The 72,089-nt window shown below is 34.7% G+C and overlaps 3 protein-coding genes across 4 annotated transcripts in view; 1 reads left to right on the forward strand and 2 right to left on the reverse strand.

Annotated features, from left to right (window-relative positions):
- The window catches only part of LOC132057870 (uncharacterized), a 663-nt gene extending 439 nt beyond the window's left edge, over positions 1-224 (forward strand). Inside the window, exon 1 of the mRNA XM_059450459.1 lies at positions 1-224. This exon is cut by the window's left edge and continues 439 nt beyond it. Coding sequence (XP_059306442.1) covers positions 1-224 — 224 coding nt within the window.
- Positions 225-11,329: 11,105 nt separating this feature from the next.
- Positions 11,330-13,533, reverse strand: LOC132056972 (trihelix transcription factor GT-3b-like). The gene is made up of 3 exons (XM_059449376.1): positions 13,019-13,533; positions 12,715-12,929; positions 11,330-12,244 (listed from the first exon to the last, which is right to left on the reverse strand). Exons 1-3 carry the CDS (start codon positions 13,134-13,136, stop codon positions 11,702-11,704), a joined length of 876 nt encoding a protein of 291 aa, XP_059305359.1. The 5' UTR covers positions 13,137-13,533; the 3' UTR covers positions 11,330-11,701.
- A 23,957-nt stretch (positions 13,534-37,490) lies between these two features.
- On the reverse strand, positions 37,491-41,495 carry LOC132056973 (uncharacterized). 2 transcript variants are annotated; one of them, XM_059449378.1, is made up of 2 exons: positions 40,004-41,495; positions 37,491-38,159 (listed from the first exon to the last, which is right to left on the reverse strand). In XM_059449378.1, exons 1-2 carry the CDS (start codon positions 40,779-40,781, stop codon positions 37,861-37,863), a joined length of 1,077 nt encoding a protein of 358 aa, XP_059305361.1. In that variant the 5' UTR covers positions 40,782-41,495; the 3' UTR covers positions 37,491-37,860. The 2 variants fall into 2 exon arrangements, with proteins under 2 accessions (XP_059305361.1, XP_059305360.1); XM_059449377.1 differs by having other exon boundaries at positions 37,491-38,171; positions 40,004-41,488.
- Between the last annotated feature and the right edge of the window lie 30,594 nt (positions 41,496-72,089).

Raw genomic sequence — 72,089 nt, forward strand, 5'->3', positions numbered from 1 at the left:
TAGCTACTAATGAGCAAGACACAGTAAAGGAAATCATAATCCAAGGCAGTCAAAGTTTAAACAAGCAAGTTATCGAAAATAGAAATCATGTTATTAAGGTGTTGGATAGTGGAAAGCTGATCAGTGATCATAAGCAGCAGCAGTCGGCATTATCAAAAGTTAAAACTAGCACTGGTGGAGAAATTAAAAATGAATATTTTAACTCTAACATGGACACATTTTAACACTTAAAGTGAGGGGAGAAATGAAAAATGAAAATTCAGAGCCTTATACCTGAGGCATCTTGCGATTACAAATCAAGAACGAAGGAATCTTTTGAGCTATCACCATATCTAAAAAGAATTTAAAATGTGTCAACAATTAAACTAAGTAAAAAAATATAAAAATAAAATACAAAAACTGAAAAACATACCAAGTTCAAGTTTCATAAGATCATTAAAATCTTCTTCAACATTTATGGGATAAGGCTCATTTCGACGCCAATCTTGAAGACAAATAATAACAGCTTGCACCCAATTTCGAGTCAAAGAACTCCTAAACGAATCAAGAATACGGCCCCCTTGCTAAAGGCACATTCCGATGCCACACTAGAAATTGAATTGCCAACACATCACGAGCCATCTCGGAAAGAATTTTATATCTAGGAGAATGAGCTTTCCACCATGACAAGATATCAAAATTGTCCCGATCATCATTCGCCTAGTTCTTCACTAAGATACTTTTCCAACTCCGACTTACCACCCAAACCAGTACCATCTTGTTTGTTCCTCTTCATTTGGATCCTATTTCTCACTTTTGTTGATTTTGTGCTCGTGTTAGAGCTAGATGAATCCGATGTCTGACCCGATAAATCGCAGAGAGAAGATGAGCGTCGAGATGCATTAGAGAATTTGCTACATACTCTTCAAACATAGATTTCATGTAAGTCACCACTTCATCTTTTATTTCACTCCCCTTTTCATCTCCAAACATATCCTCAAGTGCGTCGCCAACATACTCAAGTTTGTTACGAGGATCTAAGATAGAGGCAATAAAAAGCACTTTATTCATTTTTTCAGGAGCACCCCAATACTTGACAAACTTTTCTTTCATTTTTTCTCCCATTTTTGCCAAAGAAGGATCATCGTCTTCCATACACTCTCTCTTAAATGATTGTGAAGCTCAACTATATATTCAAAGTGACCATTAGAAGTGACGTAGAGTGAACCTCCGAAACCTTCTCGCTAGGATCATAAAACCTTTTAAGAAATATTACCATATTTCTCACCTTTGCCAATCATCACTTTCAAGACACCCGCAACACTTCCATCTTCATAAACATGAGTAGCAAGATAAGTTGACAATCCACCATCTTCAAGATCAAACCTATCAAATGCACTCTCAAAATGTTGGGTGGCATCCAACATCAAGTAGGTCGAATTCCACCGGGTTGAAACATCTAAACATAATGACTTCTTACTGTCTATGTTTTTTAGTTCACAACATTCCGAAATTTTCTAATCCTTGCTGGAGATTGTCTAACATATTTTACCATTTGCCTAACACGTTTGATAGATGGACCAACTTCTTTCATGCCATCTTGCACAATAAGATTCAAAATGTGAGCCATACATCTCACGTGAAGATGGTTACCACATTTCACATTAGATCCCCAATTAACCATTTGTTTGTGTAACTCTTTCACCATGACATCATTAGAAGAAGCATTATCTACAGTTATAGTGATTATTTTCTCCAATTTCCAATCAAGCAAACACTTACTAATACAACGGGCCATTTCGTCACCCTTATGACTAGTAACAACCTGAAAGTTTAAAATTCGTTTATGCAAGTGCCAATCACTATCAATAAAGTGTACTGTCAAACACATATAATTTATTCTCTGTATAGAAGTCCATGTGTCTGTGGTTAGACAAACTCTCGGTGATGTTTCTTTCAAATACTTCATAAACTTTTGTCTCTCTTCACCAAAAACTACATAACAATCCCTAGTCACTGTTCTACGGGAGGGAACTCGGAATAAAGGTTGGGTTTTTTTCATAAACTTCTTAAAACCTTCCTTTTCAACAAAACGAAAAGGAAGCTCATCAAGGATTAACATCTCAACTAAAGCCCTCCGAGATACCTCTTGATCAAAAGTCCAAGTTGCCCCATCACCCGTTTCACCTTCTAATGGAAAGTTTAAATTTGATTGTTTGTACTTAGAATTGGAAGTGTTAACCTTATTTGGATTTTTAGGACAAGTTTTCAAATGTTTATTCAGTCCACTTGTTCCATTTTTAGTTGCATCAGCTAAGAGAACTTTACCACAATACTTGCACTTTGCTTTATTAATTCCATCTTCTATGAGATTATCATAATGCGGCCAAGCAGCAGATCTTAGTTCTATAGCTTTCCTCTTCACAGTCACTGGATGTTGTTCAACTTTCGGTGTTGAATCAAGAGACTCGGTAAGAGGTGCGCTTCCACTGACATTGGCTGTTCGACTTGTTTCATCTTCCATCTAAACATAGAAGAGATTACAAATGTTATAAGACATAAATTGCAAGGCTTAACAGAATAACTTATTTTCTTTAATTTAAGTTTTCTCACCCGAAAGCAAATCCCAACTGATCACACCCAAAAAGAAAAAAGACAAAAAAAGGAGAAAATCTTTAGCCCATTTAATTTCCCAAAAACGAAAGAGACAATTTTAACAAATATCTTTCTTTCTTTCTCTCCCAAATACTACTGCTATGGATACTATCCATTTATATCTTTCTCTCCCAAAAACAACAACAACGTAGCATTGGAAGTGTAAAACAAAATAAAAAAAATACAATACGGAAGCTATTAAAGAAACTTAAATTAGTGAATCTCACCATTGTTTTCTCCCAACACCAGTAATCGACTTCAAAATGATGTCGTTCATGCAAACAATGCGCCGCCTTCTTGACCACGGTGTTGAAGCGCGTGGAGGTGGAGGGCTGAGATGAAACGATGTCGGTTAAGGGGGTTTTGGAGGCTGAGATGATACCGTTTTTGGAGGCTGAGATGATGGATGAAGGTGAAGTGAAGTAGTGAACTGAGTGATGGATGAGACGATGAAGGTGAAGTACTGAAGTGTTAGGGACTTAGGGTCTTAGGGATTTTTAATTTTTTAAAGATTTGGGCATCTGGCTATTGGATTCATTTTCGGATTTGGGCTGGTCCGCTGGACTTAAAATGTTTTAAAATGGGCCTTTAGCCCCTTACTTCTTTAGGATGTACAGTATTGGTAATTTAATTTCGGTATTCGGTATTTACCGAATTACCGAACGGTATAATTGTAAATACCGAATACCGAAACTGAATTACTAAATTTTATATTTCAGTATCGAATACCGAACCGAAAATCGAATTACCGAATACCGAAATAGCCGGTTCGGTTCGGTAATTCGGTTTTCGGTATTTTATGCCCAGCCCTAGCCAGCTCTTCTTCTTCTTGGGGAGTGAAAAACACTGCAGACTTTCCTTTGTACAGTTCCGGCGGCCGAAAAATTAAACGTGGTTGTTTCTTAGTAGGTCCGGCAACAGCAGAAACATAGTTACGCTTTGGGTCAATTGACTAGTTCTATGGGTTCGTGGATGTATAGGGGTTTTCCTGAGTTGCCCCACTCGCTTTATGGTGGTCAACGGCTGCCGGAGCAGCCATCGTCGTGAAGAATAGGACACCAAATCGATTTTCAGAAAGGGGCGCATTCAATAGCGCATGAGTTTTTAACGGTTTTTTTTCTTTTTTGATCTAGACTATGGGTAAGATGATTTAAGACATAAATTCCAGTTTTACCCTTGAGGGCTCGAGATTGCCTTTTTGGGTTCATTTTTGGGTTCTAGGCTAAAGTATAGCACTACCGGTATTGTTGGATTCATATGACCTCGTAGAGTGCTATTTTGACCATTATGAACTTGTTATCACAAAAGAATTACCATTTTGACCTCGAGATTTTAGAGGGGTTTGGGTTGTTTTTTTAGACCCGAATTCTTTATGTGGAAATATGGGTATTGATAGAATCGTAATCTCATGTAAATACCATATTTGAATAGGCTGAGCTCGTTCGAAAGCTCAAAGGAAGGGGAAAGCAGCGGAGTGACTCTTCGGCTTCGGATACAAGCAAGTTGAGACTTACTGGACCTTTTATGTCGTGTTATGTGTTGGTTAATCTAAATAAGAGGCGTAATGGGGAATTGGGGGTCTCGTACTCGTGAGGTGACGAGCTCTTGTGCGGGTACCGGTGTATCTATATAGGTAACTAAAACATGAACTAAATATGAAATGTGATGGAGGTTATGTGTTTAGCCTTCAAGCCATGAGGAACGATGGATAAATCCATTTAGGTTGCTATGTGTGCTATTTACTTGGGCTTTGATGATAACAATTGACTGAATACTTGTGAACATTGCCTTGAATTGCATTCTTCACTCCACGCCTCGTCTAATCTATGAAAAGGGTATGTATACTTGACATTGACTTGATATTATGCATATACATGTTGTACGCATATCTATTCATACTTTCATGATATCATTAGCATTTGATTGATGAATATACAAGACAGGGACCTGGGAGGCCGGATATTAGATATGGTACATGAACAGAGTGATGATGATACTATAGCTATACGGCTAAGACCCGATGTGATCTAACAGATCTGATATTCGGGTGGGTATATAGACCTCATGAGTCCCCCATGGGTCATGTGAAACCTACTACAGGAGTGTGTGTATACCGATGCATATGGCCATTGCATTACATACTAATCACTTGTCCTTACATCGCATACCATTTATGGTTGCTTGACTTGATTTCATGCCATATGTGCTTAAACAATATAAAGATGGGATCTTTACGCCTGATTTTGCTATAATTGATGGAAAGATAAGATCTTTACACTTATACTTGCTTAATTGATGAAAAGACTGAATCTTTACAACTACACTTAGAGAGAAACGATCATTATGAACTGATTAAGTTGTGCTTATCTTCCTTGCTTGTTGAATGCTTATAAACTATGAACTTTTAACTAATAAAGAAAGAAGAGGAGTATCAGAAGTACCAATCCTCGCCATCACTATAGTATAGGGTCGGTCAACGATGCTGCTGGGTATACGTACTTTTTGTACTCACTCTACACTTGTTGCACCTTTCGTGTGCAGGTTTGGATCCGAGTGCGACTAGAGGTCGGGATTATGTTGATCGTTGTGGCACACTTTTGGAGTCCAGGGTGAGCTGATGAGGATCCCACAGCACCGGACTTCATTCTCTTATGTACTTTCCGTCTTTCTTTACTTCAGACAGTTCAATGTAGTATTTTCCAGACTTGGATTCGGATTAGTTTCTCATGTACTGTGACTTCCAGGTTTTGGGAAGATGTATTGGCTTAGACTACTTATTGTCCTTATTTCTATAGACCTATTATGAGACTTATCATGGTTGTCTTTATTAATTCCGCAATTTATTTTTATTTCGCAAATTAGCCATTATTTGGGGATTTTGGGTTGTGACATTATCTTTTGGGGTTTAATTCATGTACTGATTAATTCGAATATTTTTATTTCATGTTATATTATGCACAAAATAGCATACCAAATTGGTGTAAATTACACACAAACATTAACTTTGCAGGACCTAAAAAACTAATCAAATCGAACGAGCCGTGAGAGGATTAAGGAAGGAAACTAGAAAACGGGGAGGATAATAATTAAGTTAAAATTTACTTGATTCATTGAGTTTCTACTTTTCTAAGTTCGGTTGTAGCCATTATTGCATTTCTTTTAACTCTTTGAGACCTATCATACATTAATGCAATAAAAATTTTATTTGTTGAAGCCAAGTACACTAAAAATATGAATTTTCATTTATCCAACCGTTGTTTTTTGGTCAACAGAATGGATTGGTTGATTGGTGAATGATGTCATTGCTGAATAAACATAAAGAGAAAAAATATACTGTTGGGGTAACACAAAAACATAAGAGAAAAAGCGAAATGGACAAGGAAGTCTTTGAGGAATGGCCATGCATTGGACATTTGACCAATCAAGGTTTAAATATTTTTCTTCGTGATAAAGTGACTATATTTTCAATTTTGACCACACATGTAATAATTGTCAGCACACTGCAAATCTAACCGAAAGTCGGTTCATGACATTCTATAGGGCATTGCAAGATTGGCCTTCGCTCGGGGGTGGTCTTTAACTTTTTTTTCTTTCGCTAAAAGTTCTTTGGTTTGTGTTTGAACCCCCCCCCCCCCCCTCGCCTCGTCAAAAATTTTAAAAAAAATTACAAGGTAGAGTTTGAATTCGCAAGGCAGAATTTGCAAAATTAAAGCAAAACTCTGCCTTGCGAATCCAAACATCTGCCTTGCAAAATTTATTTTATTTTTACTGAGTTGGGGTTCGAACCCACAACCTCGGGGTATTAGGTGAAGGGCAAAACTTAAAGACCACCAATTTGAAGGCCAAAAATTAAAGACCACCCCAAATGAACGACAATCCGCGCAAAAAAATGCATTCTATAGGGACCCTGCTTATCAAGACAACTTCAAAAGCATCTCTTTTTTAATATTATTATTATTATTATTATTATTATTATTATTATTATTATTATTATTATTATTATTATTATTATTATTTCCCATTCGGTGTAGATATCTATATTGGAGCCCGATTATTTCAAATTTACGTCGTGTAGTGTTCATTCGGGAAAAACGTTCCCTACCGAGAATTTTTCCACACTCAATGCTCAAAATTGAGATCTTTGCTTAAAGAAGGAGCAACCCCATCCGTTGCACCATATATTTTGATAGTAGTTCAAAATCATCTCTACATATCTCATACTCCATTTTATATGCCCTCTGATTATTTATCGTTTAAGATTTTTATACATTCTTTTAAAAAATAAAAAAATAATTAAAAAAAAAAAAGATTACTAATTTTAACCTAAAAATATTTATCTAAGGTATAATTTTTGTTAGTGAAATATTTCCCTTAATTAATGACATTAAACAAAATAAGGTGAATAGATATGGGTCTGCTTAAGAATTGCTGTGTAATTACTGGGCTAGTAATTACCTGAATAAGAAAAGACACAGTATGATATTTAAATGGCTTATTTCTTTGTCATAATTAGTTATGGTATAATTTTTAATGTCATACTCGGTTGAACAAGGTGTTACGCTATTTGATATTTGATTTTAAAATGAATCTAATTACAAAAAAGTAGATAAACATTTTTAGATGAACACGTAAATAAATTTTAACATGACAAAAGTATGTTGTACATAAGAAATATTTTATTTTTTTTAAAAAGAACTTGAAAAAATAATAAGGTAATTACATCATATAACTACCACTAATTCTTTGCCCCCTCCCGCAACCCTAGAAAAATTAGAGTGTAATTTGCTCCCTCAATTAATCAGTAATGAGCCAAGTAATTGCTTGGCTAGATATAGACATGCTAGATTGTGTAATCACCTCAAATTCAAATACAATGTGACTTTTCAAATAGGCTCCCGGACCAAAAGAAAATACTTCCTCAATTAATCCATTTTATGTGATGGTGTTTAATTGGGAACGAAGTTCTAAAAAAAGACTCTTGAAATTTATAGTAAAAAATAAAACACAGATATTTGTGTGGTTATAACTTTTCATTAAAATGTTTAAACTTGAATTATTCCTAATACAAAAATGCATTATTTATTAAATGAACTAAAGAAGATAGTGTATCACATTAAATGAAATAGAGAGAGTAATAGATGACTTTTTCTTCTTCTTCTTCTTCTAAAGCATCTAATATTTTGAAACAAATTTAATTTGGTCAAAGTTTTTTCTTCACTTTTAAAATTTGTGCCCAATCAACTATGCCACATAAATTGAAACAAACTTATCAATGCAAAAACTATAAATAAAGGACCAAGATCCCTTACGAAATATAAAGATAATGGTCATTTAAGCAAACCCACTTAAAATATTTACTGAACTATGACCAAGTAACTAAATTTTCGTGAAGCTTATGTCCCCTGCTAGGAGTTAATGCCACGCTCCATGATAAGTAAAATGCCATGTCTTTCTTAGTATAAAACATGGGAAGAAATTGTGAATAAGATGATATATCATACCAATTAAAGTTTTTCTATTGTTTTATAAATCATAATTAATATTATTTTTTTTAAAACTAGGACCTAGGCTTCCATCAATCACTGACCAACCTCGTTTATATGTCAAATATACTCATATATATAGTTTAGTTTCACTTGTTTAACATCTTTTTATGCTAATGATGTCAGATTCTTTCAGTTAATCTCCTCACATATATCTCATTATTTTGATCTTTTATCCCTCCTTTGTGCTACCTGTTAAGTATGTATAAAGAAAATTGATGCAGACATTAATTGGCAAAAGACAAAATAAATGGTGACTAATTGTCGTGTCCACAATTTGGCATTTGAGACCAAGAACAAAAATGCAGAAAGAAAAAAGAAAAAGAAAAGAAAGAAGGCAAGCATGTTACGTATTGGATGTATGTGTCGTGAAATGTTTCGAAGTCTTCTGATTATATAATCATATAAAATAATTTTGACCAATTATATATATATAGCATGATGTTTTCTACTCATGTAGATAATTTTTGTTGATGCATGAATATAATGACAATGAAACTTGAAGCTGAATATCTTTCTTTCTTTATATTTTCTTTTAAAAACTATTATGTTGATTAATTTCACATATGCAAATAATGATGAAGTAGGAGGAAAATTATCATCGGAGAAATGAATCAAACATGCTTAGTTCAACTGTATACGTAGTTACGTTTGGGACTGGAACAAACTATATGTAATAACTCCATTAAGTTACAATACCAAAGGCCTTTTCTCCTTCCATATGAACACAAAATCTTAAATTCTAATTCGTTGGCCTCGCATTATCTGGTACCGTTTTTATCCATATATGAACAAACATCCATCAGGAAGTTTCCTTCATTAACAACGTGGTAATTAACATAGTAATAGGGAAAAAGAATCACATTAATTAGGTTAAATCACAGAATTCATGTCGGGTAAATGGTAATTTCATCCCATGTATGTAATTCACTTTGCTTATTTAAAAACAAAACTTGAATTTATGAGGAATTCGAAAATTATATACATTATTTTCACACTATCAAGTCATTCAAAGGATATCAACAATAAGCCAAAATGTAAAAGATCCGTACTTAAAATTAAAACAGATAAAAGTGACTTAGAAAGTTTCTTAATCTTATGATGTATATAACTTAAACTCATAAATATAATCATCTCTATACACCAGAATAAAGTAAAAAAGAGTCCCACTAACAACTTGAATTAAATGGAAGAACCTCACACATCATTTAACTTGAATCTTTACAAATAATATACTTCATCCGTCCCACTTTATGTAATACTTTTCGCTTTTCGAGAGCTAATTTGACTAAATTTTGAAGTTAAATTGTAGTATTAGATTAACTCAATATTTTAAGATTAAAATTTATATATTTGCCAACTACATGAAAAGCACTATAAGTTGCTCCAACTTTTCTCATATCAATTTGGTGAAAAAAATGCTGGTCAAAGTTCATACAATTTGAATCTCAAAAAGCTAAAAGTATCATATAAATTGGGACAGAGAGAGTATATAACTTAAACTCATAAATATAATTATGTCTGTATACACCAAAAGAAAGAAAAAAAGAGACCCACTAACTACTTGAACTAAATGGAAGAACCACACGCATCATTTAACTTGAATCATAATTTACAAATAACTACGGGTGCGTATATAAATTCTGAAGTATATTATGATGGAATAAGAAAAAACTAAACAAGAAAGAAGATTGTCAAAAATAACCTAAGTCTGAACATATAATTAGCTTCCCTAAAAAGAGATGCATGCATTGCATCATATTTGTGACAGAAGTAAAATATTTATGTCATTGAGTATTGCATTGATTGGCTTATTTCCCTAATTTGGTTTCCTGTGCAGACATACATGAACCAACACAATCAATTTTCTTGTTTTTTATTTCTTCATTCTTTGAAAAGAAAAGAAAAATACAGGAGTAGCAGAATAAGGTAATTCAGACATTGAACTAAGATGCACATCCAATGCTCTTAGTAATCAATCATAAAGTAATTAGGAAAGTACTTGGTCTTTTAAAATTTGTTCATAGAACAAACATAGAAAGATAATAAAGACTTGGTCTCTATATGATCAATGCACGGTAATTCAAAGTGGACAATAACTAAACGACTTCATTTGAAGTTCTATACTGGAGTAAATATCTATAAATAAACTGCATACGCCAAATTAATTATCGCGTCCTAAACTCTGAACCCTCTCAGTGCTCCCATCAAATGGCAATGAATCCTTCACATTATAATGGATATAATTCCATTTATTTTAAATCCTATTTTTTACATTATTGCAATCTATATATAGCTCAAAAAGGTGATTTGAAAAAACATACTACTAAGTAGGATCTACCAAGATATAATCAATTTTAATGTGTCACCACCACCTTAAGCTTCCTGGAGATAAATGGACTCCACCGAATATCTAATGTTCATAGTGCACCATTAGTGTCCACACCACACCAAACCCACACACACACATCTTTCCCTGTTTAAGAGCATGTCTAATAGCAAGAAATTAACGAGGACTGTTCATATAACAAGATGTATGAGATCTCATTTTCAAAAAAGGAAAAAAAAAAAAAGAAAAAAAAAACTTTGGCAGAAAGATGGGCAATCATTACAAGTATCACCAAACAGCCTAGCACCAAGAAAAAGGTGTAACAGAATCTGAAATCCTCTTACTCCAACTCCAAACTTTGACTTTCCATTTACGCGTACCACCAGCTAGCTATTCTAACGGTTATTAAGTTTACACCATGAAATAAAACCTTGTACTATCGATAAAACAAAGAAAACTAAGGACAAATAAACGAAGGACCATTATATTGAAATTATATAACCCCCCAATACTATACCTTGCACAAATAATGTGATGTCAGGCATATAAACCTTTTTCTTCTCCCACAGTTCTATGCACCGATGGTATTTTTACATGACCAAACTACTAATTATAATGTAACTATAAGAAATTTACAAGATAAGTATTAATTGAAACCTCATAAAATAATATGTAACCTGCTATAAATATATAGATTAAGCTTTAAACTTTTAATACGTATATTTTTCTGCACATATATTATTTAACCATAATAAAGTAAGTTGCTTTGTCTACTAGAATAACGAAGAAATGCAAGATGAAGTTTAAAGCTCAAGAGCACGTAAAAATCAAGAAAGTGAGACATTTTATAAACTTGCAAAAGGAAAGAAGATGCATAAAATGCATGGAGCACTTAGTTCGATTTTCACTACAAGAAGAGAGTTGCAAGACAAACCTCTGATCAAAGGGCTTCTTTTTTTCATCTTCTTAACATCCCCAGAACATGATCATCAGCAAAATTTAATCAAAGAAAACAGTTAGTCTACTCAGCTAGCTAGCTAATACTCCACTTCCTTTATACCCTAAATTACAGTCAAACCTCTGTATAACGATGTTGTTTGTTCTGATACTTTTGGCTGCGATAGCGAAATGCTGCTATAGAAACATATGATATAACATAGATGATGGTTGTTATAGAGAGGTCTGACCATGTAAGTCACATGTTGTGATCTTCTCTTCTGAGCTTGTTCAAAAGAGTTGTAATAAGTGCATCCCTCTTCTCAGCTCTAGCTTCTTCTCTCATCCTCCTTTGTTCTTCCCTTTCTCTCCATCTTCTTTCCATCATTAGCCTCTCATTTTCTAAAGCCTCCATTGTTTGCCTCCATTCCATCTCCTTTACTCTCCTCTCTTCTTCCTTCGCTTCATAAGCTTTTAACCATTGCATTTCCATTGCCATTTGTTGCTTCATGAAATCATCCATTATCTCCTTAAAACTACTCACTAAATTCACACTACCACTAGAACTACCAATGTTAACATTTCCCTTAACCTTTCTTTTCTTCTTGCTAACTTTTTCTCCTTCACTATCCTCATTTTCTTCCTCTTCATCAGAAGAAATAGCCTTCTTCTTCGACCCACTGGCACCACTTTCTGCCTCTATCCACAGCATTCTCTGCATCCTAGCTCCTAAAATCGCTTGCAACTCGTTGTAAAATGGAAATTGTTGTCGTAGAGCTTCCGGCTCAAGCGTTTCACATCCCTATAGAAAAATATTATGGAAAGGCAAAAAACAAAAAAACAATAAAAATACCAACTAAATTCTATTGAAAAAATATTTATAAGAAAAGATGATAATAAACTTAACAATCCCAAGAAAGCATTCAGCAAGATTCAAGACAGAAGTTTAAATAGAATACTAAGCTAAAATTTACACTTGATAGTTCAATCTTTGAGATTCTAGTCTGAAAATAAGTGTGTTTTTTGAAAATAAAATTATGGATTCAGCATTTAATCTTTGTTTAACTTAAGAATTTTCTACATAGATATTTAGTTTTGCATAGAAAAAAGTGAGTATATAGTTGAATCGGATGCATCTGGTCCAGCTAGCTTGTGACTTTCTGGGAAAGAAACCTAATAAAAGAAGGAACGAGTCTATTCTTTCATTTGCTTTTTAATAAGTTTCTTTAGTCAAGAATAATATATATAAAAGAGAAATGAACTCATATGTACCTTATAGCGCGTAACAAGATTTTTCCACTTGCATTTACACTGTTCAGGGCTGCGATTGTAACCTTTTTCTTTCATCTTTGTGGCTATGACTTCCCATAGAAGCTTGTTCCTTTTTGTTTCCATGAAAGTTTGATCCAGCTCGGCTCGAATCATCAAGAAATCCCTTGTTTCTTGAATACTCCATTGAGGGAACCTATCCCCGCCAGTACTAGCACCTGTTAGGATATAAATAATAACATGTCATGCGGAAACTAACAAAACAAACCTTGAAAGATGATGAATCAGAAAACAAAGAGAAATATACCGATATTAATCCCTCCACCACTAGTTGTATCTATATTCACACTTTGATGAGTACTAAACTGATGTTGTTGTTGCTGCTGATGATGTTGATGATGATGGTGATGAAGAGGAGGATCCATATAATAATAACCCTAGCAAGATTTATTATTAAAAAAGGGCTATGTGTTTGGTTGAAGTTGAAGTTGAAGTTGAGAGATGGCTTTGGAGAGGAAAAAGATTTGGGGAGAGAGAAGAAGAAAGGTTTTATATGTAGGGGAAGGGATGGATGGTGTGAAAATAAGGTGTGAATTTGTCAAAGAAAAAGAATTGAATATCTATGGGCTTATGTGTCAAAAGCGAACGTTGTGTGTTTTGAGTTCTCCATCAAGATTTCAAGAAGAAAAGAAAAAAGAAAATTAAAGGAAAAAGATGTGAATCAAATCTTCTTCTTTTTTTCGTTCATTTTCTTTTTGTTAATTCATCCTTCAAACAAACAGTGTCCGTCTCATCTCTCTACGCGGAAACTCATTTCTCTGTCTCTCCCTCTCTCTCCAAAATATTAATCTTTATAAAGTTGAAATTATAATAACTTAGAATTGACATCCACACCTGTTCATATTACGAATAAGTGACATCACGCTGGCGAAAGAAAACAGAACCACCTTTGGATATATGGGTCTTTGATTGATTTATGTGACAAGTTGTTGCTATGATGCTTGTTCCACAAGGTTTCTAACTTTTCTCTATTATTGTTGTAACATAACATTTGGTTTGTACCTAGGAAGAAAATATAGAGAAAGTACGTAGATATGTTAATAAGTTATTTATGTGATGTGTACAGAGTGGAAAAATACTTGACTGTTATGCTTTTTGTATTCTTGCATCTTGTTGTACATAGAACGCGTTGTGGCACAGAGTGAACCGTGTTTGGGGTGTCGGAGACGTCGGTACAGGTCTTTCGGAATTTCGAGTATGGAATAATAAATAATTCTTTAATGGATTTAATTTAATATATCATCAAATACACCATCAACGTATTTTAATTGGCCGAATACATGGATAGTCCCTTAAACTTGCTACTAATAAATTTCGTTTAGATATTCAAATTATGATTTCTTTCAATTGAGTATCTGAACACATGATAAAGTGTTTATATCAGACACTTTTGACTAAAACTTTGAAAAAGCTACGTTTCTGCACGTGTTTTCAATCACTCAATACGTAGATAACTAAACCACTTAAAATATGTCACCTCCTTTATTAGACGTATTATCCTCAATAAGCCGTAAAACTTCAGGAATGTTCCCATTGATGTTTATGTGTATACTTAAAAGATGTGACATATTTTATGTGACTACGTAATGAGCGTTTGAAAACATACATGAATTTTTTCAAAATTTGAGATGGAAGTGTATGTATAATAGGATCACTTTATCATATGTACTGATACTCAATTAGAACATATATATTATAGTTCGAGTGTCTAAATAAAATTTACTGGCAATTTTAAGACATTATCAATGTATTCGATCATTTTAATATGTTATAGCAAATAATTTGTCTTATTGTCTAGCTTACTAGTATCACTTTTTATTGAAGATTAAATATATTTATGTATTAGGTAATTGAAATATCAATATATAAAAGTTAAACTCTTTTAAATATTAATATTAATATTAATACGCTTTAAAAACTTATAACCTTGAGGTCACCAGTTTAAATCGTGGCTATACAACATCTTATTTTGCTGAAATATTTTTGGTTTGACTATTTGACTAGGCTAATACGACTTAGGTTTGACCAGCTCAAGTATATTTACCTATTGATTAATTATGAAAAACATGGATTATCATCGTGTATCAGATTTTTCCCTGTATTTTTCTAGGAGTAAGGAATCAAAATATCAATTACTACCATATTTTATCACTAGTCAAAGGATGAAACGACCACCAGAATTTTGGGATCCGATAGCACACAATTTGGTTCTCCTTCAATCTTGTCCATTCATTTGTTGCTTGTGGTCAAGTCCAATGAATGAAATAAATCGCCTGAATGTTGCAAAACTTGATATGTTCATATTTGGACTTGATTTTGATTTTTTTTTTTTATTTTTATATAAAAGATAATATAACTGACATATATACGGTTATGCCTTTTATGTGTTGAATCAGGGGCAAAATTAATCCATAAAAAATTTGACTCGTCCAAACAAAATATGATCCGTTCAACACATAAAAATGGCGCGATTTAGCTATTTTTCGGGTGTGTAATTGAATAATAGACAAAGTTTTGTTAAGCAATTGAAAATAGTCCTTTTTAATGCCGAAATAAAATCTAGATAAAATTACCTTAGCTAAATATTTGAATTTTTCACACGTAAAACTCCAGTAAATGGTGTTGAAAATTTATGAAAATATGCAAAAGTTCAAAAGAAATACTGAAGTTTAGGAATAAATACTGGAGACAGCGTGGAACTCCAAAATACTGTCCTGAAATTTAAGTTTTAGAAGTTGAAACTCCAGGAAAATGTCTTGGGGTTTTAAGTTCGGCCTCCATGATAATGCCGGACTTCATAAAAACATATTGGAGTTTAGAATAAAAAATGTTAGATTATGAATTTACACAATTCAAATTCCAGAAGAAGAAAAAAATGTTGGAGTTCAGGATATATTGCTAGAAGGGCGAAATTGCGGGGGTGCAAATGAAACGCCTCGCCGAAATTACACTGTATATATAAGGTTAATTTGATAATTTATATATAAATTTTTAGTTTTGAATTCACTTTTACATAATTTGAACTTCAGCTTTCTATATGTAATCAACTATGTATGTTGTTGTCTCCTCCGGAATCTGTCAAACATGTTGTTCAGGCAGATCAAGAGGGGAAGTTAACTAGTAAAATGGTATCCTTATCATCGCGTAATAGTTTAGCATGTTTAAGCAACCGTCATGTAATCACTATCTATGATAGTGACCTCGTATCTTCTACTACTAATGTCCTTTCTAGTATATGAATAAATGTCCAGTTCACCAAAATATATATATATATATATATATATATATATATATATATATTGAACTTCAGCTCAAACGACTGAAGGGCATAATATTTAGCCCATTATTGCGGTTTCGAGTCTCGCTAAAGGCATTCTTTTTACCTTTTTGAATTCCCTTGTAAAAAGTCCTGGCTCCTCCCCTGCTAGAGTTAGAAAAACAATTTCTGGAATTTAGAAAAAATGTTGGAGTTAATGAAAATCGTGAAGTTCAAACTTCTAAGAAGTAAATCTTGGAGTTCGAAAAAGCATAAAAACTGGAAAAGTGGGTGTTTGTGATTTTTAAGCGAGAGGTATTTTTGTCAAAATTTTATTCGTTTTAAAAAGTAGCTATTTTTCAATGACTTTTATATATATGGCTATTTTTCAATTACATGCTCTATTCTTGAATTTTATCTGTTAACACACACCTAAGTTTGGACGAGTCATTAATTCAACATATCTAAAAGTTGGTCATTTGTACAAAAATATATCACAGATTGATCCATAAGAAATCTTGTTTGATATAAAATAAATAACCTTCATAATAAATAAAAGAAATATTTTGGTTCCGTTCTTGAGGAAATTATAAAATAAAATAAAAATAAAAATAAAAGAAATTAAAAATTTTGGCAAAATTTGAGCGAGTTGGGCTATGACTCGTTGTTTAACCATCGTAATTTAGCTTATCTCAGCCGAAATAACTTTAGGTTAATAAATCTCATTTATTATCCTCAAGGAAAATTGACGTGACAGTACAATCTGGGCTAAGTATTAGCACTACAACGTAGATTTTAGCTTTTGGCATCTGATAGCCTAAATACATAATTCCTTCTTAATTGTTGGCATCGTATAGCCAATTAATAAAATAAACAAATTAATAATTCTCTTTCATATTATAAAGGTATCCCACGTTATAGTCTCCCCATTGTACCATATTATCTCGCTTCTATATATACTAAATTTAAGTGTACATGTGTTGCACGTGTGCATCCCGTAAATCAATAAATAAATATAAGAATAATCAATAAATAATTAATATAATTAAAATAAATGTAATTTTCTAAAAGATGAAAATGGATATTATTACGCTGACATAATAGTTGGATTCAATATTTACTGAACATGCAAATAATGTTAATTTAGTTAAACTAATTATATATTAATTATTTGTAAACTATAGATATTTTAGTATATGAGAGACAAATATATTATGTTGTCGTATCTCACATAATATCTTTGTATAACGTCGTTCTTAGCATATCTTAAGTTACCTTATCTGATGATAATTTTTAGTGGGATTATTTTTTCGATGACATTAAATATATCACACTGTCAAACAATAGCTAATGTGGACTGTATTTGCTGTCGTATATTTTTCTCATGGACAACTATATTGCAGTTTCAAGGGGAATGTCGATGTCAATTACAAGAATTTGGTCATAACAAAGTAGCCAAATTGACAAAAAGGATCATACACCAAGAATATCGTCTACAAAAAGATATCGCTCAAATACGTTAACATAACATGTCATTATATCATACAATAAAATATCTATAACTGCAAATACTATATAAATAACCCAATAAAATCTTCAAGATATCCGATTGGTCAATTTTAAATTGATAACCATATAATAGACATTGTAACAAAAATAGCAACTTTTTAATAATAATATAGAATTGTCTATCAAGAATACAATCATTTATCAATTCTAACTTCTAGAACAAACTAAGAGTATACAAAATTTACCTCAAGTCACAAGCAAGTTTACCTCCGCAATCGTCGACTGTATCAAGATTTCAAATTAAAAATATAGAGTACGGGCTTCTTCTTATAGGAGTGTTCATCTCCTTTCTAACCTAAATTATTTTTGTTACTTGGTTTACATAAGGTAAAATTTAGTCAATTCTAAAGTTCTAAATATTAGGACTCCTGACCTAGTTCAATAAGAAAAGAATTTAATAATCAAATTTTTAGTTGATTTCAAAGTCCTGAATATTAAGAGGACAAATTAAATTTTATTATTTGTTTTCAATATTGAAAAACATATAATTGGTGTAAATTCTTAATATTAGTTCATCCCAAATTTTAAATTTAATCTTAAATTTTTAACTGAACTCTACAATGACTTTTTTGGTAATACACAAAGATTTTTCTTCTTCCTTATTTTTAAAAAAAAAAAAAAAAAAAAAACGTATGTTTTCAATCAAATAGAAGTGTGCCCCTTAACAACGTGTCCGAAACCACTAAGAAAGGACAAATAAAACACGTCCTCTTTTTTTATTCTTCGGTTACGTTATTCTTTCCCTTATTGTATTTTGTTTATCATTTATATATAATTTATTATGTGTAAGATATATAAAATGTAAAATTCTAATGATTTTAAAGAGATTTATATAAGGCAACACTTTAAAGATTCTAAAGTTCTAAGTATTAAGACTTTCAACATAATTCAAATAAGGAAAGATGTAATAACAAATAAATTAGTTGATTCTAAAGTTCTAAATATTAGGAAAATAATTAAACAACAATTTTACCTAATGTGAAATCAATTTTTAGAAGGTTAAAAAGGCAAACAACATTAGGACTTCTAAATCAATTAAATTTTGTGTACTAAATCCTTTAAAGTTGTTATTAACTGAAGCTAATAATTTGAAAAAAAATTCTACGCATCCCTTTTTACCTAAAAATGCATTTCCATTCCCTCTAACCCCACTCCCCCAGTCCCCAAAGATTTGATCACTTTTACTCTTTCAGGCATAGGACTCTTCCTTGTTTGATTTTTCCCCTCATAACTTATCAGATTTCTTTCTCAAATTTCGACACTTTCAATTCCTTTTCTGAAGTCATAGCTATTACAAAGAATAATTATATCCGTAGTAATTGTACGTTTGGCTTCTTACTTTTTTTTCCCTCTTCAATAAATTTTGTATTCATCTATTTAAACCGAAATATGCAAATATTATTCCTATGCTTCATCAATGAATATTAAATTTTTAAATTTCACAAATATATTATTTCCTCTATCACAATGAACCATGAATATTTCAATATTTGATGAAGAAAGTGAGCTCTCCTTGTTCGCCGGAATTTATATAATTAGGATAAACTAACATGTATATCTACAAATATCACTGAAAAATAATTTTAAAAAATAATATAAGACTTAATGCTCAAATCACGTACCATAGATCCAAAAAGAAAAAATAAGCTACTGATTCCACTTACTTTTGTATCGATTATTTGTGGCTGCAAAGTAAAAAAATAGAATTAGAATTGAAAAAAAATGGTGCACAAGAATAAATAGATTTCATCTTTGATAGATAGGGAGAAGAATGATATTTTGTACGTGATGCAACGTAGTGATGCGTGGATTTGAATGACTCTAGAACTTCTATCGGAAGATTGATTGGTATTGCAAGTGTACAGAATTTAAATAATTAGGATAATTAAACATGCATATATGTAAATATAACTGAAAATTAATTTAAACAAAACAATATAAGATTTAATGCTCGAATCACCTACCGCAGATTAAAAAAAAAAAATTAACGATTGATTCTACTTACTTTTGTCTCCATTATTTGTCGCTGCAAAGTAGGACAAATATGATTAGAATTGAAAAAAATGGTGACAATTTAACAGAAACAAATAAAAAGCGAAATTCTTTAAGCCCACGCAAAAACAAATAGTAGGAAGCAATAGGTGAGAGTCGTCCTATTAAAACCACACAAAAACGAAGTAAAACAACAATTACATATTAAAGCATTGATATCAATTATCAAGTCGAGAAGAGACGCAATATAGTTTATGATAAAGTTTAGCGGCACCATTAGGTGCTTTTATAGATGTCTTCTTCTAACCTAAGTGGGTTTTATTTTAGATTTAAAAATTAATTTTATTTTAATGACTTTTAAAATCCTAAATATTGAGAAAATAGTTAAATGATTATTTTGTCTAATGTGAAATCTTTTAATAAAGGACAAAAAGTTCAGTCAACATTTCTAAAGCCTTTCGTGCTTTTAATATAGTATAGATAGTTCGATTACCACTTTCTTCTCTTAAATATCCTCCATCTTTCTTACTGCTAAGTCTATAATTCCTGCCCCTAATTTAGCTTTGGTTATCAACAGATTTATGTAGTGTACGGGCAGTGATTTCAAAGTTAAGATATACATAATGATATACATTGAAAGATGTGATACAATATATTGCTCTAATACCCTTGTACATAAGAGCTTTGGCTCTAATAATATGATACAGTGCGAAGTAATGTGATACAAATTGTATATACATAATGTGATACATTGGTAAGTGCTACAGATTATATTACCGATTTCACTATAATGCTCTAATATTCATGTGATACCCGTTAGATATACAATATAGAATTGGTATACATTTTGTGCTCGGTAGAATATACATTTCAGTCTACTTCTAAATACGTACTCCGCCTTGTTTGGTCTCTTTCTCATGAAAGTCTACTAGTTGATCGAGAAAGTCCCATAAAATTCGTCTTTGTTGTGTTGATATACACGTATTGAGAGCCAATCCCACTTTTTACATTCCGTCCTGTCTCACTTTTCTTGGGATGGTGGTGTTTGTAAATATTCCCAAGAGTAGTGAATCATTGAAATTTACTTAGCTTTAAGGAAGAAATTTTTTATATTAGGAGTGTTATTAACGGATAGATATTATGGAGCATGAATTAATGAAGAGAATTTTTACCTTCCCATTAAAATACACAGTAAAATCTGCAATTTATTATAGGATGCCAAACTTTTAGGCTTTTGTTTGCTTTATCTAATCCTTGGCTAAGAAAATACCGATAAATACTAACAAATGCATATAAGTATCAATATTCCCTAAACACATGCTCAAATTCAATCAAATATATCCGCCTATCATATACCCCTACGTAAAACTTCTAATTACATGGTGGGTTCTCTTTATACAAATTAGATAAGATATTGTAAATCATGAGGAAAATATATAATTACACGAAATATGTTCTCTTGGGAAATATTTTTCTGCAAAATAACTAATTTTCTTACTTAGTAATATTTAGTGTTTGGTAAGTAAAATAATATATATTATTTAATAGTATTTATATATAATCTACGAAAAAAGTAACGTTGTAGGGTTGAGGATGGGATGGTGGAAGAGATTGAGGGAGCAATGCCACTTGAATATCACTCATGAAACTTGTTTTCTCTATTCTTATCAAGAAAGTCATTATATTAATTACTAATATTTTAGCCAACCTAACATGAAAAATTTATAAAGTTCCTATAATTTCAGAATTAAGAGTAAACAATCATGACTTGTATATGCTGATGTGGTATAATATGTATTTGTGTCTCTGTTTTTGTGTACTAAAAAGGGAAATGAGGGTCTCTTATTCATTAACTTTCTAGCACAATACCAGGGCGGAGCTAGCATAGTATTCGGGGTTGGTGCCCGAACCCAGTAATTTTGATCTAAATTCTGTATTTGTCTTGAAAAATTCATTGAATATGTATAAAGTGTTAATTTAGAACCCAGTAACTTAAACGAATTAAAATCTCGAATCCACAAACTTCGAATCCTAGCACAGCCTCTGACACAATATGTCGTTATGTTCATGGTGCTAAAACCTGGCCAGCAGCAATATTTTATAAGGAGGTGTGGATTATTTTATAAGCCTGGCCTGAAATGGTTTTTAGGAAAAAGGGGAGCTTTTGTTGTTTTACTATTTCTGTAGTAATATATAACTTACCCTTGTAAAATAAATTACCAAACAATTTCATTTGTATAAGTGCAACATCAATGTTGAATGAACAGGATACACTTGGGACGTTTCTAATAAAATAATAGAATATACAAGTTAAATATACGAGTCACATCACCTCAAATGTAATCAAGCAAGTGGAATGTTCCCAACATCTTTTTAGAATATAGCTTGATGCCTTAATCCAACAAGAAACAACGTCATACACAGATGAGATGATATATACTTTTTCTACTTGAATTATATTTAACTAATTCTATCCATAATTTAAACTCGTTTGATAGTAGCTCACTGAATTCCAAGAATCACCTTTGGAAAGAGACACTACTACTCCCTCGGTCCCAAAAAAATTTCATCCTTTCCTTATTAGTTTGTTCTAAAAAGATTAACATATTTCTATAATTAGAAATAATTTAACTTTATGAGATAATTTACAACCGCATAAATATTTAATATTTGTTTTAGACTACACATTTTAAAAAAAATTCTTTATTTCTTAAGGTTTATGCTTAAGTCAAAGTAAGAAAATTTTTTTGGGACGGAGCGAATATTACTTTTAAGAGCTCTCGTTGAACAAAGAGGAAAAAAGAAAGGCGTTCTTCCCTAGATTAACGAGTGTGTGGCCAAAGTAAAGCATATATACACGAATGGTTACCACTTTAATGATCAAAATTAAAAGACCTCTCTCTGATGTCACTCGTCAGCACTGTTCCCATACACGAAAAATCCACAATTATTAAAATAAACATGCTTTTTCTAGTACAATATAGATAAAGTTTACATGTAAATCACTTTTCAACATTTCTCTAATTTTCTTTTTGTTGTTGATAGAATTGAATCCGCAGACAGAGATCGATGGGACCGTAGAAGAGGAAATATCTTGGGTGAGATTAGAATCATGATACAAGTATTAGGATGCACATTCTATCCTCTTATTTATTTATTTATTTATTTATTTATTTATTTATTTATTTATTTATTTTACGTTATGATTGTTATCGCATGGATAATAATTTAAGCAATATAATTCAGTAATTAATGGATGTGTAAGCTGAAAAGCTGTTAAATTTCTTAATTGTACAAATTTCTACAATTGTAAACCGATTTCGAATAATTCTATTGCGAAGATTAGCTAATTTTTTTTTTTTAATCGACGAGTAACTGATGGAATGACTAACGGAGTTGAGGACTTGCGTCATGATTCAGATAGCATGCGAGATATATAAAAAGTTGCTCTCAAGCAGGGATTCTTGCCTAGAGTCTTCCCACATTATGTTTTTCTTTATTGAATAATATAATAATTTATGTAAAATCTAGAGAATATAGCTTAGTTAAAATAATAAATAAACAAGAAGAAAAGAAAAGCAGAGTCACCCGTACTTTCTTTAGACATATTTTGGACTGGATTTCCATTTGGATATGTTGTGGGCGTGATTTTTTTTTTTTTGGCCTTTTCGTACTAAGAAAGCGCGTTATGCTGTCCCGTCACACGTGTGGACTCCCACAGCCTTATATCCACGTGGCGGCCATGCACGGCTTGAAAATAGTTCGAAAGCAATTGACCCCACATTGCGATTTGTTCACACTTTTGACATATTGGATCTATATCCTGTCGATACCCAAACATTGAGGTGTGTTTGGTTGCTGGTTAGGAAGGGAGTTTGTGGTGCGTTAAAATTAGAAATAACGGTAAAAAACTGATTTGCGAGTATTTTTTTATCTGAATTTCAAGTGTTTGTGCGTTGTAGTCGAACATTACCAATTATTTATTGACACACACATCGACTAGTATTTAATAGTGCATGTTGTACGCTTTTTTTTTTTTGTTTAAAAATGGTGTCAAATGGCAATTCGTACGGATAATTCAAAGAATTACTTGCAAAATAGAAACAAATTAAGAGATAGTGGTCAAAAATACACTTGAAGTATCACTTTTTTACAAGTTTCCTACCTGAACTATCACCAACTATTTATCAAAACACGCCTCGAAATTAATGGATCAGTTGCCATGTAGAGGAAATTTTATGGGCATATTAAGCTGTCACGCGTGTTTTGGTGATTATATTCAAATACTCGATCTAGTCATCTTCGAGGTGTATTCTGATAAATAGTTGATGATAGTTTTGGTAGAAAATTCAAACACCTGGTAGTTCAGATAGAAAACTCGCAAAAAAGTGATACTTCAGGTTTATTTTTTACCATTATCTCTTGAAATTAGTATAACTAATAATACATTTTGTCGCTTTTTAATTGTACTGTATATAGTTTTAGCATAATAAGTATATTTTTTTATTATTATTTTGCAACCACACATATATAAAATATTTATAAGTAAATTTATATATTATTTTGGCGAAAAAAAATGAAGTAGCTAATATATGAATAACTTAATATTAGCTACATAATTAAACCCTATATATCTAATCCCTGAATAAATTTAACCATCAACAGAACGACCAATGAATTGTTTAAACTAACGCCGAACAAATTGCAGTAAAGCACTAGAAAAAAGAAATTCTTCTGTTCCATGTACTCCAGATTTGTGTTCTACCGTTGAACAAGCGGGTCCAAAATTGACATAAGTCTATCCAAAAAGAAACGACTTTATTATTGATTGGTTGATAGCTTCACAACTTTGTATTCTGGAGGTTACGCTTCATACGTCATCGTTAATAGATGGATTATGTTATGCCAATATTTCTATTCACATTCACAATAAAGATCAAGTAATATGACATAAAATTAGAACAATGTCGATACTTTGGTATGGGGTGAAGGTGGTGGGGTGGGGGGTTAAAAGATGTACTCCCTCCGGATAAAAAAAAAAAAAAAAAAAATCCACTTAACCTTTTTTTTTTTTTAATCAAAAAAAGAATCCACTTATCAAATCAAGAAAGAATTAACCCTACTTTTCCATATTTGTCCCTAATAAGTGTTATATGATCAAATCTCAATGCTTATTTAATTAGTGATAATTTAGTCAAATCACCTATTTTTGTCTAGGAGTTAGTGTTTTCTTAAGAGGTGTTTTCTTAAGAGGTGTCTGAAATGGCTAAGTTTGAGTTTCTTTTATATATATATATATAAATTTATTTAAGTTTGGTGCACTGTCAGTGTACTATTTTTGTTACACCATCAAGTAATCTCTAAGATAAATACGGTAACTTTTTTAAGTAATTAATACTTTTATTTAATATGTTTTAATTTACAGAGAAAAGACTGTAAAAGGCAAATTAGAGTCCTATTAGTTGTCTAACCTACTCGCAACTAAATTTGTTTCCTTTCTTAATTCTAACATTTTTCACGGTTTTCTTTTATAAACATCATCGGTGAAATTCTGAGTTTTCATGTTTTGTTTATCGACAATATTGTTCAGGGTCATTTGTGGATTTAAGCAACTTTTCACTTTGAAGCTTATAATTTTTCATGCTTGCAAGCTTTTACATTTATAGAATTAAGCAATTGTACACTCTTCCATTTTTTTGTCGCCGGCACCTCAACATAGAAAGAAAAATTCGATTTACAACCCAAACATAGAACGAAAGGAGGGAGGATTTGAAGGAGAAAGAGAGGCAGACTGGGCATAAGAAGTGAAAGAGAGAAAATGGAGAAGAAAAGGAGTCGAGAGTCTATAGATAGCTAAGTTAGATCAGCTAATTTACATTATGCTAAGGTGAGAGATTATTCATCACCTTAGACGTAAGAAAAGAAAATTGAAATATGATTAATCTATGAAAAGATCTTAGGAGTCGTAATGCATGTCGGTCTCACACGATCAAATGAAGTGGCACAAAATTAAGTTTACATATTGGCTTATGTAAATAATTAATTAGTTTTAATTAGTTCATATCTATCAATTGGTTTACGTACCACATGTAAGATATTTAATATGATAATTTCAAAATCGAACGTGGTAATAGGACCCAAAATAATAAGAGATTAGTAGGATAAAACGACGTACCTGTTTGAGCTATAGCCGACTGCAAAAAGGACTAGGCTCCTATTACCCTTCTCGTTAAGGCGGCGTTAACGGGATAGTGACCTCACACTTTTAGTATCTCTCAAGTGATAATACAGAAGAGTCAAAAGATGCATCATTTATATGCTTTTACGGCGGATGGAGGATTGATATTACCCAAACAATTTACCGTCAATTGGTTTTGTAGTCTTTCAGAAACTTATTTTTCGTTTTATGTCCTTCTTATAAGAAATCTTCATTTTTACATATAAGAGATCTATAAATAACACATAAGAGATTTGAAAAAAAATCATTTTCTTCTATCAAATTGTAAATGGACATGGGAGACTATTTCCTCATAACAATTTACTTTTTGTATCGAAGATTTCGAAGAAAAACTGGGACAATTGTAAAACTAGTCAATTACGACAAGTAGTAAATCACTAAATTACCTATTTTATTTTGTCTTGGTTCACTGGGTTTTATCTCAAATTCTGTAGCCAAAGACGAAGTGGAAGGGGTCATTCGCACAAATGCCCTATTTTGGGGTGCTCCTTAATTTTTATCCCTCAAATTTGTGGTCTTTAATATTTGTCTTAGGTACTTTTGACATGATATAACTTAGTAGGCGTTTGGTCATGCGATATAAATCAGCGTTTGTTTATGCAATTTTCATAAAATGTCAACTTTAACTTCATATCTTGATTTCAAATTCCAAATTCTCCCAAAAAAAAAAAATGATTTGGGATTCCAAATCATAATTTCAAAAAAAAATTAAGTGTAAAACCTGACCCATAAGCTTATATTTTGTAAAAAAAGATCCATAAGTTGGTAGATGTATTTACCAATTATGTTTACCAATCATTTATATCAAATATTAAAAAAGATCTGCAAGTTGGTAGTATATTTAATAACAAATTTACTCTTACCAACCATATACCTTACGGGAGGATTATATTAAGGAATAGTTACACTACAACTCATGTTCAATTTTTCTTTTTATTGAACTAAAGTTCGATCAATTGATGTTGTACTTTTTAAAAAGGCCTTCTAGTGGCGTATTAATTTTGTTATGAACTATGATTTGCTCATTTAGTAAGGTTGTCTAAGAACTGAAAAAGTTTTGATGGTTTTCACAACTTGTGGGTTTTATGCCTATGAGAAAAAATACAACTTAAGAAATCTAAATTGTACTTCCAAACAAAACTTCAACTTCAAATCATCCCGATTTCAAATCATTGATTTCGTATCGTGATTTCAAATCATGTCCAAACGACTCCTGAAATTTCGCTCAGCAAATTTTACGTTTAGCTTCGGTATATGTATCACAACATTCCACAAGTTATGCCGGACAAAGAAAACGTTCAACACTCAATATAATCTGAAAAACGACACAAATTTAGATTTCGCTCCGCAAAGTTTACATTTAGCTTTTGTATATGTACCATAACATCCACACAAGTTATGCCGGAAAAGGTAAAACTTTCAACACTCAACATAATTTAAAAAATACAACACAACTTATGCCGCATAATTTAATTCTTACAAAACTTGTGCCAAGGTAGACAAAAGTTCAGTTTCCTAAGATAACACAGAACTTATGCCGAGCAAAACAGATCTGAATATTTTCATTAAATAAGTAGTAAGCGCAAAAATTAAGAACCACATATACGAGAGACAAAAAATTAAAGACCACATATATGAGAGGCACAAATTAAAGACCTGTACCTTTGAAGGACAATCCGTGCAAACAACTGAAGTGGAAGTGGGGAAAGGACTTTGGTATTTGAGTGGGCTGCAGCCAATGTTGGGCTCATGATACTTTTCTCATGGGCCCACTTTCCTAGTCATTTTCCCACTTTCTTCTATGCTCTATTCTGTACTTTAATTTCTTAACCGCGTCAATTTTAGCCCTTTTTTTTGGCTAGGATATTTTTATGTTTTGGAAAATGACTATACAGATATTGGAAGCACTATGATTTTACTTAATAAACAAATAAGTTCCATTGCAGAAGATCAAATTGGTTTGGGAAAGATAAGATGTGAAAACATGTTTTTGACCCTCAAAAGTCAAATAAAGATTCCCATTTTGACACAAAATGCCAATAGAGAATTCCTTGTGGACTTCCTATTAACGTACTGATTATGTGTGGGTAGGTACTTCAACTATTAAGAGCCGGTTTGGATGAACTTATGGCTTTTGACATATAAGCCAAAAGTCATAAGTTACGAATTCTAGCTTATGGCTTTTGGCTTATTTTTGTTATTTTTGACTTAAAAATAAGTGCTTAAAAATATTTTCTTATTTTAACCAAACATTGCAAGAAATTGAAACTTTATAGCTCATTTTGTTTTCACCTTCAAAGTTCAAACACAAATTGGTAACATAAATAGAGAATCATATTGCATCAATAATGATGTCAGTCAAAGCTCAATCAAAAACAAAGAAATTAGATCCGCATGTGAAAAGAAACATATATTGCGTATAATATTGATGAAATCATAATTAATGAAGCAAGTGAGGATTAATATTTGCGCGAAAACTTTATGACTTTATAAAGGGATATTGACACCAATTAACAATCTTAAGGATTTATTGGTATATTTTGGCCAAGTATTAAATTTTGTAATTGAAGCCCAAAAGTTAGTATTAAACTTTGATTTGAGCTTCTATTTAACAACAGTACCATGATTGAAGTGTTGTAGAGCCGCCATGTATCTCGGAAACTTCTTGAAAGAGCCCTCCCAATTGCCGTAGATTATCTCATGTGCACGCCTACACCCAAGATACGCCTTCCTCTTATTAATAGTTTTGCTATATACTTTCAGGACGGCTGTAATACAATCTTTAATAGGGAACCTGAATAAGTTGAAATATCATCATATAGCAACGAGGAACATCATATTAACTTCAAAAATAAAATAAACTTAGGCGAAGGGGATACCTTGGGTTTTTTCCAATGTCGCCAACTAACACACGAGCAATCATATTAGTATCTAGATTGCAATGATCATCTGGGAGGTCACCCATATCACAAGTGTGCTTTGTGTAGAGCTTTAAAATAGTCCACATCTTTTCAACAGTTTCCTTACCACGGAGCATCCATTCGCAGTCTTGATATTTTCGCTTGCAGACCAATCGCCAAAGTTTTCGTGTGGAATCGTCAACTTTAAACTCCCTCATCCCCCCGGATGCAATAAATCTTAACATGACTCTTTGCAATGATTTTTTCGAGTTGAAAATCATGCCTTTTTCAATATGAGCCTTTTGTTTTAAAAGATCCACTAGCTCTTTCCACAAAGTTCGCCAAATATGATCATCATCCCTAGTAAAGACAAAGGCATCTGGGCAATCTTGAAGATGATCAAGATAGGGGATCTCATCGGAATGCCACTGAATCGGGGTCAACTCTTGCTATTGAAATTGGATTTGCGGCTGAACCGAGGTCGACTCTTGCTGTTCAAGTGGTTGCTGTGAATGCAGTTCCTCCTGGTGTGCCGGACTGTTCATTGATGTGGCGTGATTTTACGCCACAATCGATGCTTTTCGGCTATAAGTTTTACTTGTTTTTAAGCAAGTCTATGTGATTTTACGTGGTTTTTATCATGTTTCAGGTAATACGAGGTCCCTAGAGCCTAAGTGTGGAAAACAAGTGAAAAAGAGGAAAAAAAGCTGATCACTGGAAACAACTGGAGATTGTGGAAATTTTGGTGGAAAATTACCTTGCGCGTTCGCGCCCACGTGCGTAAGTGACTTTGCGCGTTCGCGCCAGTGTATGACGCGTTCACGCTGAAGAAGAGAATTCCTGCTGACGTCATCCACGCGTTCACGCTTCCACGTGGCGCGTTCGCGCTGAAGGTTTTCAGGCCCAGTACGAGCAGAACTTGGATTTTGACGAAATTTTCTATTCTAGTTCAGTTAAAAGCCAACTGGGAACATTGTAAAATTATCTTTGGCATAAAACACAAGTTTGGAGGCTAGGGTTCCTACATAAATATTCTTTCTTTTATTCGAACATTGTTTATGGAAATTTCTTTGTGACAATTGAGATTGATAATCTTGTTTTGATTATTTATTCATCGACATTATTTTTAATCAAGTAAGTTCTTGTTATTTTAAAATTCTTGTTCTTTAACGTTTCTCAAGGGATTAGCTAACCCTAGGACTCGCCCATTTACTTTGTTTGAAACTCTGAAGAGGAAGAACGGGGTTGGGATAGAATAATTAACATGAATTTGGGGCGTTAACCTCATCTAATGGAAATTGACCTAGGAATGGCGATACCACTTATGGCCATATTCGGGTGTTCTTAATGCTCCTAATTGCTTAAGGGATCTTCAACTGGGTAGTCTAGTTAATCTTCGGGAGAAGTTAATTTAGAGTCATTATCCGAGCCTAAATAAAATAAACTTGCTATTATTTATAATTCGTGAAATATATTGGATCGTTACTTGAGAAGTAGTTTCCTTTATTCCATTCTTGTGGCCATTGATCAATTTACTTGCTTTCTAGATTAGAATTTATATTTCCGTACTTTATCAAAACCTTATCAAAAACCACCATTGATGCGTTCGGTCTAGCTATTGTTAGTGATAATTCCTAATTTGCTTAAATTGCCTGCATATTGTTCTCTGTGGGATTCGACCCCAACCTTGTTGGGTTACTATATTTGACAACGTCCGCGTTACACCATTAATAGGTGTAATTTGAGTGTATCATTCATCATGTCTTGCAATAGTTCTACTTGATATTGAGGATTAGTTCCAACCTCAACCTCATCCTCACTTTCTTCATCGTCACTTTCCTCCGCATTAGGTATTTCCTCACTATCGCTCGATGATGTCACTATATAATTCGAATAATTTGGACCATCCATAGCAGGTCTTTGCCTATAATTTAGTGCAACCACCACATTCTCCTTACATAAGAAAGTAGAGTATTTTAACTACTACACATCAAATAATACTATTGATGTTAAAAAAAAATAGACATACCGATAGTAATCAACTGCACCGAAACTTGAGGAAGGACCATCGTTTTGAGTAGTTGGATAGGCTGAGGTGTTCCAACCTGATTCATCCATCCTGATTGAGAGGACTGTCTGATATGATCCATATCAGGTGTATAACCCCTAACTAATATAATCGACATCATTAGTAGCATTCAAGTGCCACTACACAATAATAATAATGTAAAAAATGAATATTTACCACTGCCCATCAAATTGTTGACTTAAACTATCCAAAGGCATTTAGCTCGTCAAAATGCCTTCATAAGTACTCATGTCAAGGTAATTGTGTTCATAAGTAGGTTCCGCTTGAGTGACTTCGGCCTGAATTCTAAACGGGCCTTCCCGACGAGGTCTATTTCGGGCTTCCCGATTAGCCCTAGCCATGCATTCAAGTCGATTAATGGGGACCTTCTCTGTGTACATTTCAAGGACGTTTGAAGTTATGCATTCCCTATAATCATAAGGTGCCTTCAAATAATCCGTCAAAGAATCATCGTCTTGAATGTACCACTGTCCATAACTAGTTACACCTTGCGGCGTAAATGACATTGGATATCTTCCAATTATATTTAAATCAAAATCACTCCTACTAACTTGTAGTCTATTATACAAGGCTTGGAGTAGTTTTGAGAATTTTAAGTCAAGTGAAAACTTAACATGGTATTTTGGGGGAGAATCATAGCGCAAATTATTTTCCTCGAATATAATTTGTCCGTCCCAGAATAAAGAAACTCTAATTTTTGGAACATCTTCCATTTTTTGACTAATTTAGGAGGAATACAAAATGCAAAAGCTGGATGAAACTTAGAACTTTTGTTAAAAAATTGATGAAACTTAGAATTTTTTCTCTCATTCGAAATCTGTATTAATAAGATTTGAAGTTTGAATATTCAACCAACGCATGCATGCAATTAGTGTGTCTTGCAGTGTTACGTCAAATCAAATTAAATACGGAGTGTTACATAACGCATGAATTCACCGCGCTATGTCGGTGGCTGGCAGTATAGCGCAGTGAAATTCCGCGTTATGACAGAATAACGGAGTAAATTACTGCATTATATATGTATAAAGCAGTAAATTAGTGCGTTATTATGTCATATAACGCAGTAAATTAGTGCGTTGTTCTGACATAACGCAGTATTTTACTGCGCTATACCACTGCACTTGTTGTCACCTCAACTGTCATATAGAAAAACGTCATAATTCGAATTAAACTTTGGGTTTCATGCAGCAAGTGTTATGTAACGTAATTAGACGAATAGTTACCAACCACACAAAATTTAGTTATTATGTCATTTTTTGACCGACTTCGAAATATTAGTCGTGTTATATCGTTCTCTCCAGAAAACATATTCGATGCAATGGGTAGGACATGGGAATTGGGTGAAGATTTTGAATACTCAAACAACCCAAACGAGAGATACAACCAACGTTATAACAATATGATGACAGAGGAGTGGAATTGGCGTGTTAGGGAGGCTACAGAACTGGAGCAAAAGTTAGCGTCAGTAGGGCTTAAATGCCCAAAAAAACGTGCTATGTCAATGCCTCGTGGAACTCCATAAGAGTTTAATTTTGCTCTTTACCGTTTTTACGAAGAGAACAATCGGATGCAAATACGTTACCTTAGGGTAGAATATGGTATACATGATAGCACAAGATTTAGATCCAAGTGGGGTTCGGACTGTGAGATGTCCGATGAAGACTAATATTTTTTTATATAAAGTAAGTAGGTAGGGTCATAAAGACCACCCACCCCCCAACTAGGAGTACATGGGGGGTTTGCAACTATATAAGTAGCACTTTCTTTTGTTATTAGACTACAACGTATTCAATGTCAAGTAGTAGAAACTCAGCTTGGTTTTTACTCCTTCCAAAAGAACCAAATAGCAGTGATGATGAGAGTTCAAATCATAGCAGTTTTTCGAGTGATACCAGTGATTTCAAACTAGACGAGCTAAATCCCCACCTTCTTATAGAGCGTAATGATGATTTCTGCAGTGTGAAATATTCAGATCCGTGAGAATATTTTTGCGGTTTACGCCGAGAATGGTCACATCGGCTTGCCGAATCAGAACGTCTTGTTCGTGACTTGAAAAATCTCAACGCTCCAATCCCAACAAGGTACTCCACAACCATGCCTCGAGTAGGTCCAGAAACTTGCGAGCTTGCCGTACAAAGGATTAGAAAAGAAAACAACAGAATGCTGGCAAGACGATGTGATTTTACATGCTAAAGTTGGCCGAAGAACAAGCATCATCAATCGGTAGAGAACTAACATCTACTAAAAAAAGATGTGTCTTAAGAAACCGCTAATATTTTTCTGAGGATGATATTGAGGACTTCTATTCTAATGATGATTAAGAATGTTGTGATTTTAGTTTTAAGTTTAATTTATGATGATGTTGTTATTTTGAAGAATATTAGTATGTTTCGTTTCTCATCAACTCAAGGGCATGAATTGATGAATGTATTTTAAGGTTTTTTTTTTTTTTTTTTTTGATGGTTGTATTTTTACTAGTTTTGGTTTATTATTAATGAACAAGTTTAAGTATTCATAAAGAACTTAAAGCTAATGACACCAAGCCTTCAAACAAAAATGGCGTTTGAGCACTTTTCGATCACTAAAACGGCAATCCGAAGATTTTCTTATCCTTGATGTATTGAACCTACCTTATTAATTGCACAAAAATAAGTAGGGTTCTATATAAAATATTGAAGTTGCGGGTCCCGAAGCATGAGTAATTTATGGTCAAAGTACGTTAAAAAGTGTAATGAAAGAGGGGTTAATCAAAAGAAAAAAAAAACAAGGACCCTTTAGCGCAGTAAATTCTTTGCGCTAAAGTACTTAACGGTGCCGTCACAGTTAAGTGCTTTAGCGCAGTAATTTAATGCGCTAAAGGTAGTTTTGTAATATTTTTTTTTTTGTTATTGGGGTATTTTGGTTCAAAAACACTTTTTTGGGGTCATTTGGGTTCCGGACTCAACTTCTAACACTCCCCACACTCCCAATCTAATTAACTAAAGCGTGGACAATATAATATGCGGCCCTAAAATTGGTGAACAAAGAATTGGGATGGGTATGGCTGAAACTATGCAAAAATGGAAAATATAATATGTTGAAATATTCTTGTGTTTTTTTTTTTTTGCTGGAAAATATAAATGGAAAATATTCTTGTGTTGATTGAATTGAATGAGAATGCTGTACATTGTATGCTATTTTATATGAGTGAAAGAGAATCTATTCTTACCAACTATCACATGTGTCTAATTCTACTTGCTATTCTATAACAAACTAGCTGAATTTACAAAATAAGATATTCACAATTAGTTCTGGATGTTTCCGTGATGTGGGACTGTAGATGATTCGGAAACTTGGCATTTAGTTTGGGCAATTTGCAGTCTTTAATTTTTGTCCTCAAATTGGTGGACTTTAATTGTTGCCTTTACCTAGAATACCTGAGGTTCTGAATCTCGACACAATAAAAAAAAAAAAAAAAAATAAGACAGAGTTTCGTAGCAAATTAGGCCTATCCAGGCAAAAGTTAAGCCTTATGGCCTAACATTTGTAGAATTTCAGCAGAGTTAAAAAAAAAAAAAAAAAAAAATCTGCCTTGCAAAATTTTCGCAAGGCAAACTTTTGAATTCTGCCTTATAAGGCATAATTAAACTCTGCGTTAAGGCAGACTTTTAAGACAAATTCTGCCTAATAAGGCAGAGTTTTCGCGAAGTCTTGTCTTGCGATTTTTTTTTTTTTTCACTAAGAAGGGGTTCGAATCAGAGTCTCGGGATAATTTCGGCCACTTTTTTAAGCGAAAGACAAAAATTAAAGACCAGCAATTTGAAGGACAAAAATTAAAGACTGCGCCTTTGAAGGCCAATCCGTGCAAACAAATGATTTAGTTTCAGGCCCAATATCCAAATCTGATCGGTGAGTCCATGAGGCCCAAATATTTTTCCTAAACTATAAAATGGTCCTAAATTTTCATTTGCAACCTAGTACGCATCGACCAGTTCATATGCTTTTTTCTTCGACTCATCATTGAAAAACCACAACTCCACAAATCATCACTGTAATTTATCGCTGTAATTTAGCCATTTCAATACAGAGATAGGGTCTATCAGAGTTGAATTATATTCTTTGAAGCATGATTAATTGGAGGCTTATTCAACCATTCCCTTACCTTACTTTTATCCATGGAACGACTGATTTTAACTATGAATTTGTGAGTAATAGATTCCATTGGATGGTCCTTTGTGATAAAGGAGAAGAATAGAATCACCTAAATGGGTGATTGTGTCCCTGAATTTATCAAACGATGAATACAAAGATATACCACAACCTAATTTTTTTTTTTTTTTTAAAAAAAAGAAGTTAAATACCACTAAGCAAGAGTAGCTTAGTAGGGTCTTTATTATAGTAGTCAAAAAACAGGAAATACAAAGGTAGTCAACCGACACAAACATAAACAAAATAGAAAACAACAAAATGAAATGGGGATCGGGTTTCCTAATCATAACCCTAAATCATAGCTCAAATTCAGCCAAAGTCCAGAAATTCCTCTTTAAGCTTCAATTCACCACAACCTAACTATCAAAGGTGCCACATATCTATATATAATATAAAGTTAGGCATAGATAAAGTGATGTGACACCTCTCTATGACTTCCATTCCTATTTATCTTTTTTTCTCATTTTTTTGCATTTTTTTCTTCATTTCTCTATATAATCTACTAATTAAATGGATTAACAAAAGCCTTAAATATTCTTGGACAATAAATCCAAGCAACCGTCTGATTGAGTCAAAAATGATTACACATGTTTTGACTCCATTATGGAGAATAACTGCTCCCGTTACATGCCAATATTAAACCATTCATTAGGAAATTTAAAAGTGGCAGCACTTTTGTGTTGTCATGCAAATATAAGAGGAGAAACCCTACAGCTTAATTCACTCATCTTTATTTCATACGTACTAAGCCATGAAAGGATACTCATGCTTCTTTCCAATTTATCAATTTTGGCCACAGAACAATCTACAAGAAGGGTGTATAGCTTTTGTGCCAATCTAGGGACATCAAAACGGAATATGACGAAATAAGGGAGTGATCAATGTATATAGGTTCGTATGTGGAATTCTGTTGATCCTTTACAGACATGATAGAGGACTTATTATATTCATATTAGAATAAAAGTACTATAAAGGAAAATAATTGTGTTGATCCCTCAATAATTATATGTGAAAAAATATGCTTTCTTTGGCATGTTAAATTTATTCTTCTCTTGAATCTTCCACCCCCAACCCCCCCCCCCCCCCTCTCTTCTTATGCTTCATTTTTGCTTTTGATATTATCAAATCTGACTTCTTCTCTTAATTTGGTAGCCTAAGCCTATGGTGAATTCAGAGGTTCCTTCTTATTTTTTTAATTATCAATTTACTAATTGTTAATTGAGATGTACAATCTATTTTTTCATCTTTTTTCTTAGATATGATATAGTCATTTTTCTTTGGTTTCGTGGATAAGTAGCTTAGATCTTCATTTTTTTTTGTTATGCCCTTAATTAACATGCACTATATCTATGATTACATCGACCTTTATGATATGTTTAGTCCCATCTTTTATGATAATTTAGAAGAAATAAGATTTCTTGGCCTCTTACAATTTAAATAGTAGAAAATGATTTTTTTCAGATCTCTTATGTGTAAAAAATGAATATCTCTTGTAAAAAGGTCATAAAACTAAATTTTTTTTGTAAAGGATCAAATAATCATTTCTCCCGATAATTTATAGCTGTAAGTGACGAGGTCGTGAAAAATAAGAGAAAATATTTGGACAAAAATCGAATTGCGAAAATTTTAGATTGGAGATGAGAGATTGAAAATAAATATGCTGCGAAGAAGGAAGACAATTTGCAGAAGTCTTTTGGTAATTAAAAAAAAAAAATTGCAGAAGCGGAAATAATAGTAGTGAAGAGAGAAAGAAAAGAACGAAAGGAAAAAGAGGAAAATAAGGCAAAAATAAAAATAAAAAAATCGAAGGAAATTATAAGGAAGGGGAAAGTATATTTTTTTGTTTGCAGTAGAACGGAATTGCATCCATTATGTATGAAGCTATGATCATATTTTTACCTTTTCCTCTCTTAATTTTTTTTATTTTGAAGTAGAAAATAGACAAAAGAAAATACCCACTAGCTATAAAAAAAAACAAGAAAACTTAAATTACTTATACTAAAAATTAATGTATACAAACAGAGATATGGAAAAAAAAAAAAAAACATTATTGTAATCTATCTTTGTGACTCAATATCAAGAAGTCATACTCCAACAATCTGTGATGACTATGTTTATTTTCCTAAATTTTCTAAATATATCTAATTACCTTTATGCATGTGAAGCTTGATTATAATTTTGAATTTTGAGTTATATATATAATTTATTTATTCATCTTTCATCTATCTAAAGAATGAGGCAAGTTAATCTATGAAAAATACACGAGATATATGAAAGTTCCCGGTTCCACTTTTTATTTTTTTTATTTTTGGGACAATTGTTCATGGATAATGTATCAAACTATCAATCCCTTTTATTTTGTCAATAGAAATTAATAAATAAAAAATGGTAAATGAAGTCTATCATTCTCTTTAACTTTTTGTTTCTTCTTCTTCCTTTTTTGAATTTTACAACCTCGCAAAGCGCGGACAAATTTACTAGTTTTAAATAATGACATTGATTTAGTTGTTCTAGATGGTCTACTTTGTGTCTACATCCATTACTTTGGACGTGCTTTTGATTTGTGGACAATGAAAGATTATGAGAACCAACAATCTTAGATGATGATGCTCTCTATCCCTCAGAATGATATTTTGGCATCTCGTGTAATTTTCTTTGTTTATACCAATGACTTTTAAACTTGTCAAAAATTTCATTCATCTTATCTTGAGGTCCGACCTGTTGATGAACACTTGAATCTAACAGATATATACCTTTAAACACTCATTGCTGCCAGGGCACATTGCATGTTTTACAAGTAAAACTAGGTGTATGAAATGAAGTTAAAGTACATGTCTTTAAAGCATGAGAATTTTCACTACCCAAAGATTAAAAGCTCATGTACTATCTGATCTAATAACAGTTCAAGAACTTCTTGTCCAATTTGTTCGCATAATTCTTCAAAATCTTCAATCTTGAAGTTTTCTCCAGTCGTAGTAGCTATCCAATGTGACTCATTTAACTCTTCTTCTGTTAACCTACAAATTTCTCCAAGCACTTTTATGTAATAATTTGTCTCTTTACAGATATCCTTTTGCTTCTCCACTTTGCTTGTGATTGCATGTTCAGGATCAGTGACTCTTGGTGGAGACTTTCTTGAATTTAGCTGCAGTTTCCCTTCATTTCCATCTGTATTTCATACAAAAGAAGGATGAATAGTTGTCCTATATGGACTATAATGATTTCTAAGGGAAAAAAATGTCCATAAGAAGGAAATAAATGATTTAAGGTAACTTTCAGGCATACGACTGCTCTTAATAAGTGAGACCAATTACTTGAAATAAATAAGGCACATAACTTATTTCTACAACATATAATATTACAATTATAATGTAAAAATTATTTATAAAGTCAGTATAGGTAAGTTAAATCCTTAAGGTAATCTTCAAAGTAATAATTAGTACTTTCCTCCGTCCATTTTATATGAGGGTGTTTGATTGGACACGGAGTTTAATAAAGAAAGAAAGACTTTTGAAATTTGTGGTCCAAAATAAACTTTAGATATTTGTGTAGCTGTAAATCATCTTATAAAGTTAGATTATTTCCAAATATAGAAATATAACATTCTTTTTGGAAATGACTAAAAGAAAATAATGTCATATAAAGTGAGACAGAGGGAGTATATGTCTAAGATCTCATTTGTTTCCACTTAAAAGTTTTAATCTTAATCATTTAGATCTCAATCATTAAGCTTGTCTGTTTTTTAGGTCTGAATCTTAATTATTAAGAGTGTGTGTGTGTTTTTTTAAATTTTTTTTACAACCACTAAATGGATCGAATATATATATATATATATATATATATATATATATGAATGATTAAGAACTATAACAGTCTTAATATCATTAAGGTGTCAATTCAAGCATTTCTACTAAGATGGCAATTCACCACTACTCCATCCACCTTGATCGCTGACAGCCATATCATCGCCCATCATTATCAATTACCACGCTTTGCCACCACCATTAATCACCACAGGCACCATTCACAAACATGACCACCAACTACCATTACAACCACCAATCACTACTGACAATCACCACCATCAATCATCACCACATATTGTCAACCACTGTCATCATTCAACCCCATCATTAACTATCATTATCATCCACCACATTATTAGCTTCCACCACGAACTACCACGATCAACAACCACTCAATCACTATTACCAGCCATCATCAACACTAGCTACCAGTCAAGCATCACCCAACGCAATTCTCAATTGGCACATATAACAAGCATCACAAGTCATCACCATCACCAACTATCTCATAATTTTTAAAAAAATATTTTAATGATACGGTATTAAATTAATTCAGTATTTTATTTGATTTTATATTATTAATTATAAAATAAGGATAAGTTTTATATTAGAAAATAAATAGTCTTTAAGTATTTAGTATTCAGATCTTAATACATCATTTTAATCGTCAGATGTGTATTCAAATTCAGACATCTAAATCTTAATGCACATCATAATATTCAGCTATACATTCAGATAAGACGTCTTAATATTAGTAAAAACAAATGAGGAAGCTAAGTGCACTTACAATGTATAACTGTTTTACCCAATTAGGTAAAGTTGACCCTGTATTACAAGTAACTCTGTGATATGGTAACTTGGAAAGTAAAGTGATAACATGTCATAACTGGTTAAGTTTCACATAATACAAAAATCTTTATTATTGGTGTATATTACTTATATTCCCTGCTGATTACCTTAGATTGACTTAATTGACCAAGTCAATCAAATGTCTCTTTGGCTAATACTTTTACTAGACTAAACATGGAAGTTTGAAAATTGTCTCACTTTTCATGTCATTCTTCTTCTTTTTTTTTACCTTCTAAAACTCATCTAAAGCATGAACAGGTCAAAACAAATATTAAAATTGTTTTAAAAGGAAAATAGAGCAAGAAGCAAGTAAGGAAAATTAAGAGTCACTTTTATGAAACACACCTGCAGGGTTAGCAGCTTGTTGAAGATGATGAATTGGACTTGAATCTGTTGAATTAAACAAAGGCTGTATTTTGGTAGACACTACACATTTGCTCTTGCTCTTCTTCTTCTCAACCTTGGATTCAACAGACATTTTCCTAAGATGATCCTCAAACTTCACTTGCTTTTTCACCTTATTAGCAATCCTATTTTGTTTTCCACAAACTTCTTTCTTCTGTCCAGCACTAGACATATTTGTTGATGATTTAGCAAAATCAACTTTCTTCTGCCCCTTATTCTTTGGCTTCATTTCTTGGGTTCCCACCTTAGTGGATTTTCTAATAGTACTAAAGCCTTGCTTCTCTTTTTCATCATTGAAGCAAAAAACTAAAAACTCTGACTTGAATTCTTGATCAAAATTTGGCATTTCGCGAAAAGATACCGATGTTCTGACTCTTCTATGATGAAAATTTTCAGCTAGATTAAACTTCATCAAGTAATCTAGAGAATTAACTGACCTGCTTCTTGAAAATGAACCAAAATTTGGTTTTTCTTCTTCAGGTAATGAGTCTAATCCCATTAGCCTTGCCACAATTCCTGGACTATTGGCTGCAACTTTGTTACTAATATTTGTCTCATCCTTGAAAGGTAATTCTTGACTTGTATGATCAAATGTTGTTGTATTTTGTTCCTTAAATTGATCAGAAGGATGTGTTGGGAGACTTCCACCACAAAGAAGCCTTTGAAAAATGCCTGAAAAACACTTAGCTGAAGTAGCACCTTTTGGATTTTCAGCCATTTTTCGTTGTTCTTTGAGTTTGTAAGAAAATGAGATATAAAGTTATCACTAGTTATGACTGCAAAAGAGAAGAAAAGTCACTAGCTAAAATGGTATAGGAAAAAAGGGGTTGATAGGGAATGATGAAAGGAACATCAAGTTTGGTTTATAGAGGAGTTGAAATTAAAAACAGGTCTACTTCAAGAAATGAAAAGGACCTTTTTTGTTGTTTATCTTTTTCAAGATTAAAGAAGGGAATGGTTTAAAAAAAGGGGTTGAAAGGGGATGATGAAAGAAACATCAAGTTGGTTTTACAAGGGAGTTGAAAAATATAAGGATGAAGAGGATCTTGTTAGTTGTTTATCTTTACAAGATTTTGAAAAGGGAGTGGTTTAAAAAAGGGGTTTGATAGGGAATGATGAAAGGAACATCAAGTTGGTATCATAAGGGAGTTGAAGGAACAGGACTATTTCAAGAAGTTCTGCATGAAAAGGACCTCTTAGTTTTTATTTTATTTTTTCTTGTCTATCTTTGCATTTTGAATGATGTTTCTGAGAAGTGGGGAAGCTGAAATATTGAAAGCTTAAGAAGAAAAAGTTGATGGAATGACTTGATCAGGCTCATCCAGTTCACACCATAAGTTTTGAAAAATATTGGACCTGAAAATTTGTTAAGTATTTTATTCATCCTACTCAGTGTCACACGCTTATGATCCTTACCTAGTACCTTTATTCTTTTCTTTGTACATTCATTTTGCTACTATAAGCATTTAATTAATATATGTAGATTAATATTGTCAAGAATTTGCCAATATTAATGTAGTTGTTATAGCATATAATCTACTTATTTTTAAGGTTACTAATTTTATTTCTTCCAAACAAAATATTTATCTTTTTAACTGGCCAAATATTGTAAAAGTTCAATCACCCGCTTATCCTCACCTAGTACTTTTGTTATTTTATTTGCATTACGTTAATTTTAGTTAGTCCAAGATAATAATTACAAATATTTAACTTACGTACCCGACAAGGCAAAGAACTTTTAGATTGATGTCAATATATTGCATCAGATAATCTATTTTATTTTTCTAGTTATAATTTCATTTTCTATGTATAATTATCTACAATTAATTTTTAAGTAACCCGATCGTATATTTTTTCTTACAGTACTAGCATATAAAGTTAAACTCTAATTATAAATAGCTCAGTGACAGAAAAGTTACAATGCCTTTAAAGAGAGATATCATGCTAAAGTTAAACTCCTTTGTCTTAATTTATGTGACAGTTTTTTAGTGTGCACAAAGTTTAAAAAAGAAATAAAAGTTTTTGAAACTTGTAATTTCAAATAAGTATAATAGATAATTATGTTGGTATAAATTATTGCATTAAGAACAAAATGAGTTTAAAATTAAATTATTACTCCCTCCATCCCATTTATACGACGGTGTTTGACTAGGCACGAAGTTTAAGTAAAAGAAATTTTTTAGAACTTGTAGTCTAAATCTAACTATAGAAATTTGTGTTACTAGAAATCATTTTATTAAGGATAAAATGATAACTTGTAAGTTTAATTATTACTAAATATAAAAAGAAGTCATTTTTTTGCCTGACTAAAAAGAAAAAAACGTCATATAAATTGAGACAGAGAAAGTATTATCTATAAAAATATAATTTTATTTGAAAATTTTAATTTTATATTTATTAAAAATTGAATTATTACTTATCTTTTTAAATTTTATTTTAAGAATTTATTAAGAAAAAAAAGTGTAACATAAATTAAGCCGAAATCGTACACCATACTATTAGTACTATATTATGTGAGAAAAATCCCCTGATTTGAAAATCCCAAATTTGTTAACTTGTTCGTGTCAGCATGTGTTGACTGTATGTAGCCGGATATATTGACTTCTAATCTGTTCAGACAACTGTTTCTCATTTCACCGACATCTTTGACTCCTTTCAGTTTCATAAAATTTTTGGGCAATATTCAAAAGAGTTTAAATTTTGTGCGTTCTAGTGTTCAAATTTTTTAAACTATCAAATAATTTGAAGGTAAATATAGTAACTTTCTTGTGTAAATATATTTATCTTTTTCTTTTTAATAAAAATAATAGTTTAGGGAATAGTAAATAACATTAAGGAAAGTTGAATCCTACTTGTATTCTAACTATAATTATTTCCTAATTTTACCAATAACCACATTATTTCCTTCAACCAAATTATTTCCTTCTTCAAGTTGTTTACCATTTTAACGTTTTTCTCTATAAAGATCATCGGTGAAGTAATTCTTCAACCCTTCAAACATTATGAAATTTGTAATTAAGTACTAATACTTCAAACAGCTTACATATTCTGAACTTTGGGGAACTTCTTATTTCACAAAGTAATTTTTCAAACGCTTTATATATTCCATCTACAACCATCTAAAGGGTCACGGTATCTTTAGGTTGTTCGGTTAAAGCTTTAGGAATTAAATTTTTATTAATATCGAATATTTTAACAATGGAAAGCTTTGAACAAATATATCACTTCTCAGTAACTGTTTGTAAAATTTGTTACATTAGTTATGAATCAAATCAGAGGAAGGTTGAAATAGAAATAGAAGTTCTTTTTTATCTTATTTTTAATCAAGAGACCCACCATATGGGTGGGGATTAGGCTTTACCAACTGAGAAAAAGAGAAGCCGATCGACTTATCATTGAGAGAGATGCAGACGGAAGGTTATGAAGAGGAGAGAGAAGGGATGAAGAAAAAACCAGATGGAGGATTTCAAGAGAAGGGAAGACAGAGAATAAAGAAAATATAAGTGCGTAATTTAGAAGGGAAAAAAATTACAGAAAGACTTTGTATAGCAGGTTAATATAAAATAGTGCATTAAACTTTAATAAATATTTAACTTTAGCAAATTAACAACATACCAAATGAAGTGATAACGCACCAACTCAACTACAGAGCACTTACTAGAACTTAAATACATTTCCACAATTAGTAGATAATTCATCTGAATTAAGGGTGTGTTCGGTATAGAGAAAAATGTGTTCTTGAAAAATAAGTGAATTTTTACTTATTTTCTCATGTTCGTTTATAAGTTAATTTTTTATTTATTTTCTCATTTCGTTTGGTTGGTAGAAAATATTTTCCTGAAAATATCCATCCAAGTCCCACCAACTCCACCCCAACCCCAACCCCACCTCCCCATACCATACCACACCAACCCCCCCCTCCCCCACCAAAAAAAAATTCTTAAAAGTTGCTACTTTTTTTTTTTGGATTTTTACACCCACCCCCAGAATCCCCCCCACCCCACCCCACCCCACCATCCCCTCCAAAAATTTTAATTTTTAACCACGCAAACTTACAAATTTTATAATCTTTTAATAAAGATAAAATTAAATAGGAAGTAGAAAATTCGGGAGGGGGTAGGGGATGCGTGCGTGGGGGTGGATGTAGAGAATCAAAAAAGAAAACTTTTCAAAACTTAAAAAAATTAATTTTTTTTGGAAAGGGTGGTGGGCGGTTGTGAGGGTAGGTGGGGTGAAAAAAAAAAAACTTTTAAAACTTTTTTTAAGAAAAAGAAAAAAAGAATTTGGGGGGAGGGGGTGTCCACACGGAGGGGGGAAGGGGTGGGGTCTTTGGGGTGGTGCAATGGGTTGCGGGAGTGGCTGGGGTTTGGTAGTTGGGGGGTGAGTGGTGCAAAAAATAAAAATAAAAAATCAATTCTTTTTTTTCAAAATAAAATTAATTTTTCTTTTTTGGGGTGGGGGGAGTGGTTGTGGTTTGGTGGTTGGGGGTGGGTTGCGTGGTGGTAGGGTGGTTGGTGGAATGCACTTGTGGACTTGTTTTTCCTACTTTTATTAGGGAAGTCATTTTTCCCATTTTTGAGGAACTTGTTTTCCTAAAGAAAAATATTTTTCAAAATTTTTGACTAAACGAGCATGAGAAAATTGAAAAACATTTTCCGCCATACCGAACACACCCTAAGCTTCAACTAATTAATCCTAGAGTAGTATCCACCAATTGAAATAAGTGCCCGCATATATTTACGTTTTTTTTTTTTTGGGGTAAAATTCTCAATGTTTACATTAAGAATTTATATTTATACTTTATAGAAGAGTGGGTTTGGTCGTCAACCCACTCTTCTATAATAGTTAACAGTTAAAAAAATAAAAAAATTAAGTTAGGGTCCACGTGAAGAAGTAGGAGACAATTGCAAAAATAAAAATAAAAATAGGACATTTGAATAATGATAATAAGTTCAGAAAATGGTAAAGGTACGCTTAGAGAAAATTTAAAGAAGAGAAATTCAGGAAAAAAGAAATAACGATTTAAATTGAACACAAAAACTGCTTAAGAAGTCATAAAACCAAAAGATTTAAAACTTATACCTTTGGGTAAGGATAAAAATGTACTAATTTTAGACACATACGTCTCACACAAATAATGAGGAATAACATCAAGAAGACGAAATATAAACGGTCAAGAAACGTATACACGTATACTTAAAAATTTAAGACTACAATAGATGCTAATACGTGAAAGCGCTTTTCAGTGTTGTTGAGTAGAAAAAGATGATGACATGAAACTTGGTAGAAGAAGGTGTATTTCAAATCTTTCAATTGAAAAACCAAACCAGGAAAGTCATATATGGGAGAAGCGGACTAAATAAAATAATTTATTGATATTTCAATTAATTGAATTATAATACATTCTATAATAAAAATTCCATAATTACATTACTAAAAGGTACTCTCTCTGTCCTAATTTATGTGATATTATTTGACTAGGCATGAAGTTTAAAAAAGAAAAGAATTTTTTTTTAAACTTGTGATCTAAAACAAGTCATAAATATTTATGTGGATTTAAATCATTTCATTAAAGGTAAAATGGGAAGCTTCAAGTTAAATGATTTCTAAACATAAAAATATATCATTATTTTTTAGACAGACTAAAAAAAAAGTGTGATACTATTTTTTGTGTTGGACCCGTGCTAGCATAGGCTTTCATCATGTAGATATTATTAAAGCTTTAATAGTACAACGACAATTCACCGAATAACACTGAGCATGATACAAGGAAAATAATGCAATGTACTTTGCTTTCAAGTGCACAAAAAGATTGACGCAAAAGTCTACACGTTGTTTAATTCTTTAAAATATAAAATATTTGAACTCCTTGGATGATTATGCTATTGATGTTGCCAATGTTAGCAACCTCTATTCGAAAAATACTTAAATCAGAAATTGAAAACTAAACAAAGCAGATTCTAAAATTTAGAAGAACAATATCTTAAAAAAGATAAGGAATTAAATCGAGCCCACTGAATGCACAGTGTGTCTTTAAGGAAATTATTCCCCTCAATGTACGCGAGGTTGCGAAATAGATTCTCCCAGGATAGAACGATTTACTTACCGTTGTAGCGGTACTGCAAACTCCGGTGACGGCGAACTCACTCGACGGCAGTATATCATACGAGAATTTTAGTGCAAGAAAAGAAGAGAGAAGATCAGAATTTTCGTAAGGAAAAATCTGAAGAACAACAGGACATAAATAGCCATGGAAAAGTTGGTTGTAAAAGGTTCAACTCAAAGGTTGCATCCTTTCAGATAAGCGGGAACATTTAAATAAATTCGGGAAAGAAAAATCGGGTCACGGGTCAGAAACGGATCCGGGTCATAATCTAGATTTTTAATTAATCCGGAACCCGGGTCAGGAATTGAATGGATAATTAATAATTAAATAATTAAAATTAATTAAATAAATTTAGTCCAAAAAGATTATCAATCAATTATTTAACCAAATCGAAATCCGAGCCGAGCGAGCGACGACGACGGCGGCCCAAGACTTGCCTTCTTCTCAACCCTGTAGCAATTAGAAGGAATGCTTCTACATATAAGCACATGAACTTTCCTTCCCATTACCAATATGGTAGAAATGCTTCATCTAAAAAGCAATAAAGGAACCATTCAAAATTTTCCTTTTCCCTCCATTTTTCTTCCATCCATTTCCCATTCATCTACACTTAAAACCCAACAATCCCCCACATGAATGGGGAATGGCTATAAGATAAGGAATGTACGGACAAGTGTATGATATACAAGTAAAGATTAATTGCATCTGGATAAGTAGGTTTCCCTTTGAACTTTCCGTAGTGAACTTATATCGGATATACTAGATCAATCGGTAGATGTGACATCTTTGAACCGTCGAACTTTGTTGTATACCTAGACAACATAAGTCACACAATTAACCCTCAACCGTCTATGATTCTCACAGTTGTGTTCGCTTCAGTCATGAACACCGCTTGGTTTCATAAGTGCATAGAGAATGGGCCTTTACTCTCATTCTTCTTGAAGGGGCTTACACTTCACACTCACAGAGGTGATTTCTAAACATATAATCCTATAGATACATTATTCGGTCATATCTTGCCAAACATAGAAACCATTAAAAAGCTTTAATGCTTTATTAACTCATTAAAGTCTTAGCGCTTTATCGTTGTTTCTGAACATTGTCTTCATCACGAGAATGGGTTGAGTTATTTGACAATGTTGAACCATCATTCATAACTTTGTTTGATCCCTTTGAACCTAGCTCTTGGGATCTCCAGTCTACTAGGTAGAGTTACTGCCATGATGACTTGTCCTCGACCATAGTCCCATTCCCTTTGATGATTTCTCAACGGCCTCTCTAGCTAGGCCTTTTGTAAGTGAATCCAACACATTATCCTTTGACCTTACATAGTCACTTGTGATAATTCCACTAGAGAGTAGCTGTCTAACTGTATTATGTCTTCGTCGTATGTGATGAGATTTGCTGTTATACATAACGCTCCTAGCTCTTCCTATTGCTGCTTGACTATCGCAACATATGCATATAGGTGCCAAAGGTTTGGATCAAAATGGAATATCTTCTAAGAAATTCCGGAGCCATTCAACTTCTTCACCGGCTTTGTTTAAAGCTATGAACTCAGACTACATTGTAGGGCGGGCAAACACGTTTGTTTGGATGACTTCCAAAACACTGCTCCTCCACCAATAGTTAAAAACGTATCCACTTGTGGACTTAGTTTTAGCTGATCCGGTGATCCAATTTGCATCACAATATCCCTCTAAAACTGCGGGATACGAATTGTAGTGCAAAAAAGCCAAGGCTTATGTGTATTGTAAATACCCCAAAACTCGTTTCATTGCCATCCAATGAGTTTGGTCGGGATTACTTGTGTATCGGCTTAATTTACATATATCACAAGCTATATCTAGCCGTGTATAATTCATGATGTACATCAAACTTCCCAACACTCGAGCATATTCCACTTGAGACTTACTTTGACCTTTATTTCTCACGAATTGTGGTTTAAGTCAATTGGAGTTCGTGCTACCTTGAAGTCCAAATGTTTGAAATTTTCAAGTACCATTTTGATGTAATGAGATTGAGACAATGCTAGGCCGTGAGGAGTCCTGTGGATTTTAATTCATAGAATTAAATAGGAAACTCCTAAATCTTTCATATCAAACATGCTAGCAAGCATACGCTTAGTAGCAGTAATGTCGGCAATGTCTTTACTCATTATTAACGTGTCATCAGCATATAAACAAACAATGACTTCATGATTTGGAGTGTTTTTAATGTAAACAGATTTGTCACACTCATTGATCTTAAATCTATTTGCCAACATTGGTTGGTCAAATTTTGCATGCCATTGTTTGGGTGCTTGTTTTAGTCCATAAAGCGACTTAACAAGTTTGCATACTTTCCTCTCTTTATGAGGAACCACGAAACCCTCAGGTTGTTCCATGTAAAATTCTTCCTCCAAGTCTCCATTTAAGAAAGCTATCTTAACATCCATTTGATGGATTTCAAGACCATACACGGCTGCTAGTGGTATTAACACCCGAATGGATGATATCCTTGTTACCGGCGAATATGTGTCAAAATAATCAAGGCCTTCTTTTTGTCTATAACCTTTAACAACAAGTCTTACCTTATATTTGTCAATAGTTCCATCAGCTTTCATTTTTCTTTTAAAGATCCATTTCGAACCTAAGGGTTTATTTTCGGGGAGGAAGATCAACCAATTCCCATATATGGTTGTTCAAGATTGATTCAATCTCACTATTGACTGCCTCTTTCCAAAATTATGAATATGAAGAAGACATGGCTTTTTAAAACATTTGAGGCTCATTTTCAAGCAAAAACGTCACAAAATCTGGTCCAAAGGAAGTAGATGTTGTTACACCTCGTTTTTCGCGTATGTTAAAGTTTCGATTTTAATCGGTTGTCATAAGTTCGTATTAGAGATCATTTTGGGAAGTTGTGTATGAGGACTATGGGTATATCTTGGAGTTATATAAGGCCTTAAACATGTGTGGAAAAAAGTATGAAGGTTGGACGTCAAACGAATCAGGAAGAACATGTTTAGTCGGAAAATTGGCCGGAGACCATTACACACCCACTTTCACGGACCGTGAATAATTTCATGGGCCGTGAAAATGGCGGTTGGCCACCGTGAAATGGTGGCAGTGAGGTGGAGTTGCTGGAGTGGTTTCGCGGCCACTTTCACGGTCCGTGAAAGTGACCGTGAAAATGAGATGGTGAAAATTTTGCCCTTTGTTATAAATTGATTGGCGTGGTTTGGGTCCATTATTTTTCACCAAAACAGATCCCTAGCCCTCTCCAAGCTCTCTCAACCCATCCTAATCACCCATAAACATTCCAAATCATATTAAGAGAAGATCAAGTCTTAAAACCCTAAGCTAGTTCATAGAAACATGTGCCCTTGCTTCTAGTTGGATTGGTGGTGATTAAGTCTTAGAGCAAATTGTGTGTGTGGCTAAAGTTCTTCAAGTGTAAGGTATATTCTTCACTCTACTACTTATATTGAGTTGATTTGGAGGTTAGTAATGTTACAATTCACTTTTACGCAGGTGCATAAAAGCTATTAAGAGGTTGTTAGTGCTCTAAATTGGATTTTAGTATTTTTAGAGTCGCCACCTAATTTATTAAAGGAAATTAGGAAAACTGGGTAAAAGAGTTTATTCAAATAAGAGAAAAATCCTTTTAGTACCAAAGCTCGAGGTAAGGGTTCTGGTGATCCTCTAGGGAAGGTTTTAAGCACCCTAGTATTAAAGATCCGTAGAATACGGTTGACCTATGAGCTTCAAAGTGTGATTTATTGTGATTATTTGATAAAGGTGTTTGCTTATTGCTAAATTTATCATGCTAATCATAAAATTCAAAACTTCGGCAAAAGGTCTTCTCAAAAAGAGGGGTTTTGGTTCCAAAAAGCCATATAAGTGCTCAACTCACTTTATTGCAGGACTAAGACACACTTGAGATTTCTCCCAAGGAGAGTCACTACTATTTTAGTCCTAATAATATGAGTTCAGTACTTATAGGTTTTTTAACACATATATATAGTATATATATATATATATATATATATATATATATATATATATATATATATATATATATATATATATATATATATATATATATATAATAAAGACAACTTATCCCAAAATTAGTCCAAGTCTAATTCATCTTGTTTTTATCCTTTTAAGTTTGGGCTTTTGGCCCAGAAATATTTCTTTTTCCAAAAATTGGTTTAAGTCCAATCAAGTTTCAAAACGAGTTCATTTTTTTTTTACTTGGTGAAAACTTTGATATTTTTAATCTTCTCAAAAATCAACCCAAGTTTGTAAATCGATTTCTCGCATCGGTCAACGTTCTAAGCCCAATTGAAATGAATCTTTGCGGCGTCTGGCTGGATTTACATCATTTTGATCTTTGGAGCGAATACTACGGCTGTTTGACTGGATTTACACCGCCTTGATATACTAGGGCGAAAACTGCAACCAAGCTGGACGGATTTACATCGCTTTGACTTTTGAGTGATGACTGCAACCAACTGGCTGGATTTACATGGCCTGACTCTTATAGCGAAAACTGCAGCCGACTAGTCCGATTTACATCGCTTGACTCACTGAAGCGAAAAGCTTGTACCAATGGCCGGATTATATCGTCTACGCCTTTGTAGCGAAGCTATGAACCAATTGGCCGGATTTACATTGCCTGAGTCACTGGAGCGAAAATTGCACCCAACTGGCCGAATTTACATCACTTGACCTTTGTGAAAAATTGCGACCAATTAACCTGATTAACATCGTCGACCATCGTGAGCGAAAATGCACCCAACCCCTGCCGATTTACATCGTTTGACCTTTGGAGCGAAGATCGCAAACTAATTGGCCGGATTTACATCGCTGACCTTGTAGCGAAGATCGCACCTAACCGGAGGGATTTACATCACTTGACCTTTGTAGCCAAGACTGCAACCAATTGACCGGATTTACACGTATTTACATCACCGGAGATGCAAAACCGCACCCAACTATCCGAATTTACATCACTTGACTCTTATAAAAATTGAAGCCAATTGACCGCATATTTACATCGCCTGATTCCTTATAGTAAAAATTGCACCCAACTCGGCTTTTCCAGATTTACATCGCTCTCCGACATTCGGGAGATGCAAAACCGCATCCAACGCCGTCAGGTTTAATTTACATCGCTTGACCTTGTAGCGCGAAAATCGCAACCAATTGATCGGATTTACATTGCCTGACTCACTGGAGCGAAAACTGCACCCAACTGGCCGGATTTACATCGCTTGACCTTTATAGCGAAGACTACAACCAATTAACTGGATTTACATCGCCTGGCTCTTGTAGCAAAAAATGCAGCCGACTGGCCGGATTTACATTGCTTGACTCTTAATACATTCGTTGTGACCCTCTCGGTCGGATGCGCTGCTTTATTGCTTTTGCTTTTTACCATGACCGTGTTGGTTGGATGTTTGCCTTCACAACATTTTCACTCATTTGATAGCCCTCGTGGCTAGATATTTGCCCCTATGGTATTTTGATCCTTTTATAGCCCTTATGGCTAGATTTTTGTCCTTATGGCATTTCGATCCCTTGATAACCCTCGCGGCTAACCAAATTATGCATCTCACCTCCGGCGACGGCGAACTACGTCATCTGGCAAACACTTTTCACCTGCACATGAAACAAAGTTAGAAACATGGGTCGTCCTCACGATGACATGGGGACCTGCATCAGCAAAGGGTTATTTTCCTATTAAAGTTGATCCGTCTCCCATTCTTGATTATATCCTTAGCTTTGCTGACTTCGGGCTCAATCCTTTTTGGGCTTGGTATTTGAAAGATGAATTTATTTTAATCATGCAAGGAAAAATGTTTTTTCATAAATTGTTAGCTAAATTTTATGGAAGTAAATGTATCCTCTAATTTTTAAGTTAATGTCATGACGTGCATTTTGAATGAGAAGTAATCCCTTTTTTCCTACCCGAATGGCCCATGGCTCCTTCTCTTCTGTGGAATTTTTGAGATCTTATCAATAATTTTGCCCCAGTTTAGCTGTATTTTCTTGGTGAACTCTCATGCTGAGTAATAGTATGGTTTCTGCCCCAATTTAGGATGTCAAATTGATCAAACTTTTTTGACTGGTTGAGGGTGAGAAATTTTGAGAAGATATGCCCCAGTTTGGAATTCTGGGTTTGCTGCTTTTCGTAACGGGCTGGTGGAGCGAATTTTTGAGATCCTCTCAAAAATTCTGCCCCGGTTAGGCATGTGTGGTAATATCTTCGTGCCTAGTCCAGATCCTCCTTTAGGCTTCCTAGGATGTTTTGGTTTTTCATTTGGTATGATTGAGCTCAAAGAGCACGTACGTATCCTGTTGCAGCAGGAATCAGGTCGAGCATAGTTCGGAATAAAGTAACTGAATTTGGGTTTTCACTAATAATGTGACCGTGTCCCCAATGGACTGCCTATGTATCCCACTTTGGAGAAGTCGGGTCATCGCGTAGTTAACAATACAAAAAAGGGGTAATTTATTGTTTTCCTTTTAACTATTACAAACAATTACAAGCAAAGGAATAACTTAATGCAAGCAAATGAAAGCAAACTAAGCAAATAAATTTTAAAAAATAAACTTTTACAACCGAGGAGGGTCGTCATCAGGCATAGTATCGCTTGAATGCGTCTGCATTAATTGGCTTGGGCCACTCTTGCTCGTCCATATCTACTAGTACTATTTTGCGCACCACGTAGGGACCTTGCCAGTTAGGAGCGAACTTTCCTTTGTACTTGTCTTGGTGTGGGAATAGTCTTTTGAGCAACAACTGCGCTATTTGAAAGAGTCGTGCTCTTATGCGTTTGTTGAAGGCACGTGCCATCCTTTGTCGGTACAGTTGACCGTGACATACGACGACCATCCTCTTTTCATCAATTAGAGCCAATTGCTCGTATCGAGCTTTAACCCATTCTACATTATCCAATTCTGCCTCTTGAATGATTCTGAGCGAAGGTATTTCAACCTCGGCGGGTATGACAACTTTGGTACCATAAACAAGCAAGTAAGGAGTTGCTCCTGTTGAAGTGCGGGCAGTTGTGTGGTATTCTAACAACGAGTCTGGCAATTGCTCATGCCGACCTCTATGGTTGTCCGTCATCTTCCTTAATATCCTTTTGATGTTCTTATTGGCTGCTTATACAGCTCCATTCATTTTGTGGCCGGTAGTCTGTGGAGTTGCTATGAGTGATCTTGAAATGCTTCTTTGATGTCCTTCATCAAGTGACTGCTTAGATTTGCCTCCTTATCGATTATGACAGACTCGAGTATGCCGAAACAACATATGATATTGTTTTGCACAAAGTTGGCCAACACTTTCTTAGTCACTGATTTGTAGGACGCTGGTTTCACCCATTTAGTGAAGTAGTCGATGGCAACTAGGATGAGTCGATGCCCCTTTGAAGCAGCAGGCTCTATTGGCCCAATGACGTTCATAACCCAAGTGACAAATGGCCAAGGTGAGCTCATGGCATTGAGTTCACTGGGCGGGACTTTGATCAGATCTCTATGGATCTGGAATTGATGGTATTTTTCTACCAATTGGCATCAATCGCTTTCCATTGTCATCCAGTAATACCTTGCGTAGAAGATTTTCTTGGCCAGCACAAAACCATTAATATGAGGCCCGCAGGTCTCGGCGTGTACTTCTTCTAATAGCTTTGTGGCTTTTACCGCATCTACACACCGGAGTAAACCCAAATCTGGGGTTCGCTTGTATAGTATTTCTTTATTTAGGACGAAACCATTGGCCATTCTTTGGATGGTTTTCTTTTGATTACTTGCGATGTCTTCGAGATATTCCCGCTTCTGCAAATACAACTTGATGTCGTTATATCATGGTTTGCCATCTGGCTCTGCTTCCGCGTGAGAACAATAGGTGTGCTCCTCTTTCAGACTGATTTCTAATAGGTCAATATCAATGCTTTCGGGATGTTAGATAATGGATGCTATGGTGGCTAACGCGTCGGCAAACTTATTCTGAGCCCTTGGTGTGTGCCTGAATTCAATCTTCTTGAACTTCTTCCATAATCTTTGTGCTAGGTTTACATATGGCAAGATTTTATCGTTCTTAGTGTCCCACTTACCCTGTACTTGGTGTATTAGGAGATCGGAGTCTCCTATGACCAACAGCTCACTGACGTCCATATCCAAAGGCCATTCTCGGACCCAATATGCAAGCTTCGTATTCTGCCATGTTGTTGGTACAACGAAATTTGAGCTTTGCGGCCATCGGGTAATGTTGGCCGGTTTCTGATATCAAAACTTCTCCAAATCTTGAACCTTTAAAGTTGACGGCCTAGTCGAAGAGCAATCTCCACCCGGTGTAGGGTTTTACTATTTCCTCTTTGATGGCCAGTACTCCCTAGTCTGGAAAATGGGTCCGGAAGGGTTCGAGCTCTTTATCTACAGGGCTTTTGGCTAAGAAGTTAGCCAATGCCTATCCTTTGATGGCCTTTTGTGCTATGCACACTATATCGAATTTCCTCAATAACATTTGACACTTGGCCAACTTTCCTACGGGCATGGGCTGGCAAAAGATATACCTTAGCGGATCCATTTTGGATATGCGATTGGTGGTATAGGATGACAGGTAATGCCTCAGCTTCTGAGCCACCCGCGTCAGGGTGCAACAGGTCTTTTCCACCAGTGTGTATCTTGCCTCACATACAGTAAATTTCTTTCTCAAGTAATATATGGCACGTTCCTTTTTGCTCGTCTCATCGTGCTGTCCTAACACACACCCAAAGGCGTTATCTGATACAGACAAATATAATAAAAGTGGGCTTCCAAGCCTAGGGGGTACCAAAACTGGTGGATTAGACAAATATCTCTTGATGGTATCAAAAGCTTCTTGGCATTCTTTTGTCCAATTTGTGGGTGCGTCTTTCTTCAAAAGCTTCAGTATGGGTTCCACAATAATGGTGGACTGAGCTATGAATCGCCCGATGTAATTCAACCTTCCTAAGAAGCTCTTGACCTCTCTTTTCGTCTTGGGATGTGGTAACTGTTGGATTGCTTTGATCTTGGTAGGATCTAGTTCTATGTCCCTTCTGCTCACTATGAATCCAAGCAATTTCCCAGCAGGCACTCTAAATGCGCACTTGACCGGGTTCAATTTTAGATTGAACTTTTAGAGCCTATCAAAGAATTTCCTCAAATGTGTGGTGTGCTTCGCGCTCTCTCTCGATTTGATGACGACATCGTCCACATACGCTTCAATTTACCTGTGGATCATGTCATGGAAAATGGTAGTCATGGCCCTCATGTAGGTGGCGCCAGCGTTTTTAAGACCAAATGGCATCAGCCTATAATGGTATACTCCCCACGGAGTGATGAAGGTTATTTTCTCCGCATCTTCTTCATTCATGAGGATCTGGTGATACCCAACGAAACAATCCACAAATGACTGCAACTTATGCTTGGCAAAATTATCTATGAGTATGTGAATGTTTGGGAGTGGAAAGTTATCTTTTGGGTGCTCGGTTGAGATCCCAATAGTCAACACATATTCATATCTTTCCATCCTTTTTGGGTACGGGCACCGTGTTGGCTAATCAGGTGGGGTATGAGGTTACTTCTACCACACCTGAATTGATTTGTTTTTTCACCTCATCCTTGATGCAGATACTGAGATCTGGCTTGAACTGCCTGGTTTTTTGTTTTATAGGGGTAAACCCTGCATTGATAGGTAACTTATGAGACACCACACTAGTGCTTAACCCTAGCATGTCAGCATATGATTATGCGAATATATCCACATATTCTTTCAGGAGATTTGGTAGCTCTTCCTTTTTGTGATGCTTCTAGGTATGCACTTATCCTAGTTTCTCTAATGTTTTCCTCATTACCTAGACTGATTGCGTCTGTTTCGTCCATATTTGGGTTCTGCTCATTTTCCAATTACTTTACTTCCTCTACGAGGCCTTTGGGTAACATCGTCTCCTCGTCTTATTCCTCACATTCCTCTTCTTCTATACTGTGTGACTCATTCTCGTCACAACATGTCATGACATTTAGGATTGCATTATTGTTTTAATTACTAAAAACCAAAGTAAAGTGAGGTTAGTATATGCATGCAATTTAAGAAAAAATAAATACAAGTTGTGTCTCCATAATTCGAGGCTTCATTAATTTGATCGAAATAAAAGTACAACTGTGGTCCTGGTTCGGATCAACATCGAGCCATTTCTATTTTTGAAAACATTACGAGGTAAAGTAAAGCACAAAGGGCGAGTAATCGGGCCATTGTCGACTAAAACTCGAGTGACTACTCTGTTGCGACACATAACGACGATGCGTAGTACTTTGTTGTGATTTGTGCCCTCTTTAGGTAATTCTTTCTCAGTGAAGGCAATTTGATGATCCTCCATGACATGTGCGACCATTTCTGCCAGATTTTCACTGCTCGTCCCAGCCGAGACATGAGCTTCTTCTAACACTTTCATCAGAGCCAAACGATGTTGCGATGAACTCAATAAGAGCGGCAACACTGATATTTGGGATGGTGTTTTCTTTAAATGTTCAACAATGGAGTATTCTTTTGGCTGCATTCGACGCAAGAAGTCTTCTGCCTCTCTCTCGGTGATGGTTCTCTTTTGGTTTCCCTCTTTTCGTGGCGCACCCTGGGCCAAATCCTCAGGAGTATAACACCTTCCTGATCATGTCATTCCATGTGCCGCAACCACTTTTACTACAAAATCTCTTTTGGGTGGCGTTTCTGTTATTTGAGCAATGGTCACAACTACTGGCGCGGGTATTAATTCTTTGAACTGTGGGCGTTCTTGTATGGTAAGTGATGCCACCGTGCGCTCGAGTGCTTGTACAGAGTCTCGAATTGCCGGCCTTACTGCGATCCAATCTTCCTCATTTTCAATCATATGAATCACGTTATTGCCGTGATTTGGCAAAGGATTGGTGTTTACGTTAGGCGCAGAAATTTCCTTTCTATCGATCAAATCCTGTATCTTGTACTTTAGATTGATGCAATCCTCGGTACTGTGCCCTACTCCATTGGAATGGTAGGCACATGTTTGATCTGGTCGATAGAATCGGCTCTTGGGATCGATGATCTTAGAGGGAAGTGTTTGTATCATTCCAGCACCGCTTAACCGCTTGAATAACTTAGTTCGAGTTTCCTTTAATGGTGTAAATGTAGGGGCAGGATTTTTCTCGAGATTCTGATATGGCGCATTTCGAGTTTGCCTTAATGGTGTAAATGTAGGGGCAGGATTTTTCTCGAGATTCTGATATGGCGCATTATAGGGATTTAGGGGTGGTTGGTTTTGGTAATTTGTTGGGGTATTGTTTTGTTAGGGGCCAAAAGCAAGTTCGGGAGATTGATAGTTTGGTGATGGTGATTGGAAAGTATTTAGTAGAGCTTGGTAAGCGGGCGGTGGTGTTTGGAAAGTAGTTTGTGGGCCTTGGTAAGTGGGCGGTGGTGTTTGGAAGGTATTTTGTGGGGCTTGGTAAGTGGGCGGTGGTGTTTGAAAGGTATTTATTGGAGCTTGGTACGTGGGCGGTGGTGTTTGGAAAGTGGGTTGTGTGTAGTACACAGGCACTGGGTTGTATGAGGTAGTTATGTAGGTGTTACGTTTCGCATTTACGCTGGTGCATAAAAGCTACTACGAACTTGTTGGTGCTCTTTCAGACTTTATTTTTAAAGAGTTGCCACCTAATTTTTAGGAAACTAGGAAAACCAAGGGTGAAGGGTTCATTCAAATACCGTGATAAATCTTTCGTAATCCAAAGTTCTAGGTAAGGATTTTGGTGATCCCTAGGGAAGATGTTAGGTACCCTAGTATTAAGGATCTGTACTATTCGGTTGACCTTCGAATTCCAATGTATGAGTATCTGCATGAACTGTTTATTTAGTGTTATTCCCGCATTTATAAAATCTTGTCATTTGCATATCATTTTGGAAGAATTTGAATATATCCCCTTTATATATAGGGTATTTTAGGTTTGGCTTTATAACATCCGAATAAGAATAGTCTCCTTTTATATACATGGATAGTATATTTGATTTATAAAAATGCCTTTAGTTTCAATATATAAGTAAGAATATGTCCGTTTTCTGTTCATGCTCAATCCTCAATACTTAGCTTCGGGTCAATCCATATAACTTGTTTAGAACGCCTTATCTTATAACTTGCGTTTACGAATGTTTTTTTTATTTAAAACAAGTTTTATCTTGTGAAAATAGTATGTCTCTTATTATTATGAATCTGAAAAATGGGTCCCGGAGTTGGGCTTAAAGCCCAAAAATTATAACTTATTCTTTTTTTTTTTTTTTATAAAGGGGGAGAATTTTTTCCAGCTTTGGGCGTAGCCCAACTTATTCTTTTTTTTTTTTTTTAAAATAAAGTCCACTAGGCTTGTGAGCCTAGGGCTGATTTTATAATTTTTTCTCAAAAGCAAGCGAACAAGGAATCTTTACAAATGTAGCCAACATGGCTAATAAAAATGCAATAATTAAACTAATGACCAACTTAAGCCTTATATGATGACTTAAGTTGGTGCTACAAATTGCTAAACTATGGTAAAAAACTAAAACTTGTAAAAAATGAGCTGTTGATAGTATTCTGCATGTAGATCTGTATCATGCTGGACCTCTTGTCAACAAAATTGTGTCCCAAGTCTGGTCCCTTGATACACAATATGGCCAACAATCCATGTATATTGTACCTGTGTATTTCTGCAGCTGAGATGTTGTTTTTGTCAGCCAAACAGTGTCCCAATTCTGCTCCCTTGATGCACCCTTGAGCCAACAATACTGGCATATGAAACCAGCTTTCTGTCTAACATATGCTACATGAAGAACTTCCTTCTTTGCCTTTCCATTTAATAAAATCACTACAGTTCCCTTCTAGGTCCAATCCATCAGAGGAATGAGCACATAGTGCTAATACTACTAGCTGATAGAAAGGAACAAGAAGAGTCCTATATGATCTTATGCAGACTAAACCAATAACCCACCTGCATACTCTAGGATAGACTTCTGCAAACCTGTACCAATTTTCCTCACCACAAGTTGTACATATTAACTTGTAATAAACCATATGATGTCCTGCTGCATGTCTTTGAACTTTCTGCTGAACTGTACCAAGAAACCAGTTGCAATAAATAATCCATGCATATATGTACAATTGCCAACAATTAGCACTAGTAATCATGCACTTTCCACTAATTGATAATCCCTTAACATAATGAAATTAAGAGAATAGCAGTAAACAGATCATGCACATCCTCTTCTGTTCCTGAAACCAGCTGCTGCAAATGACCATGCCAAATTTCAGCTTTCTTGTCCATCTGCTGACATTGTGATCCCATGCTAAACCTGCAAAATAGAACACACTGTTAGATAAAAAAGCCACCATGCTCTCCTCCAACTGGATTTGAGCATGATGGTTCATTATCAGCACATCCCTCCATTTGCATCCACCAACTCTCTTCCTTATCCCACCAATAACCAAACTCACGTACATGATGTTAATGCCATCACAGCAGTCTTCAACCAAAAACATCCATCTTTGCCCAGACTTTTCAACCTTTGTATAACTAGTCAGCAGATTCCTATGTTGTACCAAATCCCATCCTATATGATGATCATTGGTGTACAAGTAAGCCGCTTCAAACCCAACCATCATCACTGCAAACACCAGGCCTGACTCACCAAGTTTCCTGATATCCTTGTTGTTCCAACTAATCAATCTCTTGTTGTAATTGATCAGTGCATCTGTAATCACACCAGCAGCCAACCTTTTGCCACAAAGGATTTCAAAGTAAGAGTTCATCCCACTAGAAACTAGCACCCAACCAAACATTATCCTCCTCTATATAAGCACCAACTATTTTCCTCCTTTCATACATTTGTGCCAACCCCACCCAGTAGTAACACAGTTTCCATCTATTGATTTCACCTGTAGGGAATGAGCACTAAGTGCTAATACCACCCTTTGAGACAAAACTAATACATAGATCATGCATAACTTTTTCAATTTCCTTGGGAAAACACCAGCAAACATCAGAAATTTCCATATGACACCAGATCTCATATCATTTCTCATAGAAATAGAATCAATGAGATAAAGGTAGCAACTAACTTTGATCCAAGTTTGAAGTATCCCCATCCAATTTTGCTCTTCACTAGATGTCCTTATCACAATAACCAACAAACAGCAATAACCTTTTATACCCAAGCTGTCCAAATTACCCTTGAGCCTCATTTGCATCACTTCATTTCCAAAAACAGGATCAGTGACACAAATACTAGCAACTAACACAGTGTTCCCAGTGGCCTTGTTAGTCCACTTGAACCAGGTTCCACTCTGAAAAATGTAACCTGCAAAACTGTAGCGACCTATCCGGTCGTTATTTAATATTTCGTGAAACCCTGCCCAACCTAGGTCGGTGTGATTTTAAATAATAAGCCCCATGATGTGTTTTAAAGTTAAGAGTGGTAAAAACTCAATTTCGGAAGGATTTGAAAATTTGGGCTAGAAAATAAAGCGGACTTATAGCGATCGATTGTGGACCGCTATGCGCCGGTACCGCTATAAGCGACCTAGCGACACGCGGCGACTCCGACGTGAAATAAGAGCCGAATTTCTGTACTTAGTCTATTTTTCTCTCTTTTTTCAACAAAAGACTCTCAAGGGCTGCTTTTACGGTTCCTCATGAAAGAAAAAATCATTGACCCCAAGAAAAAGAAACCCTTCTAATTTCTTTTCCACCCTTCCCTACGAACATTATCGCTGATGGATTCGTATGAAGACTAAGAAGACGAACAATTCTTGGTGAATCAAATATTTGTTCGTCAAAGAGGTAGGTTATGGTTTACTTTAGTTAGACTTTGATTAGCGAATCATATATACACTTAGAGTTGACGGGAGAATTCATGCTTAGATCTTCGGACATGGAGTTTGGATGGACGGACTTGTTAATGTGACTAAAATATGGTATAATTATGGCTATAATAATAATGATTTAGTTTAATAGGAAGTGATGTTGTCACTAAGGAGATACCTCGTGTTTACTTTTATGCAACCCTAGAAGGGGGTGAATTCCGTCTGTATGTCCTATTTTGTTGAACGTTCATAAGGTTGTTTCCTTGAAAATAAGAGGTCGTATTAAAAGAATTATATTGAGTTGGGTTGACATTACGCTCATCAAGGGCTGGAATTATGGTTGATTTATCATGTAGTTTCGTGCATTGCACTGCATGGTTTATGCGGAGATACAGGTAACAGTCAAAGCTGAGTATGGCATTGTGATATCTGGCCTTGTGGCCATTGAGCTGAGTACATGAATTACATATATGTATATGATTTGGATCTGCGATCGAGGTTCGTTTCGAGGCGGAAGTTTGTGCTTGGGTCCGAGGAATATTCTGGAACGAGTGGTACATGAACACCATAGGTCCCCTGCAGGTCATGGCTACTGAGCTAAGACATTAGATAGCGTGTATGTACAATGTGTTTGGGCACTGCATCACATTTGCATTGCACTACATCTCATGATTTTATGTTACACATGTGTGTACTGCTGTCGTTAACATTGCTCATTTATTTCATGTGTGTTGTTGAGAGTCTGGTGGAGAGGGGGTTACACAAGGTAAGTGTAGTGTTGATTGTCAGATAGTGATTTGTTTTCCTGGATACATTGTATTATAGTAGTAATGTGAGTAGGTGAACTCTTTTAACAACAAGGGTAAAAGCATACCATACGGTGAGTGGGAGAGTGAGAGTTACTAGGTTGGATGAAGGTAGGGAATGGTTATGATTTAGTAGAATACCTTATATTTTGGAAATAAAAGAAGTGAGCTTCAAGGGTAAGAAGGCACGTGAGTTAATGTTGTAGTAACCTTTATTTAGAATTTTGAGGTTCTTTGACTTAACTGCTTGTCTTATTGACTTTATATTGTGTTGCGTGAACTAATCTTGGTCGACCTATGATGCTTATCAGTACGTGTGGTGTACTGATACTACTCTTGCTACGTCCTTTCTGGGCGTAGATGTGGTGCAGGTCTTAGCTGAAGTTTCGCCGAGTGGATCTATCGGATATTCTCCTACAACTTCCTGTCTCACTTCCGGCGGAGGCTGTGTCATTTATTCTGTCTTCTTGTCTTTTAGGAGCTCTTTTACCTGTCTAGACTAGATCCCGGGGATTTATTTCGGATTTATTTGTATTGAAAAGAGTCTGTAAGAAGTGTCTATTTTAAATCTTGTAATTTTTAAAGATGTTTGTCGCATGTTTTTAAGTCTTTGGATTGTCAGTAAGGATTCGTCTACTAAAGGTTAGTAATACGGTAGGTGCCCGCACGACCCGCGGCTTAGGTAGTGACAAAAATAGTAACCAAGATTAGAAAACAGTATCACCATACTCTCTTCCAAAAGGACTTGAGTGTGATGATAATCCCATCTCCACTTCCTCCCAATAATTTCAATTCCAAGCACACTGTCCTGAAAGTGACATGTATGAGGAAAGCCAAAATTAGCAAGTGTCATAACCACCAAGTTCTCCACCCAAAACAGTTGCAAATGATTGTTTCCATCAATATGCATCTTCCCACCAAGCTTATTCCACCAAAAACCATATTTCCCATTTTGCCCCAGATCATGAAAAAATTGTTTCCCTTAGCACTCGAAAGCATCGGTGAGAAAGGTATCATCAAGCTCTACTCACCTAGAGACTTGAGCATGATAGTACACAATCCTCTTCACCCTACCACCAGTAACCATCTCAATACCTATTTTTAGTCCTGGTTCTCAAATAGGGACACTGAAGTTTGTCACTATTGAGAATTTTCCTTCCTTTTGAGTCCAATTCTGTAAAAGAATTCACCATCACCTCACCATGATCCAAAGCAACATTAGCTAGATAATCAGCTAACTGATTACCTTCTCTCATAATGTACAAAACTTGAACATTAGCGTTGTCTATAATCTCCAATAATTCTTCTACAACAAATGCTATATTCCATGGTGGTTTCCATTCCCTCTCTAGTATATTCTTCATTAATAACGAGTCAGTCTCAAGAATGAATGAATACACATGTTTAGATAAACAGTATTTAGCAGCTTCAAGTAGTGCTAATGCTTCAGACTCAGTATTTTTACTATCCTCCATTTCCTTTGCCCTTGCATGTACCAAATCTCCTTTAGAATCTCTCACACAAAAAGCAAATGAACTTCTCCTAGGATTCCCCCTAGTAGCACCATCGGTGTTACACTTCAAGCATTCACCTGGAGGTAAGTTCCACCAAACCTTAGTAATCTGCAACTTTGGAGTATAATTCTCTAATATTCTCAGAATTTCAGACCACCTAATAGGCACTGATTGGATGCCATACCTGGTTTCCTCAACTTTACCAAATGCTGAATATTGGTAGAGGCTTGATATATAACCCTACTGATGGAAACCTTGTTCCTATGCTTATCCCCATTCCTCTTCTTCCATAATTGCCAAACTATAATAGAAGGAATAGCATGGAAAATAGGTTTCATTCTAGGCAATACATCAGCAGTCCACCACTTCACAATCGCTTGATGCAAATGCATCCCTTCTATATGGCAGCGTAGAAATAGGACCATGTGTTCTGAGTAGTTTCACATCTTAAAAAAATGTGAGGTACAATTTCCTTCTTAGGTGATGTATAACAAGAACACATAGATGGCATATGATATCCCTAACTCCTGATCTCATCATCCAATGGCACTTTGAAATGCCACACCCTCCACATTAAGAATGATATTTTAAATGGCAACCCCTTCACACATATCTTATTATAAACATCCCTTTTTTCTCTTTTGCTTCTGATATACTCCCATGCAGACTTGACAAGAAATCACCCTTAGTTTCAAGCCTCCACCAAGGCTTATCTAATTCATCTCCTCTGGCAGGTGGTTAAATATCATTCAATATATAATCAGCAATATCTTCAGGTAAGTTATTTCTGATAGTTGGCTCATGCCACCTACCTTCTGTCACTACATCAGATACATTATTAATTTTCTCATTGCAGTAAAAATCAGCAGGTGTAAGGAAATAGAGAGGGCCTAAACCATCCGAAGTTTATCAAACCGAAATGTAGAAGACCCTATTCTAAGTTACCACCATATCTGATGATCAATCAAATCTCTTGCTTGAAGCATTTTCCTCCATATATGTGAACCTTTTTTCCATGGCACCAAAATAGTATTGTTTTTCTTCAAATACTTGTTGCTCATGAAAGAACTCCACAAAGTTGGTTTGGTTCTAAAATTCCACCATAACTTAGCAAACAATGCCATGGACATGTCAGTAAGCGATCTAAAACCCAAACCACCTTCATCATAAGGCAAGCAAACAGTATCCCATCCTGCCCAATGTCTATTTCTTTCACCAATTGTGTTGCTCCAATAAAACTGAGCAAATATTTTATGCAATTTCTCTATTACAAAGCAAGGTGGATCAACAGCAGAAATCAAGTGCATTGGCATAGCCTGTAACACATGTTTCAACAAAATAGCCCTTTCCCTAAATGACAATAGCTTCCCTTTCCATCCCTGGAGCCTGTTTCTCACCTTAGTAATGAGCTCTTAGCAAAATGACATCTTACTTCTTGCATAGTAAATAGGACAACCAACATATATCAAAAGAAATTATTTCCTTTTAATGCCTGTAACTCTTTCTACCTTCTGAAACTCCTCCTCATCCACCCTATCATGCAAATAAACTGAACTTTCAGCCTTGTTTATCAATTGACCAGAAGCTTGTTCATATTTAGTCAAGACATTCATGATTAAACCCAAGGATATCTCACAAGCTGAAGAAAATATGATGGTATCATCTACATGGGCTAAGTGATTAATTTTTGGACTCCATTTTGGCAAGCCAAATCCAAGAACCACAAATTGTTATGCAGTGCATTCAAGCCCCTAGACAACACTTCTGCAGCAAGAATAAACAGTGTAGGTGACAAAGGGTCTCCTTGCTTGACACCCCTAGTAGAGTGAAAGAATCCATGTGGCTGACCATTAATAAGTACAGAGTACCAGTTATTACCAACAATTTCATAAATCAGCCTGATAAACTGCTCACAGAATCCCATTTTCCTTAGAACATTTGTAAGAAAAATCCATGACAGCCTATCATAGGCCTTTGTCATAGCTAGCTTGATCACAACAGTGGGAACAATAGCATTGCAATTCGTTTTACCTTTGTTTGTTCTGAGTCTGATATCAGTGATTATTTCTTGAGTCAATAAAATGTTCTCCACAGTGCTTCTACCCCTTACAAATCTTGCTTGATTTTATGAAATCAAATCAGGCAACAAATGCACCATCCTCTCATGCAGTACTCTAGAAAAAACCTTGTTCACAAAGTTACTCAGACTAATAGGCCTCATGTCACTAAAAGTCTAAACATCCTTCTTCTTTGGCAACAACACAAGATTAGTATGAGTAATGTACCTTGGCAATTCAAAACCTCTAAAGAAGTCCCAAACCATGTTAAAAATATCATCTCCAATAATATCCTAGCATGTTTGGAAAAACAGGCCTGTAAAACCATCAGGACCACCAACACTTGCACTATTTAAACCAAAAACAGTTTGTTTCACTTCTTCTTTAGTAGGATCTACAACAAGTTCTGGATTTTGATCATAACTAATCATGGAAGGAACATGTTTCAAGATGTCAAACTGTGTAGGAACCACAGTTTCATGAAATTGTGCCTGAAAAAACCTACCAGCCTCCTCTGCAATCTCCTCCTCATTATCAAGCCATTGTCCATGAGAATTCTATATTCTTTTCAGTTGCAGCATTTTTCTTCTGCCATTCACATGAGCATGGAAGAATTTGGAATTCTTGTCACCATCTTGAAACCAAGACATTCCAGCTTTTTGCTTCCAAAATTTCTCTTCCAAATACAATACTCTAGTAAGATCAGCCTGCACTTTCATGAGTTTCTCCCTTTTGGCATAAGAGGGATTTGAATCAAAAAGTGATTCATGAGCTTTGATAATGTTATATCTCGAAGATTTTGGATTGTTGCATTGCGAGTAGACCAACGCAAGCTTAAGTTGAACATTAAGTCCTTATGAGATTAAGGGGAGTATTTGATAACTTTAAGTGCGTACCATAAGATTTTGAATTCATATGAATCAGTGAAACTAAGTTCGTCGAAGGAAGTGAAATGTAAGTCATGTTTGGAAAGGTTTCGCAACAAGTGAACTATAATTTTTTTAGTAATGTCTTGAGGGGCAGCTATAGGGCCCATTAGATTGTTAATGAAGTGTTATGCAAGTGCCAATAAGGTTCCATAAGTATTGGGGGTTGAACAAATCGACGAGAATAAGTTTCGGAAAAATATGGATTGTACGGTCATTTATGCGGCTCGTATACTTGTCCGTAGAACACTTCCAGAAGAGGGTGAGTCTCTGGTGGAATTATACGATCCAATTATATAGACCGTATAATTTATAAGGCTCGTATAATTGGCCGTAGATTTCGGGTCGGGCCAGATTTCTTTTTGCTATATATGAATGACACTTGTTCTTTTTTTCATTTTCCACTTCCCCTAAACTCTTAAAAGCCCTAGAACCTTTCTCCAAGCATATCAACACAAATCTAAAGTGAAGTCAAGGATCAAGAGGCCAATATCAAGAGATTCAAGTATGTTAAGCTTGCTAGTGGTTTGTGGAACCTTAAGTTTTCCTATGGTGTTGGGAGACTTCACTTTAGTGGAGTAAGTTGATCCAAGACTTGTTATTGAGTGATTAAGGTAATATTTTACATCTTTTACATATGGTTAAGGTTATTTTATTGTTATATCACGTGGTTGACAAGAAAAGTGAAAATACGCAGTTCCTGTGAGTGAACTCGAGGATATCAGTAGCTATGAGTTAATTTGAATTATGATTCTTAGCATGCGTTAATATAATCTTATTGTAAGGGTACTAATGATGTTGGGGAAGTATTGTATGTAAGTAAATATGGTGTTGTCGTGTCGTAGCTATTGTTATAAATGATCTTGAAAAGGGAGTTTTGAGGATGGATTTATGTTTAACTTGAATGAAGCCTCTTGATTTTGGTATTACATACGTTGTTGTTGGGAGTGCCGTTTTGGAAATTGGTAGAAGTAGATGAAATAGGAAATGCTTCAATTTTCGTTAGCTCATGAATTGTTCTAGTTTGAACTTAAGAGTGTCGTTAAGACTTAACCTTGGTGTTAATCCTTTTAAATGTAGATTTCTCAAGCTTTGGAGGTGAGCGTTAAGTAGTTAAGAAGACGTAAAGGTATGTAAGGCTAACCCTTCTTTTCTAAGGCATGATTCCATTGTTGTATACACATATATAAAATCCATAATGTAATGTCCTCCATGACACCTCTATTTCTAGAAGTGTTAAAGCTCACATGTCTTGATACTCTCATGATATCGTTGATCTCATTCTATGATAGTTTTCCCTCTAAAAAATGATATATTGAGGATGATGATGTTGACGCTACTTATGTACTCCTATGTGTGTATATATGTATATATATGTATGGCCATTATGTAACACCGAGCTTGTATGGCCGGGTATAATGTTCATTACGCACGCATCACTGCCGTTGGGTACGGACAACACCAAGCCTTGTTATGGCCGGGTATGTGTGACACCGAACCTCTATGGTCGGGTATGGTATTAATATATATGTTTGCGTATGTATGGAATGCTTCCATTAGAAAGAGGGTAAGTAAATATGATGAACGTCTATATATATATATATATATATATATATATATATATGTATGCGTATGTATGGAAGGTTTCCATTAGAAAGAGGGTAAGTAAATATGATGAACGTCTATATATATATATATAGAGTTCTCCTATCTCATAGCTCTTCTATATCATGTTATCTTTCATGCTATTATTATGTTACTGCATATGCCTTACATACTCAGTACATTGTTCGTACTGACGTCTTTTTGTTTGTGGATGTTGCGTCATGCCCGCAGGTGAACAGGGAGATAGACGTGATCCTTAGGCTGCTTATCTAGAGACTGCTTAGAGGAGCTCCATTTGATTCGGAGCTGTAGTTGTTGGTACTATTCTTTTGTGTATATACCTATGGGTAAGGCGGGGCCCTGTCCCGTCGTTATGATGTTACCTACTCTTTCTAGAGGCTCGTAGACAGTTGTGTATAGATAAATGTTTCTTAGCCTTGTCGGCTCGTATTTTGTATATCATTTTGTTAGCCTCGTCGGCTATGTGTATATGTATATAGGCATAGTTGATGATGTTGATATAAAAGTGTTCTTTCCCGATTAGATCTGTATTATTGATGCACAGGAATTACGAGTTAGCCATGTGGCTCACCTAGTTATGGTTATGAAATTATGATGAGAGGTGCTCGAGTGGTTTAGCTCCGGATTCCCGTCATGGCCCTCCGATTGGGTCGTGACAGATAACTTCCTCCAGGTTAGTGATCTGTTGAAAAATATCGGCATAAGTGGACTTGCTCCATTGAGAAAGAACCTGTTTGATTTTCTTTAGCTTCACATTGAAAGTCATGAATGAGTTAGCCTGCACATCTGTTTCCCAATTTGCCTTCACAACTTCCAGAAACGTATCATGTTTAGTCCAAAAGTTAAGAAATTTAATGGATTTCTTGAACTGCTGGACTTGTTGCTTGCATTCTAACAATAACGGAGAATGATCTGAGCCAAGCTTGATCAAATGATTGATCCAGGCCTGGAAACAACTGCTGAAGCTCAAAATTACCCAAGCACCTATCAAGCCTCTGGAATACACAATCATCCACCCCTCTCCCATTCCATCATGTAAAAACACTTCCCTTGTACCCCAAATTAGTATGATTACATGTTTGAATATAATGCCTGAAATGTTCAACTTCATTCAGAGATACTGGTAAGCCACCATATTTCTCATCCCCATCAGTGATGATATTAAAATCACCACCTACAAGCCAAGGGCTGGTCATGTCTATAGCCAAATTATACAGAGAATCCCACAATTCAATTCTGTCTATCCTATTACACCTAGCATAAACTAATGTGACAACCATCTCCATGGCAAGATCCCAATTGAATAACTTGCAGTTGACTGTTGAACATTGTCAATCAAAACAATGACTTCATATTCCTCATCCACAAATGTCCAAATCTTACCAGAAACATTGCACAAAGCAGTCCCTAATCCCAACCTCTTTCTATAAGATTCCAGCTTATAGGCTTGTTGAAGGGTTCCATCAAACCTATAAGAAAGAACTTATATCTACCATGCATTGTCAAAAGCCTTTTAAAAGGCTTTTTAGTATTTACTGATCTAATATTCCAAATAAGTGCATTCATCATCACTGTATTTTGGATTTAGATGTAGTTATCCTTGTGTGCACCCCAGGAACTTGAGATACAGTTTCTTTTGCAGTTTTCTTTGTTTTCCCTGCCCCTTTTGTCATCTGCTTAGGGAAAGATCACCTTCCCGTGCAGCATTTAAGAAATTTTAAGCAGTTGATTCTTCATCCATATCATTCTTAGCCTTTTTCCCACCTGGAATTGCCACTTGCAAATCTACAGCTGAACTTTTTTGCACAACAATAGCCTTATTATTTTGTTGCACCAGATGATTCACCCCAGGATTGGCCTTGTTTCTCTTCTTGTGAGAGTTGTGCACATCAATACTCTTTGATACCCCAGAATTGACCTCCTGGCTAGTGACACTTTCACTTACATAATTAGCTACAGGTACAATTTCCATTTTTTCTTTTTGCTGAACTAGCTGCTCTCCTGCAGATGCTATTTTTGTTGTAATTTGCTGCTGCTTGGAATTAAATTTCCATGAAGAATTCTTACTCCCTGCAGGACTGGCTTTTACCTTTTTAGCACCAGCAATTGTCTCAGAACCAGATTCCACACCAACATGCTGATCTTGAAGTTGTGACTGATCTTGAACTGTAATAACAGTTGCATTTTCTTTGTTGACTACTTCATTCTCATCAATAACTTTAACAAACATGGCCTGAACTTCTTGTGAGGATGTTATTGAAACAGGAGACTGTTCGCCTTTATCTCCTGCTATCTCACCTTCTTTAACATGTTCTTCCACTTGTTCACTCCACATCTTCCTCTCACTACTAGCATTATAGGTAGTGTAAGGAATATCTTCACAAATGATATTAGTAGTAACTACTGCCTCGACTAGTTTTTGAAAGGCACTTTGTACCCATTCCTTTGTTTTAACTGGTGAGTTCCTCTTCTTGTTAGGAGTGAAAACTTGGTCATTCACATTTAGCTGCTTCTTACCATCATCAACAGACCTATTTCCCCCAACTAGCAAAGGTACTTGGTGTTTCCCTGATGCCTCACCACCAGTGGTTGTATTTGTAGTAGCTACAGTAAATTCATCTACTTGTGCATCTAGTGTTGCAACCATCTGCTTATCGGCCTCCACATTAACTACCTCAACAACCTCCTCTTGCTCATCTTCAACAGCATTTACAACATTAAATTTATTGGGCAGCTTGTACAGTATTTGAATTAATTGTAACAAGCTGTTTTTCTGCGTTCTTTCCACCATTTTCTTTAACTGTTGGCACTGGCAGTAGCTGGTGTTTGTTTCCATTATCATTCTCCTGATTCTTACCCTTATTATTTCCATTAACCTGTATCTGTTCCTTGCCCTTTTGTCCCTTGTATAAATCTTGTATATCACCAAAAACTTTCCCACTTTGTAACACTTTGATAACACCTCTCTTACCTTTGTTAAAATTTCTCCATTGATTAGTCCTTTGTGCATTTCCCATGACAGCCTCCTTATCATTATTTGCAGGTAGAGCTTGCTTAACTTTATCAACAGTTCTTGCATCCCCATCAGCTTCCTCATTACCTTCTTTATCAATTAACAATTCTGGGTGAATTTTCCAACATGTAGCCTCATCATGGCCTTGCAAACAACACTCATTACAATGCTTAGGTATGAAATCGTATTGTATCCTTACCCACTTGGTTTTAATTTCTCCAGTATCGCTATTTATAGATTGAATAGCCACTAGCTTAGGATGTTCATTCAATAAGTCAACCTCCATTTTGACACGCGCACAACTAGGACGTGTTTTATTTTTGGTAGCTAAATCCAATGTTAATGGCTTTCCCACTGCCAAAGCCATTGAAAACAGTTGGGATTGACCAAAATAATTCGGTGCTAGAGTTGGGAATGAAATCCAAGCAATTGCCATGCTCGTTTCCTTCTCCGGATCAAACCATAGGTCCCATTTGAGAGTTCTCATTGGATAGGAACATTGCGACTCCTTAATCCAAAACGCAGGCTTGGACATGAGATTTATATAATCTTCAAATAACTTACACCTAATCAAAATATGTCTATTGCATAGAAAACCAATAGTAGCATATGCTTTTAGTTCACATTGCCTAGCAAGTGATGTACGTAAAAACTGCATGTCGGGCAAGCCATACGTAAACTTACCAATAACTGCATATTGTAGTTCTTCCTGAATAATCATATGATCTATTGCTCCATACTATATTGGATTGCTGGCTCCCCATGTACATAAATGATAGGCTTGAACGGAATTGGAAGAACAGTGGTCAACTTACCACTGTTCGAACTAGAAGCTGCTTGCATATTTGCATTAATAGTCACTGGTTGCAATAATTTCGAGTAATCAAGTGGTGGGTTGGGCTGGAGTGGTTGGGTGACCTCAGTGGGAGGAAGCCCATTGGCTGGCGAGGCCATAGGCAGCCGGAAAAATCCTGTCGCCGGAGATAGGGTTAAAATCGCAGGAGAGAGAAGCTCTCAAGTTTTGTAAAATCGCCTAGTGCTATGATTGAAGTTTATATATATATATATATATTTTTTTTTTTTTAATTTTTTTTTATTTTTTGAAA

The sequence above is a fragment of the Lycium ferocissimum genome, chromosome 5, assembly GCF_029784015.1.
Source record: "Lycium ferocissimum isolate CSIRO_LF1 chromosome 5, AGI_CSIRO_Lferr_CH_V1, whole genome shotgun sequence".
NCBI classification, from domain to species: Eukaryota; Viridiplantae; Streptophyta; class Magnoliopsida; order Solanales; family Solanaceae; genus Lycium; species Lycium ferocissimum.

What these genes read in the sequence shown, in the direction of transcription:
- LOC132056972 (XM_059449376.1), bottom strand. Translation starts at nt 13,136, where the DNA reads ATGGATCCTCCTCTTCATCACCATCATCATCAACATCATCAGCAGCAA. An exon ending in TGGTGGAGGGATTAATATCG is followed by an intron (nt 12,930 to 13,018) that starts GTATATTTCTCT and finishes ATATCCTAACAG; the next exon opens with GTGCTAGTACTGGCGGGGAT. An exon ending in ATCTTGTTACGCGCTATAAG is followed by an intron (nt 12,245 to 12,714) that starts GTACATATGAGT and finishes ATTTTTCTATAG; the next exon opens with GGATGTGAAACGCTTGAGCC.
- LOC132056973 (XM_059449377.1), bottom strand. Translation starts at nt 40,781, where the DNA reads ATGGCTGAAAATCCAAAAGGTGCTACTTCAGCTAAGTGTTTTTCAGGC. An exon ending in ACAAGCTGCTAACCCTGCAG is followed by an intron (nt 38,172 to 40,003) that starts GTGTGTTTCATA and finishes TATGAAATACAG; the next exon opens with ATGGAAATGAAGGGAAACTG.